Source organism: Aulostomus chinensis, chromosome 1, assembly GCF_037954235.1.
Source record: "Aulostomus chinensis isolate RoL2024-O1b breed Wild chromosome 1, RoL_Achi_v1.0, whole genome shotgun sequence".
Classification (NCBI taxonomy): domain Eukaryota; kingdom Metazoa; phylum Chordata; class Actinopteri; order Syngnathiformes; family Aulostomidae; genus Aulostomus; species Aulostomus chinensis.
The window spans coordinates 28,671,001-28,729,837 of record NC_141320.1 but is presented as its reverse complement, the minus strand read 5'-3'; the positions used below and the strand labels follow the sequence as shown (position 1 = coordinate 28,729,837).

The following is a 58,837-nucleotide window of genomic DNA, read 5'->3' as shown; positions in this document are numbered from 1 at the left end:
AGTGATGCTGACAGTCATTTAGTAAGAGTTGCTAATGAACTCAATTTAATGCTACAGTGATGTCGGAAGAACTGCTAATGATCTCAAAATGATGTGACAGTGATGTAGGAAGAATTGCTAATGAACTTAAAATGATGCTAACAGTAATGTAGTGATAGTTGCTAAGAAACTCAAAGTGATGTTGACAGTAATGTAGTAAGTGTTGCTACGAACCTCAAAATAATGCGACAGTAATGTAGTAAAAGTTGCTACGAACCTCAAAATATTGCGACAGTGATGTCGGAGGAATTGCTAATGAACTCAAAATGATGCTAACAGTAATGTAGTGATAGTTGCTAATCAGCTCAGTGATGCTTACAGTAATGTAGGAAGAGTTTCGAACAACCTCAAAGTGATGCTGACAGTCATTTAGTAAGAGTTGCTAATGAACTCAATTCAATGCTACAGTGATGTGGTGAGAATTGCTCATAAACTCAAAATGATGCGACAGTAATGTAGTGACAGTTGCTAATAAACTCAAAGTGATGATGACAGTAATGTAGTAAGAGTTGCTACGAACCTTAAAATAATGCAACAATAATGTAGTAAGAGTTGCTACGAACCTCAAAATAATGTGACAGTGATGTCAGAAGAATTGCTAATGATCTCAAAATGATGCGACAGTGATGTAGTAAGAATTGCTAATGAACTCAAAATGATGCTAACAGTAATGGAGTGAAACTTTCGAATAACCTCAAAGTGATGCTGACAGTCATGTAGTAAGTGTTGCTACAAACCTCAAAATAATGCGAAAGTAATGTAGTAAAGTTGCTACGAACCTCAAAATATTGCGACAGTGATGTCGGAAGAATTGCTAATGATCTCAAAATGATGCGACAGTGATGTAGTAAGAATTGCAAATGAACTCAAAATGATGCTAACAGTAATGGAGTCAAACTTTCGAATAACCTCAAAGTGATGCTGACAGTCATGTAGTAAGTGTTGCTACAAACCTCAAAATAATGCGAAAGTAATGTAGTAAAAGTTGCTACGAACCTCAAAATATTGCGACAGTGATGTCGGAAGAATTGTTCATGAACTCAAGATGATGCTAACAGCAATGTAGTGATAGTTGCTAAGAAACTCAGTGATGCTTACAGTAATGTAGTAAGAGTTTCGAATAACCTCAAAGTGATGCTGACAGTCATTTAGTAAGAGTTGCTAATGAACTCAGTTCAATGCTACAGTGATGTCGTGAGAATTGCTCATAAACTCAAAATGATGCTAACAGTAATGTAGTGATAGTTGCTAATAAACTCAAAGTAATGCTGACAGAAATGTAGTAAGAGTTGCTACGAACCTTTAAATAAAGCAACAGTAATGTAGTTAGAGTTGCTACGAACCTCAAAATAATGTGACAGTGATGTCGGAAGAATTGCTAATGAACTCAAAATATTGCTAACATTAATGTAGTGATAGTTGCTAATCAAGTCAGTGATGCTTACAGTAATGTAGTAAGTGTTTCGAATAACCTCAAAGTGATGCTGACAGTCATGTACAAAGAGTTGCTACGAATCTCAAAATAATGCGACAGTAATGTAGTAAAAGTTGCTACCAACCTCAAAATATTGCGACAGTGATGTCGGAAGAATTGCTATCGAACTCAAGATGATGCTAACAGTAATGTTGTGGTAGTTGCTAATCAAGTCAGTGATGCTTACAGTAATGTAGTAAGAGTTTCGAACAACCTCAAAGTGATGCTGACAGTCATGTAGTAAGTGTTGCTACGAACCTCAAAATAATGCGACAGTCATGGAGTAAAAGTTGCTACGAACCTCAAAATATTGCAACAGTGATGTCGGAAGAATTGCTTATGAACTCAAAATGATGCGAACAGTAATGTAGTGATAGTTGCTAATCAACTCAGTCATGCTTACAGTAATGTAGTAAGTGTTTCGAATAACCTCAAAGTGATGCTGACAGTCATGTAGTAAGAGTTGCTACGAACCTCAAAATAATGCGAAAGTAATGTAGTAAAAGTTGCTACGAACCTCAAAATAATGCGAAAGTAATGTAGTAAAAGTTGCTACGAACCTCAAAATATTGCGACAGTGATGTCGGAAGAATTGCTAATGAACTCAAGATGATGCTAACAGTAATGTAGTGGTAGTTGCTAATCAAGTCAGTGATGCTTACAGTAATGTAGTAAGAGATTCGAACAACCTCAAAGTGATGCTGACAGTCATGTAGTAAGAGTTGCTACGAACCTCAAAATAATGGGTAAGTGATGTCGGAAGGACTGCCAATGAACTCAAAATGATGCTAACAGTAATGTAGTGATAGTTGCTAAGAAACTCAGTGATGCTTGCAGTAATGTAGTAAGAGTTGCTACGAACCTCAAAATAAATACGACAGTGATGTCGGAAGAATTGCTAATGAACTCAAGATGATGCTAACAGTAATGTAGTGATAGTTGCTAAGAAACTCAGTGATGCTTACAGTAATGTAGTCAGAGTTTCGAACAACCTCAAAGTGATGCTGACAGTCATTTAATAAGAGTTGCTAATGAACTCAAATCAATGCTACAGTGATGTCGTGAGAATTGCTCATGAACTCAAAATGATGCTAAAAGTAATGTAGTGATAGTTGCTAATAAACTCAAAGTAATGCTGACAGTAATGTAGTAAGAGTTGCTACGAACCTTTAAATAAAGCAAAAGTAATGTAGTTAGAGTTGCTACGAACCTCAAAATAATGTGACAGTGATATCAGAAGAATTGCTAATGATCTTAAAATGATGCGACAGTGATTTAGTAAGAATTGCTAATGAACTCAAAATGATGCTAAAAGTAATGGAGTGAAAGTTTCCAATAACCTCAAAGTGATGCTGACAGTCATGTAGTAAGAGTTGCTACGAACCTCAAAATAATGCAACAGTAATGTAGTAAAAGTTGCTACGAACCTCAAAATATTGCGACAGTGATGTCGGAAGAATTGCTAATGAACTCAAAATGATGCTAACAGTAATGTAGTGATAGTTGCTAATCAAGTCAGTGATGCTTACAGTAATGTAGTAAGAGTTGCTACGAACCTCAAAATAATGCGACAGTGATGTCAGAAGAACAGCTGAAGATCTTAAAATGATGCGACAGTGATATAGTAAGAATTGCTCATGAACTCAAGATGATGCTAACAGTAATGTAGTGATAGTTGCTAAGAAACTCAGTGATGATTACAGTAATGTAGTAAGAGTTTCGAACAACCTCAAAGTGATGCTGACAGTCATTTAGTAAGAGTTGCTAATGAACTCAATTTAATGCTACAGTGATGTCGTGAGAATTAATCATTAACTGAAAATGATGCTAACAGTAATGTAGTGATAGTTTCTAATGAACTCAAAGTGATGCTGACAGTAATGTAGTAAGAGTTGCTACGAACCTAAAAATATTGCTACAGTGATGTCGTGAGAATTGCTCATTAACTCAAAATGATGCAAACAGTAATGTAGTGATAGTTGCTAAGAAACTCAGTGATGCTTGCAGTAATGTAGTAAGAGTTGCTACGAACCTCAAAATATTGCGACAGTGATGTCGGAAGAATTGCTAATGATCTCAAAATGATGCGACAGTGATGTCGTAAGAATTGCTAATGAACTCAAAATGATGCTAACAGTAATGGAGTGAAACTTTCGAATAACCTCAAAGTGATACTTACAGTTATGTAGTAAGAGTTGCTACGAACCTCAAAATAATGTGACAGTGATATCAGAAGAATTGGTAATGATCTCAAAATGATGCGACAGTGATGTCGGAAGAATTGCTAATGAACTCAAGATGATGCTAACAGTAATGTAGTGATAGTTGCTAAGAAACTAAGTGATGCTTAAAATAATGTAGTCAGAGTTTCGAACAACCTCAAAGTGATGCTGACAGTCATTTAATAAGAGTTGCTAATGAACTCAAATCAATGCTACAGTGATGTCGTGAGAATTGCTCATGAACTCAAAATGATGCTAAAAGTAATGTAGTGATAGTTGCTAATAAACTCAAAGTGATGTTGACAGTAATGTAGTAAGAGTTGCTACGAACCTTAAAATATTCCCACAGTGATGTCGGAAGAATTGCGAATGAACTCAAGATGATGCTAACAGCAATGGAGTGAAACTTTCGAATATCCTCAAAGTGATGCTGACAGTCATGTACTAAGAGTTGCTACGAACCTCAAAATAATGCGACAGTGATGTCGGAAGAATTGCTAAAGATCTCAAAATGATGCGACAGTGATTTAGAAAAAAGTGCTCATGAACTCAAAATGATGCTAACAGTAATGGAGTGAACGTTTCGAATAACCTCAAAGTGATGCTGACAGTCTTGTACAAAGAGTTGCTACGAACCTCAAAATAATGCGACAGTGATGTCGGAAGAATTGCTAATGATCTCAAAATGATGCGACAGTGATGTAGTAAGAATTCCTAATGAACTCAAAATGATGCTAACAGTAATGGAGTGAAACTTTCGAAAAACCTCAAAATGATGCTGACAGTCATGGAGTAAGTGTTGCTACAAACCTCAAAATAATGCGACAGTAATGTAGTAAAAGTTGCTACGAACCTCAAAATATTGCGACCGTGATGTCGGAAGAATCGCTAATGAACTCAAGATGATGCTAACAGTAATGTAGTGAAAGTTGCTAAGAAACTCAGTGATGCTTACAGTAATGTAGTAAGAGTTTCGAACAACCTCAAAGTGATGCTGACAGTCATTTAGTAAGAGTTGCTAATGAACTCAATTCAATGCTACAGTGATGTCGTGAGAATTGCTCATGAACTCAAAATAATGCGAACCGTAATGTAGTGATAGTTGCTAATAAACTCAAAGTGATGCTGACAGTAATGTAGTAAGAGTTGCTACGAACCTTAAAATAATGCAACAATAATGTAGTAAGAGTTGCTAATGAACTCAATTCAATGCTACAGTGATGTCGTGAGAATTGCTCATGAACTCAAAATGATGCGAACAGTAATGTAGTGATAGTTGCTAATAAACTCAAAGTGATGCTAACAGTCATGTAGTAAGAGTTGCTACGAACCTTAAAATAATGTGACGGTGATGTCAGAAGAATTGCTAATGATCTCAAAATGATGCGACAGTGATGTCATCAGAATTGTTAATGATCTGAAAATGATGCGACAGTGATGTAGTAAGAATTGCTAATGAACTCAAAATGATGCTAACAGTGATGTAGTGATAGTTGCTAAAAAACTCAAAGTGATGCTGACAATAATGTAGTAAAAGTTGCTACGAACCTCAAAATAATGCAACAATAATGTAGTAAAAGTTGCTACGAACCTCAAAATATTGCGACAGTCATGTCGTAAAAGTTAATACGAACCTCAAAATATTGCGACAGTGATGTCGGAAGAACTGCTAATGAACTCAAAATGATGCTAACAGTAATGAAGTGATAGTTGCTAATCAACTCAGTGATGCTGACAGTAATGTATTAAGTGTTTCGAACAACCTCAAAGTGATGCTGACAGTCATGTAGTAAGAGTTGCTACGAACCTCAAAATAATGTGACAGTGATGTCAGAAGAATTGTTAATGATCTGAAAATGATGCGACAGTGATGTAGTAAGAATTGCTAGTGAACTCAAAATGATGCTAACAGTAATGGAGTGAAAGTTTCGAATAACCTCAAAGAGATGCTGACAGTCATGTAGTAAGAGTTGCTACGAACCTCAAAATAATGCGACAGTAATGTAGTAAAAGTTGCTACGAACCTCAAAATATTGCGACAGTGATGTCGGAAGAATTGCTAATGAACTCAAAATGATGCTAACAGTAATGTAGTGATAGTTGCTAATCAACTCATTGTTGCTGACAGTGATGTAGTAAGTGTTTCGAACAACCTCAAAGTGATGCTGACAGTCATGTAGTAAGAGTTGCTACGAACCTCAAAATAATGCGACAGTGATGTCAGAAGAAATCCTAAAGATCTAAAAATGATGCGAAAGTGATTTAGTCAGAATTGCTAATGAACTCAAAATGATGCTAACAGTAATGGAGTGAACGTTTCGAATAACCTCAAAGTGATGCTGACAGTCATGTACTAAGAGTTGCTACGAACCTCAAAATAATGCGACAGTAATGTAGTAAAAGTTGCAACGAACCTCAAAATATTGCGACAGTGATGTCGGAAGAATTGCAAATGAACTCAAAATGATGCTAAAAGTAATGTAGTGATAGTTGCTAATCAAGTCAGTAATGCTTTCAGTAATGTAGTAAGTGTTTCGAAGAACCTCAAAGTGATGCTGACAGTCATGTAGTAAGAGTTGCTAAGAACCTCAAAATATTACACGGGAATGTAGTAAAAGTTGCTACGAACCTCAAAATATTGCGACAGTGATGTCGGAAGAATTGCTAATGAACTTAAAATGATGCTAACAGTAATGTAGTGATAGTTGCTAATCAAGTCAGTGATGCTTACAGTAATGTAGTAAGTGTTTCGAATAACCTCAAAGTGATGCTGACAGTCATGTAGTAAGAGTTGCTAATGAACTCAATATAATGCCACAGTAATGGAGTAAAAGTTGCTACGAACCTCAAAATATTGCGACAGTGATGTCGGAAGAATTGCTAATGAACTTAAAATGATGCTAACAGTAATGTAGTGATAGTTGCTCATCAACTCAGTGATGCTGACAGTAATGTATTAAGTGTTTCGAACAACCTCAAAGTGATGCTGACAGTCATGTAGTAAGAGTTGCTACGAACCTCAAAATAATGTGACAGTGATGTCAGAAGAATTGTTAATGATCTGAAAATGATGCGACAGTGATGTAGTAAGAATTGCTAGTGAACTCAAAATGATGCTAACAGTAATGGAGTGAAACTTTCGAATAACCTCAAAGTGATGCTGACAGTCATGTAGTAAGTGTTGCTACGAACCTCAAAATAATGCGACAGTAATGTAGTAAAAGTTGCTACGAACCTCAAAATATTGCGACAGTGATGTCGGAAGAATTGCTAATGAACTCAAAATGATGCTAACAGTAATGTAGTGATAGTTGCTAAGAAACTCAGTGATGCTTAAAGTAATGTAGAAAGAGTTTCTAACAACCTCAAAGTGATGCTGACAGTAATTTAGTAAGAGTTGCTAATGAACTCAATTTAATGCTACAGTGATGTCGTGAGAATTGCTCAACAACTCAAAATGATGCTAACAGTAATGTAGTGATAGTTGCTAAAAAACTCAAAGTGATGCTGACAATAATGTAGTAAAAGTTGCTACGAACCTCAAAATAATGCAACAATAATGTAGTAAAAGTTGCTACGAACCTCAAAATATTGCGACAGTCATGTAGTAAAAGTTAATACGAACCTCAAAATATTGCGACAGTGATGTCGGAAGAACTGCTAATGAACTCAAAATGATGCTAACAGTAATGTAGTGATAGTTGCTAATCAACTCAGTGATGCTGACAGTAATGTAGTAAGTGTTTCGAACAACCTCAAAGTGATGCTGACAGTCATGTAGTAAGAGTTGCTACGAACCTCAAAATAATGTGACAGTGATGTCAGAAGAATTGTTAATGATCTGAAAATGATGCGACAGTGATGTAGTAAGAATTGCTAGTGAACTCAAAATGATGCTAACAGTAATGGAGTGAAAGTTTCGAATAACCTCAAAGAGATGCTGACAGTCATGTAGTAAGAGTTGCTTCGAACCTAAAATAATGCGACAGTAATGTAGTAAAAGTTGCTACGAACCTCAAAATATTGCGACAGTGATGTCGGAAGAATTGCTAATGAACTCAAAATGATGCTAAAAGTAATGTAGTGATAGTTGCGAATAAAGTCAGTAATGCTTTCAGTAATGTAGTAAGTGTTTCGAAGAACCTCAAAGTGATGCTGACAGTCATGTAGTAAGAGTTGCTAAGAACCTCAAAATATTGCACGGGAATGTAGTAAAAATTGCTACGAACCTCAAAATATTGCGACAGTGATGTCGGAAGAATTGCTAATGAACTTAAAATGATGCTAAAAGTAATGTAGTGATAGTTGCTAATCAAGTCAGTGATGCTTACAGTAATGTAGTAAGTGTTTCGAAGAACCTCAAAGTGATGCTGACAGTCATGTAGTAAGAGTTGCTAAGAACCTCAAAATATTGCACGGGAATGTAGTAAAAGTTGCTACGAATCTCAAAATATTGCGACAGTGATGTCGGAAGAATTGCTAATGAACTTAAAATGATGCTAACAGTAATGTAGTGATAGTTGCTAATCAAGTCAGTGATGCTTACAGTAATGTAGTAAGTGTTTCGAATAACCTCAAAGTGATGCTGACAGTCATGTAGTAAGAGTTGCTAATGAACTTAAAATGATGCTAACAGTAATGTAGTGATAGTTGCTAATCAAGTCAGTGATGCTTACAGTAATGTAGTAAGTGTTTCGAATAACCTCAAAGTGATGCTGACAGTCATGTAGTAAGAGTTGCTAATGAACTCAATATAATGCCACAGTAATGGAGTAAAAGTTGCTACGAACCTCAAAATATTGCGACAGTGATGTCGGAAGAATTGCTAATGAACTTAAAATGATGCTAACAGTAATGTAGTGATAGTTGCTCATCAACTCAGTGATGCTTACAGTAATGTAGTAAGTGTTTCGAATAACCTCAAAGTGATGGTGACAGTCATGTAGTAAGAGTTGCTACGAACCTCAAAATAATGCGACAGTGATGTCGGAAGAATTGCTAATGATCTCAAAATGATGCGACAGTGACGTAGTAAGAAATGCTAATGAACTCAAGATGATGCTAACAGTAATGGAGTGAAACTTTCGAATAACCTCAAAGTGATGCTGACAGTCATGTAGTAAGTGTTGCTACGAACCTCAAAATAATGCGACAGTAATGTAGTAAAAGTTGCTACGAACCTCAAAATATTGCGACAGTGATGTCGGAAGAATTGCTAATGAACTCAAAATGATGCTAACAGTAATGTAGTGATAGTTGCTAAGAAACTCAGTGATGCTTAAAATAATGTAGAAAGAGTTTCTAACAACCTCAAAGTGATGCTGACAGTCATTTAGTAAGAGTTCCTAATGAACTCAATTTAATGCTACAGTGATGTCGTGAGAATTGCTCAACAACTCAAAATGATGCTAACAGTAATGGAGTGAAAGTTTCGAATAACCTCAAAGAGATGCTGACAGTCATGTAGTAAGAGTTGCTTCGAACCTAAAATAATGCGACAGTAATGTAGTAAAAGTTGCTACGAACCTCAAAATATTGCGACAGTGATGTCGGAAGAATTGCTAATGAACTCAAAATGATGCTAAAAGTAATGTAGTGATAGTTGCGAATCAAGTCAGTAATGCTTTCAGTAATGTAGTAAGTGTTTCGAAGAACCTCAAAGTGATGCTGACAGTCATGTAGTAAGAGTTGCTAAGAACCTCAAAATATTGCACGGGAATGTAGTAAAAGTTGCTACAAACCTCAAAATATTGCGACAGTGATGTCGGAAGAATTGCTAATGAACTCAAGATGATGCTAACAGTAATGGAGTGAAACTTTCGAATAACCTCAAAGTGATGCTGACAGTCATGTAGTAAGTGTTGCTACGTACCTCAAAATAATGCGACAGTAATGTAGTAAAAGTTGCTACGAACCTCAAAATATTGCGACAGTGATGTCGGAAGAATTGCTAATGAACTCAAAATGATGCTAACAGTAATGTAGTGATAGTTGCTAAGAAACTCAGTGATGCTTAAAGTAATGTAGAAAGAGTTTCTAACAACCTCAAAGTGATGCTGACAGTAATTTAGTAAGAGTTGCTAATGAACTCAATTCAATGCTACAGTGATGTCGTGAGAATTGCTCAACAACTCAAAATGATGCTAACAGTATTGTAGTGATAGTTGCTAAAAAACTCAAAGTGATGCTGACAATAACGTAGTAAAAGTTGCTACGAACCTCAAAATAATGCAACAATAATGTAGTAAAAGTTGCTACGAACCTCAAAATATTGCGACAGTCATGTAGTAAAAGTTAATACAAACCTCAAAATATTGCGACAGTGATGTCGGAAGAACTGCTAATGAACTCAAAATGATGCTAACAGTAATGTAGTGATAGTTGCTAATCAACTCAGTGATGCTGACAGTAATGTAGTAAGTGTTTCGAACAACCTCAAAGTGATGCTGACAGTCATGTAGTAAGAGTTGCTACGAACCTCAAAATAATGTGACAGTGATGTCAGAAGAATTGTTAATGATCTGAAAATGATGCGACAGTGATGGAGGAAGAATTGCTAGTGAACTCAAAATGATGCTAACAGTAATGGAGTGAAAGTTTCGAATAACCTCAAAGAGATGCTGACAGTCATGTAGTAACAGTTGCTACGAACCTCAAAATATTGCACGGGAATGTAGTAAAAGTTGCTACGAACCTCAAAATATTGCGACAGTGATGTCGGAAGAATTGCTAATGAACTTAAAATGATGCTAACAGTAATGTAGTGATAGTTGCTAATCAAGTCAGTGATGCTTACAGTAATGTAGTAAGTGTTTCGAAGAACCTCAAAGTGATGCTGACAGTCATGTAGTAAGAGTTGCTAAGAACCTCAAAATATTGCACGGGAATGTAGTAAAAGTTTCTACCAACCTCAAAATATTGCGACAGTGATGTCGGAAGAATAGCTAATGAACTTAAAATGATGCTAACAGTAATGTAGTGATAGTTGCTAATCAAGTCAGTGATGCTTACAGTAATGTAGTAAGTGTTTCGAATAACCTCAAAGTGATGCTGACAGTCATGTAGTAAGAGTTGCTAATGAACTTAAAATGATGCGAACAGTAATGTAGTGATAGTTGCTAATCAAGTCAGTGATGCTTACAGTAATGTAGTAAGTGTTTCGAATAACCTCAAAGTGATCCTGACAGTCATGTAGTAAGAGTTGCTAATGAACTCAATATAATGCCACAGTAATGGAGTAAAAGTTGCTACGAACCTCAAAATATTGCGACAGTGATGTCGGAAGAATTGCTAATGAACTTAAAATGATGCTAACAGTAATGTAGTGATAGTTGCTCATCAACTCAGTGATGCTTACAGTAATGTAGTAAGTGTTTCGAATAACCTCAAAGTGATGATGACAGTCATGTAGTAAGAGTTGCTACGAACCTCAAAATAATGCGACAGTGATGTCAGAAGAATTGCTAATGATCTCAAAATGATGCGACAGTGACGTAGTAAGAAATGCTAATGAACTCAAGATGATGCTAACAGTAATGGAGTGAAACTTTCGAATAACCTCAAAGTGATGCTGACAGTCATGTAGTAAGTGTTGCTACGAACCTCAAAATAATGCGACAGTAATGTAGTAAAAGTTGCTACGAACCTCAAAATATTGCGACAGTGATGTCGGAAGAATTGCTAATGAACTCAAAATGATGCTAACAGTAATGTAGTGATAGTTGCGAATCAAGTCAGTAATGCTTTCAGTAATGTAGTAAGTGTTTCGAAGAACCTCAAAGTGATGCTGACAGTCATGTAGTAAGAGTTGCTAAGAACCTCAAAATATTGCACGGGAATGTAGTAAAAGTTGCTACGAACCTCAAAATATTGCGACAGTGATGTCGGAAGAATTGCTAATGAACTTAAAATGATGCTAACAGTAATGTAGTGATAGTTGCTAATCAAGTAAGTGATGCTTACAGTAATGTAGTAAGTGTTTCGAAGAACCTCAAAGTGATGCTGACAGTCATGTAGTAAGAGTTGCTAAGAACCTCAAAATATTACACGGGAATGTAGTAAAAGTTGCTACGAACCTCAAAATATTGCGACAGTGATGTCGGAAGAATTGCTAATGAACTTAAAATGATGCTAACAGTAATGTAGTGATAGTTGCTAATCAAGTCAGTGATGCTTACAGTAATGTAGTAAGTGTTTCGAATAACCTCAAAGTGATGCTGACAGTCATGTAGTAAGAGTTGCTAATGAACTCAATATAATGCCACAGTAATGGAGTAAAAGTTGCTACGAACCTCAAAATATTGCGACAGTGATGTCGGAAGAATTGCTAATGAACTTAAAATGATGCTAACAGTAATGTAGTGATAGTTGCTCATCAACTCAGTGATGCTGACAGTAATGTATTAAGTGTTTCGAACAACCTCAAAGTGATGCTGACAGTCATGTAGTAAGAGTTGCTACGAACCTCAAAATAATGTGACAGTGATGTCAGAAGAATTGTTAATGATCTGAAAATGATGCGACAGTGATGTAGTAAGAATTGCTAGTGAACTCAAAATGATGCTAACAGTAATGGAGTGAAACTTTCGAATAACCTCAAAGTGATGCTGACAGTCATGTAGTAAGTGTTGCTACGAACCTCAAAATAATGCGACAGTAATGTAGTAAAAGTTGCTACGAACCTCAAAATATTGCGACAGTGATGTCGGAAGAATTGCTAATGAACTCAAAATGATGCTAACAGTAATGTAGTGATAGTTGCTAAGAAACTCAGTGATGCTTAAAATAATGTAGAAAGAGTTTCTAACAACCTCAAAGTGATGCTGACAGTCATTTAGTAAGAGTTCCTAATGAACTCAATTTAATGCTACAGTGATGTCGTGAGAATTGCTCAACAACTCAAAATGATGCTAACAGTAATGGAGTGAAAGTTTCGAATAACCTCAAAGAGATGCTGACAGTCATGTAGTAAGAGTTGCTTCGAACCTAAAATAATGCTAACAGTAATGTAGTGATAGTTGCTAATCAAGTCAGTGATGCTTACAGTAATGTAGTAAGTGTTTCGAAGAACCTCAAAGTGATGCTGACAGTCATGTAGTAAGAGTTGCTAAGAACCTCAAAATATTGCACGGGAATGTAGTAACAGTTGCTACGAACCTCAAAATATTGCGACAGTGATGTCGGAAGAACTGCTAATGAACTCAAAATGATGCTAACAGTAATGTAGTGATAGTTGCTAATCAACTCAGTGATGCTGACAGTAATGTAGTAAGTGTTTCGAACAACCTCAAAGTGATGCTGACAGTCATGTAGTAAGAGTTGCTACGAACCTCAAAATAATGTGACAGTGATGTCAGAAGAATTGTTAATGATCTGAAAATGATGCGACAGTGATGTAGTAAGAATTGCTAGTGAACTCAAAATGATGCTAATAGTAATGGAGTGAAAGTTTCGAATAACCTCAAAGAGATGCTGACAGTCATGTAGTAAGAGTTGCTTCGAACCTAAAATAATGCGACAGTAATGTAGTAAAAGTTGCTACGAACCTCAAAATATTGCGACAGTGATGTCGGAAGAATTGCTAATGAACTCAAAATGATGCTAAAAGTAATGTAGTGATAGTTGCGAATAAAGTCAGTAATGCTTTCAGTAATGTAGTAAGTGTTTCGAAGAACCTCAAAGTGATGCTGACAGTCATGTAGTAAGAGTTGCTAAGAACCTCAAAATATTGCACGGGAATGTAGTAAAAGTTGCTACGAACCTCAAAATATTGCGACAGTGATGTCGGAAGAATTGCTAATGAACTTAAAATGATGCTAAAAGTAATGTAGTGATAGTTGCTAATCAAGTCAGTGATGCTTACAGTAATGTAGTAAGTGTTTCGAAGAACCTCAAAGTGATGCTGACAGTCATGTAGTAAGAGTTGCTAAGAACCTCAAAATATTGCACGGGAATGTAGTAAAAGTTGCTACGAATCTCAAAATATTGCGACAGTGATGTCGGAAGAATTGCTAATGAACTTAAAATGATGCTAACAGTAATGTAGTGATAGTTGCTAATCAAGTCAGTGATGCTTACAGTAATGTAGTAAGTGTTTCGAATAACCTCAAAGTGATGCTGACAGTCATGTAGTAAGAGTTGCTAATGAACATAAAATGATGCTAACAGTAATGTAGTGATAGTTGCTAATCAAGTCAGTGATGCTTACAGTAATGTAGTAAGTGTTTCGAATAACCTCAAAGTGATGCTGACAGTCATGTAGTAAGAGTTGCTAATGAACTCAATATAATGCCACAGTAATGGAGTAAAAGTTGCTACGAACCTCAAAATATTGCGACAGTGATGTCGGAAGAATCGCTAATGAACTCAAGATGATGCTAAAAGTAATGTAGTGATAGTTGCTAATCAAGTCAGTGATGCTTACAGTAATGTAGTAAGTGTTTCGAATAACCTCAAAGTGATGCTGACAGTCATGTAGTAAGAGTTGCTACGAACCTCAAAATAATGCGACAGTGATGTCGGAAGAATTGCTAAATATCTCAAAATGATGCGACAGTGACGTAGTAAGAAATGCTAATGAACTCAAAATGATGCTAACAGTAATGGAGTGAAAGTTTCGAATAACCTCAAAGTGATGCTGACAGTCATGTAGTAAGTGTTGCTACGAACCTCAAAATATTGCGACAGTGATGTCGGAAGCATTTCGAATTAACTCAAAATGATGCTAACAGTAATGTAGTGATAGTTGCTAATAAACTCAAAGAGATGCTGACAGTCATGTAGTAAGAGTTGCTACGAACCTTAAAATAATGCAACAATAATGTAGTTAGAGTTGCTACGAACCTCAAAATATTGCGACAGTGATGTCAGAAGAATTGCTAATGAACTCAAAAGGATGCTAACAGTTATGTAGTGATAGTTGCTAATCAACTCAGTGGTGCTTACAGTAATGTAGTAAGTGTTTCGAATAACCTCAAAGTGATGCTGACAGTCATGTAGTAAGAGTTGCTACGAACCTCAATATAATGCGACAGTGATGTAGTAAGAATTGCTAATGAACTCAAAATGATGACAACAGTAATGGAGTGAAACTTTCGAATAACCTCAAAGTGATGCTGACTGCCATGTAGTAAGAGTTGCTCCGAACCTTAAAATAATGCAACAATAATGTAGTAAGAGTTGCTACGAACCTCAAAATAATGTGACAGTGATGTCAGAAGAATTGCTCAAAAACTCAAAATGATGCCAACAGTAATGTAGTGATAGTTGCTAATAAACTCAAAGTGATGCTGACAGTAATGTAGTAAGAGTTGCTACGAACCTCAAAATACTGCGACAGTGATGTCGGAAGAATTGCTAATGAACTCAAAATGATGCTAACAGTAATGTAGTGATAGTTGCTCATCAACTCAGTGATGCTTACAGTAATGTAGTAAGTGTTTCGAATAACCTCAAAGTGATGCTGACAGTCAAGTACTAAGAGTTGCTACGAACCTCAAAATAATGCGACAGTAATGTAGTAAAAGTTGCTACGAACCTCAAAATATTGCGACAGTGATGTCGGAAGAATTGCTAATGAACTCAAAATGATGCTAACAGTAATGTAGTGATAGTTGCTAATCAACTCAGTGATGCTGACAGTAATGTAGTAAGAGTTTCGAACAACCTCAAAGTGATGCTGAGAGTCATTTAGTCAGAGTTACTAATGAACTCAATTTAATGCTACAGTGATGTCGTGAGAATTGCTCAACAACTCAAAATGATGCTAACAGTAATGTAGTGATAGTTGCTAATAAACTCAAAGTGATGCTGACAGTAATGTAGTAAGAGTTGCTACCAACCTTAAAATAATGCAACAATAATGTAGTAAGAGTTGCTACGAACCTCAAAATATTGTGACAGTGATGTCAGAAGAATTGCTAATGATCTCAAAATGATGCGACAGTGATGTAGTAAGAATTGCTAATGAACTCAAAATGATGCTAACAGTAATGGAGTGAAACTTTCGAATAACCTCAAAGTGATGCTGACAGTCAGGTAGTAAGAGTTGCTACGAACCTCAAAATAATGCGACAGTAATGTAGTAAAAGTTAATAAGAACCTCAAAATATTGCGACAGTGATGTTGGAAGAACTGCGAATGAACTCAAAATGATGTTAACAGTAATGGAGTGAAACTTTCGAATAACCTCAAAGTGATGCTTACAGTCATGTCGTAAGTGTTGCTAAAAACCTCAAAATAATGTGACAGTCATGTAGTAAAAGTTGCTACGAACCTCAAAATATTGCGACAGTGATGTCGGAAGGATTGCTAATGAACTAAAGATGATGCTAACAGTAACGTACCGATAGTTGCTAAGAAACTCAGTGATGTTTAAAGTAATGTAGTAAGAGTTTCGAACAACCTCAAAGTGATGCTGACAGTCATTTAGTAAGAGTTGCGAATGAACTCATTTCAACGCTACAGTGATGTCGTGAGAATTGCTCATTAACTCAAAATGATGCTAAAAGTAATGTAGTGATAGCTGCTAATAAACTCAAAGTGATGCTGACAGTCATGTAGTAAGAGTTGCTAGGAACCTTAAAATAATACGACAGTAATGTAGTAAAAGTTGCTACGAACCTCAACATATTGCGACAGTGATGTCGGAAGAATTGCTCATGAACGCAAAATGATGCTAACAGTAATGGAGTGAACGTTTCGAATAACCTCAAAGTGATGCTGACAGTCTTGTACTAAGTGTTGCTACGAACATCAAAATAATGCGACAGTGATGTCAGAAGAATTGCGAATGATCTCAAAATGATGCGACAGTGATGTAGTAAGAATTGCTAATGACCTCAAAATGATGCTAACAGTAATGGAGTGAAACTTTCGAATAACCTCAAAGTGATGCTTACAGTCATGTAGTAAGAGTTGCTACGAACCTTAAAATAATGCAACAATAATGTAGTAAGAGTTGCAACGAACCTAAAAATATTGCGACAGTGATGTCGGAAGAATTGCTAATGATCTCAAAATGATGCGACAGTGATGTATTAAGAATTGCTAATGGACTCAAAATGATGCAAAAGTAATGTAGTGATAGTTGCTAATCAACTCAGTGATGCTGACAGTAATGCAGTAAGTGTTTCGAATAACCTCAAAGTGATGCTGACAGTCACGTAGTAAGTGTTGCTACGAACCTCAAAAAATGCGACAGTAATGTAGTAAAAGTTTCTACGAACCTCAAAATATTGCGACAGTGATGTCGGAAGAATTGCTAATGAACTAAAGATGATGCTAACAGTAATGTACCGATAGTTGCTAAGAAACTCAGTGATGTTTAAAGTAATGTAGTAAGAGTTTCGAACAACCTCAAAGTGATGCTGAAAGTCATTTAGTAAGAGTTGCTAATGAACTCAATTCAACGCTACAGTGATGTCGTGAGAATTGCTCATTAACTCAAAATGATGCTAACAGTAATGTAGTGATAGTTGCAAATAAACTCAAAGTGATGCTGACAGTCATGTAGTAAGAGTTGCTAGGAACCTCAAAATAATGCGACAGTAATGTAGTAAAAGTTGCTACGAACCTCAACATATTGCGAAAGTGATGTCGGAAGAATTGCTCATGAACTCAAAATGATGCTAACAGTAATGGAGTGAACGTTTCGAATAACCTCAAAGTGATGCTGACAGTCTTGTACAAAGAGTTGCTACGAACCTCAAAATAATGCGACAGTGATGTCGGAAGAATTGCTAATGATCTCAAAATGATGCGACAGTGATGTAGTAAGAATTGCTAATGAACTCAAAATGATGCTAACAGTAATGGAGTGAACGATTCGAATATCCTCAAAGTGATGCTGACAGTCATGTAGTAAGTGTTGCTATAAAACCTCAAAATAATGCGAAAGTAATGTCGTAAAAGTTGCTACGAACCTCAAAATATTGCGACAGTGATGTCGGAAGAATCGCTAATGAACTCAAGATGATGCTAACAGTAATGTAGTGAAAGTTGCTAAGAAACTCAGTGATGCTTACAGTAATGTAGTAAGAGTTTCGAACAACCTCAAAGTGATGCTGACAGTCATTTAATAAGATTTGCTAATGAACTCAATTCAATGCTACAGTGATGTCGTGAGAATTGCTCATGAACTCAAAATGATGCGAACAGTAATGTAGTGATAGTTGCTAATAAACTCAAAGTGATGCTGAAAGTAATGTAGTAAGAGTTGCTACGAACCTTAAAATAATGCAACAATAATGTAGTAAGAGTTGCTAATGAACTCAATTCAATGCTACAGTGATGTCGTGAGAATTGCTCATGAACTCAAAATGATGCGAACAGTAATGTAGTGATAGTTGCTAATAACCTCAAAATGATGCTAACAGTAATGGAGTGAACGTTTCGAATAACCTCAAAGTGATGCTGACAGTCATGTACTAAGAGTTGCTACGAACCTCAAAATAATGCGACAGTAATGCAGTAAAAGTTGCTTCGAACCTCAAAATATTGCGACAGTGATGTCAGAAGAATTGCAAATGATCTCAAAATGATGCGACAGTGATATAGTAAGAATTGCTAATGAACTCAAAATGATGTTAACAGTAATGGAGTAAAAGTTTCGAATAACCTGAAAGTGATGCTGACAGTCATGTAGTAAGTGTTTCGAATAACCTCAAAGTGATGCTGACAGTCATGTACTAAGAGTTGCTACGATCCTCAAAATAATGCGACAGTAATGTAGTAAAAGTTGCGACGAACCTCAAAATATTGCGACAGTGATGTCGGAAGAATTGCTAATGAACTCAAAATGATGCTAACAGTAATGTAGTGATAGTTGCTAATCAACTCAGTGGTGCTTACAGTAATGTAGTAAGTGTTTCGAATAACCTCAAAGTGATGCTGACAGTCATGTAGTAAGAGTTGCTACGAACCTCAAAATAATGCGACAGTGATGTAGTAAGAATTGCTCATGAACTCAAAATGATGATAACAGTAATGGAGTGAAACTTTCGAAGAACCTCAAAGTGATCCTGACAGTCATGTAGTAAGAGTTGCTACGAACCTTAAAATAATGCAACAATAATGTAGACAGAGTTGCTACGAACCTCAAAATATTGCGACAGTGATGTCGGAAGAATTGCTAATGAACTCAAAATGATGCTAACAGTAATGTAGTGATAGTTGCTAATCAACTCATTGATGCTTACAGTAATGTAGTAAGTGTTTCGAATAACCTCAAAGTGATGCTGACAGTCACGTACTAAGAGTTGCTACGAACCTCAAAATAATGCGACAGTAATGTAGTAAAAGTTGCTACGAACCTCAAAATATTGCGACAGTGATGTCGGAAGAATCGCTAATGAACTCAAGATGATGCTAACAGTAATGTAGTGAAAGTTGCTAAGAAACTCAGTGATGCTGACAGTAATGTCGTAAGAGTTTCGAACAACCTCAAAGTGATGCTGAGATTCATTTAGTAAGGGTTGCTAATGAACTCAATTTAATGCTACAGTGATGTCGTGAGAATTGCTGAACAACTCAAAATGATGCTAACAGTAATGTAGTGATAGTTGCAAATAAACTCAAAGTGATACTGACAGTAATGTAGTAAGAGTTGCTACCAACCTTAAAATAATGCAACAATAATGTAGTAAGAGTTGCTACGAACCTCAAAATATTGTGACAGTGATGTCAGAAGAATTGCTAAAGATCTCAAAATGATGCGACAGTGATGTCAGAAGAATTGCTAATGAACTCAAAATGATGCTCACAGTAATGGAGTGAACGTTTCGAATAATCTCAAAGTGATGCTGACAGTCATGTACTAAGAGTTGCGACAAACCTCAAAATAATACGACAGTAATGTAGTAAAAGTTGCTACGAACCTCAAAATATTGCGACAGTAATGTCGGAAGAATTGCTAATGAACTTAAAATGATGCTAACAGTAATGTAGTGATAGTTGCTAATCAAGTCAGTGATGCTTGCAGTAATGTAGTAAGTGTTTCGAATAACCTCAAAGTGATGCTGACAGTCATTTAGTAAGAGTTGCGAATGAACTCAATTCAATGCTACAGTGATGTTGTGAGAATTGCTCATTAATTCAAAATGATGCAAAAAGTAATGTAGTGATAGTTGCTAATAAACTCAAAGTGATGCTGACAGTAATGTAGTAAGAGTTGCTACGGTCCTTAAAATAATGCAACAATAATGTAGTAAGAGTTGCTACGAACCTCAAAATAATGTGACAGTAATGTAGTAAAAGTTGCGACGAACCTCAAAATATTGCGACAGTGATGTCGGAAGAATTGCTAATGAACTCAAAATGATGCTAACAGTAATGTAGTGATAGTTGCTAATCAAGTCAGTGATGCTTACAGTAATGTAGTAAGTGTTTCGAATAACCTCAAAGTGATGCTGACAGTCATGTAGTAAGAGTTGCTACGAACCTCAAAATAATGCGACAGTGATGTCGGAAGAATTGCTAATGAACTCAAAATGATGCTAACAGTAATGGAGTGATAGTTGCTAATTAACTCAGTGATGCTTACAGTAATGTAGTAAGTGTTTCCAACAACCTAAAAGTGATGCTATCAGTCATGTAGTAACAGTTGCTTCTAACCTCAAAATGATGCTAACAGTAATGTAGTGATAGTTGCTAATCAAGTCAGTGATGCTTACAGTAATGTAGTAAGTGTTTCAAACAACCTCAAAGTGATGCTGACAGTCATGTAGTAAGAGTTGCTACTAACCTCAATTTAATGCTACAGTGATGTCTATGAATTGCTAATAAACTCAAAATGACGCTAACAGTAATGTAGTGATAGTTGCTAATAAACTCAAAATGATGCTAACAGTAATGTAGTAAGAGTTGCTTCGAACCTCAAAGTAATGTGACAGTGATGTCAAAAATATTGTTAATGATCTCAAACTGATGCGACGGTGATGTAGTAAGAATTGCTAAGGAACTCAAAATGATGCTAACAGTAATGGAGTGAAAGTTTCGAATAACCTCAAAGTGATGCTGACAGTCATGTAGTAAGTGTTGCTACGAACCTCAAAATATTGCGACAGTGATGTCGTAAGAATTGCAAATGAACACAAGATGATGCTAACAATAATGTGGTGATAGTTGCTAATGAACTCAGTGATGCTGACAGTAATGTAGTAAGAGTTGCTACGAACCTTTAAATAATGCAACAATAATGTAGTAAGAGTTGCTATGAACCTAAAAAATAATGCGACAGTGATGTCAGAAGAACTGCTAATTATCTCAAAATGATGCGACAGTGATGTCGTAAGAAATGTAATGAACTCAATATGATGCTAACTGTAATGTAGTGAAAGTTTCGAATAACCTCAAAGCGATGCTGACAGTCATGTGGTTAGAGTTGCGAGTAACCTAAAAATGATGCTGATTGTAATGTAGTAAGAGTTGCTAATTAATGTCGTAAGAGTTGCAAAAAAATGATGCGACAGTGATGTTGGAAGAATTGCTATTGAACTCAAAATGATGCTAACAGTAACGTAGTGATGGTTGTTAATCAACTCAGTGATGCTTACAGTAATGTAGTAAGAGTTTTGAACAACCTCAAAGTAATGCTGACAGTCATGTAGTAAGAGTTGCGACGAACCTCAAAATAATGCAACAGTGATGTCAGAAGAATTGCTAATGATCTCAAAATGATGCTACAGTGATTTAGTAAGAATTGCTAATGAACTCAAAATGATGCAAAAAGTAATGTAGTGATAGTTCCGAATAAACTCAGTGATGCTTACAGTAATGTAGTAAGAGTTTCGAATAACCTCAAAGTGATGCTGACAGTCATGTAGTCAGAGTTGCTACGAACCTCCAAATAATGCGACAGTGATGTCGGAAGAATTGCTAATGAACTCAAAATGATGCTAACAGTAATGGACTGAAAGTTTCGAATAACCTCAGAGTGATGCTGACAGTCATGTAGGAAGAGTTGCTACGAACCTCAAAATAATGCGACAGTTATTTCGTAAGAATTGCTAATAAACTCTAAATGATGCTGACGGTAATGGAGGAAGAGTTGAAACTAACCTCAAAATGATGCTACAGTTATGTCGTAAGAATTGCTCTTAAATTCAAAATGATGCTAACAGTAATGTAGTGATAGTTCCTAATAAACTCAGTGATGCTTACAGTAATGTAGTAAGTGTTTTGAACAACCTCAAAGTGATGCTGACAGTCATGTAGTAAGTAAGTAAGTGTATGTAAGCATCATTTCGAGGTTATTAGAAACTCTTACTACATGACTCTCAGCATCATTTTTAGGCTACTCGCAACTTTCACGACATGACTGTTAGCATCATTTTGAGTTCATTCGCAATTATTACAACATCACTGTCGCATCATTTTGAGATCATTAGCAATTCTTCCGACATCACTGTCGCATTATTTGGAGGTTCGTAGCAACTCTTACTACATGACTGTCAGCATCACTTTGAGGTCATTTGAAACTTTCACTCCATTACTGTCGCATCATTTTGAGTTCATAAGCAATTCTTACTACATCACTGTCGCATCATTTTGAGATCATTAGCAATTCTTCCAAAAATCACTGTCGCATTATTTTGAGGTTCGTAGCAACTCTTACTACATTACTGTTGCATTATTTTAAGGTTCGTAGCAACTCTTCCTGCATTACTGTCAGCATCACTTTGAGGTTGTTCGAAACACTTACTACATGACTGTCAGCATCACTTTGAGTTCATTGGCAACTTTCACTACATTACTGTTAGCATAATTTTGAGTTCATTAGCAATTCTTACGACATCACTGTCCCATCAGTTTGAGATCATTACCAATTCTTCTGACATCACTTTCGCATTATTTTGAGGTTCGTAGCAACTCTAACCACATGACTGTCAGCATCGCTTCGAGGTTATTCGAAACTTTCACTACATTACTATTAGCATCATTTTGAGTACATTAGCAATTCTTACTCCATTACTGTTGCATCATTTTGAGATCATTAGCAATTCTTCCGACATCACTGTCGCATTATTTTTAGGTTCGGAGCAACTCTTACTGCATTACTGTTGCATTATTTTAAGGTTCGTACCAACTCTTAGTACATGACTGTCAGCATCACTTTGAGGTTATTCGAAACTTTCACTCCATTACTGTTAGCATCATTTTGAGTTCATTAGCAATTCTTACTACATCACTGTCGCATCACTTTGAGATCATTAGCAATTCTTCCGACATCACTGTCGTATTATTTTGAGGTTCGTAGAAACTCTTACTACATGACCGTCAGCATCAGTTTGAGGTTGTTCGAAACACTTACTACATTACTGTAAGCATCACTGAGTTTATTAGCAACTATCACTACATTACTTTTAGCATCATCTTGAGTTCATAAGCTATTCTTACGACATCACTGTCCCATCAGTTTGAGATCATTACCAATTCTTCTGACATCACTGTCGCATTATTTTGAGGTTCGTAGCAACTTTAACTACATTTCTGTGGCATTATTTTGAGGTTCGTAGCAACTCTTACTACATGACTGTCAATATCACTTTGAGGTTATTCGAAACTTTCACTCCATTACTGTTAGCATCATTTTATGTTCATTAGCAATTCTTACTACATCACTGTCGCATCATTTTGAGATCATTAGCAATACTTTCGACATCACTGTCGCATTATTTTGAGAATCGTAGCAATTCTTACTACATGACTGTTGCATTATTTAAAGGTTCGTAGCAATTCTTACTAAATTACTGTCAGCATCACTGTGAGTTTATTAGAAACTATCACTACATTACTGTTAGCATCATTTTGAGTTCATTATCAATTCTTACGACATCACTGTAGCATTATTTTGAGGTTCGTAGCAACTCTTACTACATGACTGTCAGCATCACTTTGAGGTTATTCGAAACTTTCACTACATTCCTATTAGCATCATTTTGAGTACATTAGCAATTCTTACTCCATTACTGTCGCATCATTTTGAGATCATTAGCAATTCTTCTGACATCACTGTCGCATTATTTTGAGGTTCGTAGCAACTTTTACTACATCACTGTCGCATTATTTTTAGGTTCGTAGCAACTCTTACTACATGACTGTCAGCATCACTTTGAAGTTATTCAAAACTTTCACTACATTACATTTAGCATCAATTTGAGTACATTCGCACTTCTTACTCCATTACTGTTAGCATCATGTTGAGTTCATTGGCAATTCTTCCGAAATCACTGTCGCATTATTTTGAGGTTTTTCGAAACACTTACTACATTACTGTAAGCATCAATGAGTTGATTAGCAACTATCACTCCATTACTGTTACCATCATTCTGAGGTTCGAAGCAACTCTTAGTACATGACTGTCGCATTATTTTGAGGTTTTTCGAAACACTTACTACATTACTGTAAGCATCAATGAGTTGATTAGCAACTATCACTACATTACTTTTAGCATCATTTTGAGTTTGTTAGCAATTCTTACGACATCACTGTAGCATTAAATTGAGTTCATTAGCAACTCTTACTACATGACTGTCAGCATCACTTTGAAGTTGTTCGAAACACTTACTACATGACTGTCAGCATCACTTTGAGGTTGTTCGAAACTCTTACTACATTACTGTAAGCATCAATGAGTTGATTAGCAACTATCACTACATTACTTTTAGCATCATTTTAAGTTCATTAGCAATTCTTACGACATCACTGTCCCATCAGTTTGAGATCATTACCAATTCTTCTGACATCACTTTCGCATTATTTTGAGGTTCGTAGCAACTCTAACCACATGACTGTCAGCATCGCTTCGAGGTTATTCGAAACTTTCACTACATTACTATTAGCATCATTTTGAGTACATTAGCAATTCTTACTCCATTACTGTTGCATCATTTTGAGATCATTAGCAATTCTTCCGACATCACTGTCGCATTATTTTTAGGTTCGGAGCAACTCTTACTGCATTACTGTTGCATTATTTTAAGGTTCGTACCAACTCTTAGTACATGACTGTCAGCATCACTTTGAGGTTATTCGAAACTTTCACTCCATTACTGTTAGCATCATTTTGAGTTCATTAGCAATTCTTACTACATCACTGTCGCATCACTTTGAGATCATTAGCAATTCTTCCGACATCACTGTCGTATTATTTTGAGGTTCGTAGAAACTCTGACTACATGACCGTCAGCATCAGTTTGAGGTTGTTCGAAACACTTACTACATTACTGTAAGCATCACTGAGTTTATTAGCAACTATCACTACATTACTTTTAGCATTATCTTGAGTTCATAAGCTATTCTTACGACATCACTGTCCCATCAGTTTGAGATCATTACCAATTCTTCTGACATCACTGTCGCATTATTTTGAGGTTCGTAGCAACTTTAACTACATTTCTGTGGCATTATTTTGAGGTTCGTAGCAACTCTTACTACATGACTGTCAGTATCACTTTGAGGTTATTCGAAACTTTCACTCCATTACTGTTAGCATCATTTTATGTTCATTAGCAATTCTTACTACATCACTGTCGCATCATTTTGAGATCATTAGCAATACTTTCGACATCACTGTCGCATTATTTTGAGAATCGTAGCAATTCTTACTACATGACTGTTGCATTATTTAAAGGTTCGTAGCAATTCTTACTAAATTACTGTCAGCATCACTGTGAGTTTATTAGAAACTATCACTACATTACTGTTAGCATCATTTTGAGTTCATTATCAATTCTTACGACATCACTGTAGCATTATTTTGAGGTTCGTAGCAACTCTTACTACATTACTGTAAGCATCACTGAGTTTATTAGCAACTATCACTACATTACTTTTAGCATCATTTTGAGTTCATTAGCAATTCTTACGACATCACTGTCGCATTATTTTGAGGTTCGAACCAACTCTTACTACATGACTGTCAGCATCACTTTGAGGTTATTCGAAACTCTTACTACATTACTGTTAGCATCACTGACTTGATTAGCAACTATCACTACATTACTGTTAGCATCATATTACGTTCATTAGCAATTCTTCTGACATCACTGTCACATTATTTTGAGGTTCGTAGCAACTCTTACTACATGACTGTCAGCATCACTTTGAGGTTGTTCGAAACACTTACTACATTACTGTAAGCATCACTGAGTTAATTAGCAACTATCACTACATTACTGTTAGCATCATTTTGAGTTCATTAGCAATTCTTCTGACATCACTGTCGCAATATTTTGAGGTTCGTAGCAACACTTACTCCATCACTGTCGCATTATTTTGATATCATTTGCAACTATCACTACATTACTGTTAGCATCATTTTGAGTTGTTGAGCAATTCTCACGACATCACTGTCAGCATCATTTTTAGGTTACTCGCACCTCTAACTACATGACTGTCAGCATCACTTTGAGGTTATTCGAAACTTTCACTCCATTACTGTTAGCATTATTTTGAGTTCATTAGCAATTCTTACTCATTCACTGTCGCATCATTTTGATATCATTAGCAATTCTTACGACATCACTGTAGCATTATTTTGAGGTTATTAGCAACTCTTACTACATTACTGTCAGCATCATTTTTAGGTTACTCGCAACTCTAACCACAAGACTGTCAGCATCACTTTGAAGTTATTCGAAACTTTCACTACATTACTGTTAACATTATTTTGAGTTCATCAGCAATTCTTACTCCATCACTGTCGCATTATTTTGAGGTTCGTTGCAACTCTAACTAAATGACTGTCAGCATCACTTGTGGTTATTCGAAACTTTCACTACATTACTGTTAGAATCATTTTGAGTTCATTCGCAATTCTTACTCATTCACTGTTGCATCATTTTGAGGTTCGTTGCAAATCTTACTACATGACTGTCAGCATCACTTTGAGGTTGTTCGAAACTTTCACTACATTACTGTTAGCATCATTTTGAGTTGATTAGCAACTATCACTACATTACTGTTAGCATCATTTTGAGTTCATTCGCAATTCTTACTACATCACTGTAGCATCATTTTGAGATCATTAGCAATTCTTCCGGCATGACTGTCGCAATATTTTGAGGTTCGTTGCAACTCTTACTACATTATTATTGCATTATTTTAAGGTTCGTAGCAACTCTTTCTACATTACTGTCAGCATCACTTTGAGTTTATTAGCAACTATCACTACATTACTGTTAGCATCATTTTGAGTTGTTGAGCAATTCTCACGACATCACTGTCGCATTAAATTGAGTTCATTAGCAACTCTTCCGACATCACTGTCGCAATATTTCGAGGTTCGTAGCAACTTTTACTACATGACTGTCAGCATCACTTTTAGGTTTTTCGAAAAGTTCACTCCATTACTGTTAGCATCATTTTGAGTTCATTAGCAATTCTTACTAAATCACTGTCGCATCTTTTTGAGATCTTTAGCAATTCTACTGACATCACTGTCGCATTATTTTGAGGTTCGTAGCAACTCTTACTATATGACTATCAGCATCACTTTGAGGTTGTTCGAAACACTTACTACATTACTGTAAGCATCACTGAGTTTATTAGCAACTATCACTACATTACTGTCAGCATCACTTTGAGTTCATTAGCAACTATCACTACATTACTTTTAGCATCATTTTGAGGTTAGAAGCAACTCTTACTACATGACTGTCAGCATCACTTTGAGGTTGTTTGAAACACTTACTACATTACTGTAAGCATCACTGAGTTTATTAGCAACTATCACTACATTACTGTTAGCGTCATTTTGAGTTCATTAGCAATTCTTACGACATCACTGTCCCATCAGTTTGAGATCATTACCAATTCTTCTGACATCACTGTCGCATTATTTTGAGGTTCGAACCAACTCTTACTACATGACTGTCAGCATCACTTTGAGGTTGTTCGAAACACTTACTACATTACTGTAAGCATCACTGAGTTTATTAGCAACTATCACTACATTACTGTAAGCATCACTGAGTTTATTAGCAACTATCACTACATTACTGTTAGCGTCATTTTGAGTTTATTAGCAATTCATAGACATCACTGTAGCATTAAATTGAGGTTAGTAGCAACTCTTACTACATGACTTTCAGCATCACTTTGAGGTTGTTTGAAACACTTACTACATTACTGTAAGCATCACTGAGTTTATTAGCAACTATCACTACATTACTGTTAGCGTCATTTTGAGTTTATTAGCAATTCATAGACATCACTGTAGCATTAAATTGAGGTTAGTAGCAACTCTTACGACATGACTGTCAGCATCACTTTGAGGTTGTTTGAAACACTTACTACATTACTGTCAGCATCACTTTGAGTTCATTAGCAACTATCATTACATTACTGTTAGCATCACTTTGAGGTTAGTAGCAACTCTTACTACATGACTGTCAGCATCACTTTGAGGTTGTTCGAAACACTTACTACTACTCAGCATCACTGAGTTTATTTGCAACTATCACTACGATACTGTTAGCATCGTTTTGAGTTCAATAGCAATTCTTACAACATCACTTTCAGCATCATTTTTAATTTACTCGCAACTCAAACCACATGACTGTCAGCATCACTTTGAGGTTATTCGAAACTTTCACTCCATTACTGTTAGCATCATTTTGAGTTCATTAGCAATTCTTACTACATCACTGTCACATCATTTGAGATCACTAGCAATTCTTCCGACATCACTGTCGCATTATTTTGAGGTTCGAAGCAACTCTTACTACATGACTATCAGCATCACTTTGAGGTTGTTCGAAACTTTCACTCCATTACTGTTAGCATCATTTTGAGTTCATTAGCAATTCTTACTAAATCAGTGTCGCATCATTTTGAGATCTTTAGCAATTCTTCTGACATCAGTCGCATTATTTTGAGGTTCATAGCAACTCTTACTACATGACCGTCAGCATCATTTTGAGGTTATTCGAAACTTTCACTCCATTACTGTTAGCATCATTTTGAGTTCATTAGCAATTCTTACTACATCACTGTCGCATCATTTTGAGATCATTAGCAATTCTTCCGACATCACTGTCACATTATTTTTAGCTTCGTAGCAACTCTTAGTACATGACTTTCAGCATCACTTTGAGGTTGTTCGAAATGTTCACTCCATTACTGTTAGCATCATTTTGAGTTCATTAGCAATTCTTTCTAAATCACTGTCGCATCATTTTGAGATCTTTAGCAATTCTTCTGACATCACTGTCGCATTATTTTGAGGTTCGTAGCAACTCTTACTACATGACTGTCAGCATCACTTTGAGGTTTTTCGAAACACTAACTACATTACTGTCAGCATCACTGAATTGATTAGCAACTATCACTACATTACTGTTAGCTTCATTTTGAGTTAATTAGCTATTCTTCCGATACACTGTCGCAATATTTTGAGGTTCGTAGCAACTTTTACCACATCACCGTTGTTTTATTTTGAGGTTCGAAGCAACTCTTACTACTTTACTGTTAGCATAATTTTGAGTCTATTAGCAATTCTTAAGACATCACTGTCGCACTAAATTGAGTTCATTAGCAACTCTTACTACAAGACTGTCAGCATCACTTTGAAGTTGTTGAAAACACTTACTACATGACTGTCAGCATCACTTTCAGGTTGTTGGAAACTCTTACTACATTACTGTAAGCATCACTGAGTTGATTAGCAACTATCACTACATAACTGTTAGCATCATTTTAAGTTCATTTGCAATTCTTCTGACATCACTGTCGCAATATTTTGAGGTTCGTGGCAACTTTTACTACATTACTGTCACATTATTTTGAGGTTCGTAGCAACTCTTACTACATGACTGTCAGCATCACTTTGAGGTTGTTTGAAACACTTACTACATTACTGCAAGCATCACTGACTTGATTAGCAACTATCACTACATTACTGTTAGCATCATTTTAAGTTCATTTGCAATTCTTCTGACATCACAGTCGCATTATTTTGAGGTTCGTAGCAACTATCACTACATTACTGTCAGCATCATTTTGAGTTCATTAGCAATTCTTACTAAATCACTGTCGCATCATTTTGAGATCATTAGCAATTCTTCTGAAATCACTGTCGCATTACTTTGAGGTTATTAGCAACTCTTACTACATTACTGTCTGCATCATTTTTAGGTTACTTGAAACTCTAACCACATGAGTGTCAGCATCACTTAGTTTATTAGCAACTATCACTACATTACTGTTCGCATCATTTTGAGTTCATTAGCAATGTGGGGCTTTGATTGGGAAGCAGATTGGGAGCAGTCTTCCTCTCCAGGTGATGTCTCTGAGTGATGATGATTGCTGTCTGTTCAACCAGCTTCATTTGTTGATATCTGAGAAGGACTGAAGACAGCAAAGTGTGCTGATTGGCCAACAACCCCTCACAGGTCAAAGGTCACTGCTCTGAGGCGGACCAGTTTACTGTAACAGTGGTGGCACCATCCACTGCTGGCGCTCTCTTCAGTGCTTCTTGTTTCTGCCCTTTGTGTGTGAGCTCCTAGAGCAGCTGGTCCGCCCCCCCCTTTTCTTTTCTATTCCTCTAATTTATTTTTTGATTTTCTATTTTTGTAATTCATCATCGATCTCGGCTCACGGTCGCTACACTCTTGACCTCCTGTGAGCCTTGAAGAGAGAGAAGCCACCTTTGTGTCGGAGAAGAGCAGCTTAGTCCAGGCAGCCAGCAGCCTGAGACCAGAGGGTAGCCAATCAACGCGCTTCCCTTCTTCATCGAGCGAATCTCAGCGGGAGCCACGGTCGACGAGGTGGAGGCTTTGGAGGCCGTCCTCCCACCAGTTCGTTGGAGAGGCGTCGTACATCGATGGGAGAATCCAGCTGAGAACGTAAGCCGGTTACGTTGGTTTTCACCGATTCAGGCCTGGACTCCTGTCTCGCTGCCAAACTCCGCCTGACTCCGTAGAGCTGGTCAGCCTCCACTCAGTCCTCTTCATTTGGTTGGAGGTCACCATCGTTCATCCTACACACCTTTCCACCTGCCTCTTAGCCGTCTACTTGAAGCTCAGATAAATCCAGGCTAATTCATACCTGCTACTCAATATGGGCCTTAATTACTCTGCTGGAATTATCACTCTGTCTTAAGGGTTTTCTTAATTGTATTAAATCCTCTTTAATTTCCAAGAAGTCTTCCAACTCATTCATTCATGCAAGCCACTGATCCACAAGACCTCATTGATGAGCTTCAACCTGAGACTGAGTGTTTCTCGTTGGACGAGACACCCATTCAATGAGACTCATTGTCAGTCCATTGAAATCTACTGGTGTTCCTGGTGAGTTGATTTAACAACATGAGCTGACAGAATCTACGTTCAGGTAGGAACCACCACATCCAGGGGTCTGGACCTTTGAGCAGGCAGAGCCATCAAAGTAGCAGACTAAGCTAGCAGACATTAGCATTGAGAAGAAACTGATACCTGAGCCTACTTTTGGGTCTGGTCAAGTGATGACACAATAATATGACATCATTGTCAGACTGACGCCTGCTCAACACTGACCAAACGCCGCCCTATTGTATTGTGGGAAATTTCTGCTTGGCTCGTGTCCATCAAAACACACAAAGAAATTTCTCCAGAATCAGGATTGACAGTGGATACAATTGATTCCACACTGGTTTCGGGTGCAGGTGTGGAATTTCAGACACAGTCTGTGTTTGTGTTGTTCATTCAGTGATTTTTCTTACAATTCCCAATCAAAGCCCCACATTGCTAATGAACTCAAAATGATGCTAACAGTAATGTAGTGATAGTTGCTAATAAACTAAGTGATGCTGACAGTAATGTAGTAAGAGTTGCTTCGAACCTCAAAGTAATGCGACAGTGATTTCAGAAGAATTGCTAATGATCTCAAAATGATGCGACAGTGATGTCGTAAGAATTGCTAATAAACTCAAAACGATGCAAACAGTAATGTAGTGATAGTTGCTAATAAACTCAGTGATGCTTACAGTCATGTAGTAAGAGTTGCTACGAACCTCAAAATAATGCAAGAATAATGTAGTAAGAGTTGCTAAAAACCACAAAATAATGCGACTGTGATGTCGGAAGAATTGCTCATGATCTCAAAATGATGCGACGGTAATCTAGTAAGAGCTGCTAATAAATTCAAAATGATGCTAACAGTAATGTAGTGAAAGTTTCGAATAACCTCAAAGTGATGCTGACAGTCATGTGGTTAGAGTTTCGAGTAACCTAAAAATGATGCGGACAGTAATGTATTAAGAGTTGCTAATAACCTCAAAATAATGCGACAGTGATTTCAGAAAAATTTCTAATGAACTCAAAATGATGCTAACAGTAACGTAGTGATAGTTGCTAATAAACTCAGTGATACTTACAATAATGTAGTAAGAGTTTCAAACTCCCTCAAAATGATGCTGACAGTCATGTAGTAAGAGTTGCTAATGAACTCAAAATAATGCGACAGTGATGTCGGAAGAGTTGCTAATGAACTCAAAATGATGCTACAGTGATGTAGTAAGAGATGCTAAAAAACTAAAAATGATGCTGACGGTAATGTAGGAAGAGTTGAAACTAACGTTAAAATTATGCTACACTGTTGTCATAAGAATTGCTAATACACTCAAAATGATGCTTACAGTAATGTAGTAAGTGTTTCGAACTACCTCAAAGTGATGCTGACAGTCATGTAGTCAGAGTTGCTACGAACCTCAAAATAATGCGACAGTGATGTTGGAAGAATTGCTAATGGTCTCAAAATGATGCGACAGTGATGTAGCAAGAATTGCTAATGAACTCAAAATGATGCTAACTGTAATGGAATGAAAGTTTCGAATGGCCTCAAAGTGATGCTGACAGTCATATAGTAAGAGTTGCTACAAAACTCAAAATAATGCGACAGCGATGTCGGAAGAATTGCTAATAAACTCAAAATGATGCTGACGGAAATCTAGTAAGAGCTGCTAATGATCTCAAACTGATGCTACAGTGATGTTGTAAGAATTTCTAATGATATCAAAATGATGTGACGGTCATGTAGTAAGAATTGCTAATGAACTCAAAATAATGCCAACAGTAATGTCGCGATAGTTGCGAATCAACTCAGTGATGCTTACAGTAATGTCGTAAGTGTTTCGAACTACCTCAAAGTGATGCTGACAGTCATGTAGTAAGAGTTGCTACGAACCTCAAAATAATGCGACAGTGATGTCGGAAGAACTGCTAAGGAACTCAAAATGATGCTAACTGTAATGTCGTGAAAGTTTCGAATAACCTCAAAGTGATGCTGACAGTCATGCAGTAAGAGTTGCTACGAACCTCAAAATAATGCGACAGTGATGTCAGAAGAATTGCTAATGATCTCAAAATGATGCGACAGTGATGTAGTGAAAGTTTCGAATAACCTCAAAGTGATGCTGACAGTCACCTGGTTAGAGTTGCGAGTAACCTAAAAATGATGCTGAGAGTAATGTAGTAAGAGTTGCTAATAACCTCAAAATAATGCTACAGTGATGTCGGAAGAATTGTTAATGAACTCAAAGTGATGCTGACAGTCATGTAGTGATAGTTGCTAATAAACTCAGTTATGCTTACAGTAACGTAGTAAGTGTTTTGAACAACCTCAAAGTGAAGCTGACAGTCATGTAGTAAGAGTTGCTACTAACCTCAAAATTATACTACGGTGATGTCGTAAGAATTGCTAATGATCTCAAAATGATGCTACAGTGATGCCGGAAGAATTGCTAATGAATTCAAGAATGATGCTGACAGTAATGTAGTGATAGTTGCTAATAAACTCAAAGTGATGCTGACAGTAATTTATGAAGAGTTGCTAAAAACCTTAAAATAATGACACAGTAATGTAGTAAGAGTTGCTATGAAACTAAAAATAATGCGACAGTGATGTAAGAAGAATTGCTAATGATCTGAGATGAGAGTCAGGGTTTTCCAAGTTGATCTCCTCCCACGCATGAATTCTCTCTGGTATCCTTCCACTTACTGCGAAGACGAGCCGTGGATGTATTGTCCTGAGCCCAGGGCTTGTCAGATACCATGACCCTCAACTAAATGTGGCAGAAACCCTGCCCTCTTCATTTAGGGCTGGAAGGTGTGAGAGATACTGGGAGCTCATCGAGGCTACGTCCTCCGCGGTCTCCTCAGGCTGGCCAGCACAAGAGGAGACCGCCAACTGGCCAGGAAAGGCGGTCACCGTTGTTGTTGTTGCCACCGTGGTCGGCCTTTCTTTCTTTCTTTCCTTTTTTCACACGATCACAGGGGAGAGCGCGGACGCAGTCCCCCACTGTCAGAAATTATGCAGTTGAGATTCCCACATTTGGGGAATTCACCAGGGTCAGCACAGCCCCAGTGCAATGGCTGAGCCTCACCCGGGGAGAACCACCTTGCTGATCATGGTATCTCCCCTGCCAGGTAAGTATGACTCGCTGAGCTTAGGAACAGACATGAGCTCCAGGGACACAGCCTTCTGACTGACAGGCAGGGAGGCCGACACAGCGCCTGATCTTTCCTACCTTGTGCCAATCTGCCGCGTGCGCAGCCCCCTTTGTTTCTCACAACGATGCCGGATGTCGGATATCCCAAGCCCGGGAAGCTCAGGCACATTGAAGGTTCAGGTCTTTCAGAGTGCATTCCAAAGCCTTTTGGGAAAGGCTCCGAGAGCAGTGCCGTCAGCGGACCTCCATCCTTATCTGGAGTGCAAACGGAGCCACAACTTGACGCCCAGCGGCAGCGCGGGCGGAAATCCAGCCCCGGCCTCATGTGCAGCACTCGAGAGTTGGCCTGAAGAGCACGGGATTTGCTCCTGACAAAAGGGGAGGAGCCCGCACTGTTCCTGGAAGGCCATTGCGGCCGCAGGCTGAGGAAAAGCTGCAGTGCAGGAGGAGAACCCTGGTCCGGCTTTGGGTGGAGCAGGTGAGCGAGTGCCTGGCGGAGGCTTGTTTTATTTCCGACGAGAAATGCGGGGCATTGCACCACTCCTGGAAACACTGCAATACCAGGTTGATGCGTGGAAAGGACGGAGCAAGCTCCCGTTCCATCTCCCTGTTCCAAAAAGCAATTTAATATATGGTTCCCGGATAGGGAACGTACCAGATATTAAACTGATAAGAACAGATACTACACTTGATCTTAGCCAAAAGGCCGAGAAGCGATGCCTGTCAGCCACCCGACGTGAGAGCCAGCACCCCCGGTACAGCCAATCCCGGCCGCGGCTGTGGGCAGGAACTGCAACATTTTGGGTGGTGACACAAAATGCAGTGCCATAAACACTACATCTGGCACACTGGTTGTCCCCACTGCTATCCAAAGCAAAGGCAATCGGTGCCTTCACCCTGCTATGCTAGTGGGGCGACTCAAAGTAAAACAAAGCGGTGTTCAAAGCCACAAGCCAGCGACTCATCCTGGAGTCGGGGTTTTCCAAGTTGATCTCCTCCCACGCATGAATTCTCTGGTATCATTCCCCTTACTGCGAAGACGAGCCGTGGATGTATTGTCCTGAGCTCAGGGCTTGTCAGATACCATGACCCTCAACTAAATGTGGCAGAAACCCTGCCCTCTTCATTTAGGGCTGGAAGGTGTGAGAGATACTGGGAGCTCATCGAGGCTACGTCCTCCGCGGTCTCCTCAGGCTGGCCAGCACAAGAGGAGACCGCCAACTGGCCGGGACAGGCAGTCACCGTTGTTGTTGTTGCCGCCGTGGTCGGCCTTTCTTTCTTTCTTTCCTTTTTTCACACGATCACAGGGGAGAGCGCGGACGCAGTCCCCCACTGTCAGAAATTATGCAGTTGAGATTCCCACATTTGGGGAATTCACCAGGGTCAGCACAGCCCCAGTGCAATGGCTGAGCCTCACCCGGGGAGAACCACCTTGCTGATCATGGCATCTCCCCTGCCAGGTAAGTATGACTCGCTGAGCTTAGGAACAGACATGAGCTCCAGGGACACAGCCTTCTGACTGACAGGCAGGGAGGCCGACACAGCGCCTGATCTTTCCTACCTTGTGCCAATCTGCCGCGTGCGCAGCCCCCTTTGTTTCTCACAACGATGCCGGATGTCGGATATCCCAAGCCCGGGAAGCTCAGGCACATTGAAGGTTCAGGTCTTTCAGAGTGCATTCCAAAGCCTTTTGGGAAAGGCTCCGAGAGCAGTGCCGTCAGCGGACCTCCATCCTTATCTGGAGTGCAAACGGAGCCACAACTTGACGCCCAGCGGCAGCGCGGGCGGAAATCCAGCCCCGGCCTCATGTGCAGCACTCGAGAGTTGGCCTGAAGAGCACGGGATTTGCTCCTGACAAAAGGGGAGGGGCCCGCACTGTTCCTGGAAGGCCATTGCGGCCGCAGGCTGAGGAAAAGCTGCAGTGCAGGAGGAGAACCCTGGTCCGGCTTTGGGTGGAGCAGGTGAGCGAGTGCCTGGCGGAGGCTTGTTTTATTTCCGACGAGAAATGCGGGGCATTGCACCACTCCTGGAAACACTGCAATACCAGGTTGATGCGTGGAAAGGACGGAGCAAGCTCCCGTTCCATCTCCCTGTTCCAAAAAGCAATTTAATATATGGTTCCCGGATAGGGAACGTACCAGATATTAAACTGATAAGAACAGATACTACACTTGATCTTAGCCAAAAGGCCGAGAAGCGATGCCTGTCAGCCACCCGACGTGAGAGCCAGCACCCCCGGTACAGCCAATCCCGGCCGCGGCTGTGGGCAGGAACTGCAACATTTTGGGTGGCGACACAAAATGCAGTGCCATAAACACTACATCTGGCGCACTGGTTGTCCCCACTGCTATCCAAAGCAAAGGCAATCGGTGCCTTCACCCTGCTATGCTAGTGGGGCGACTCAAAGTAAAACAAAGCGGTGTTCAAAGCCACAAGCCAGAGACTCATCCTGGAGTCGGGGTTTTCCAAGTTGATCTCCTCCCACGCATGAATTCTCTGGTATCATTCCACTTACTGCGAAGACGAGCCGTGGATGTATTGTCCTGAGCCCAGGGCTTGTCAGATACCATGACCCTCAACTAAATGTGGCAGAAACCCTGCCCTCTTCATTTAGGGCTGGAAGGTGTGAGAGATACTGGGAGCTCATCGAGGCTACGTCCTCCGCGGTCTCCTCAGGCTGGCCAGCACAAGAGGAGACCGCCAACTGGCCGGGACAGGCGGTCACCGTTGTTGTTGTTGCCGCCGTGGTCGGCCTTTCTTTCTTTCTTTCCTTTTTTCACACGATCACAGGGGAGAGCGCGGACGCAGTCCCCCACTGTCAGAAATTATGCAGTTGAGATTCCCACATTTGGGGAATTCACCAGGGTCAGCACAGCCCCAGTGCAATGGCTGAGCCTCACCCGGGGAGAACCACCTTGCTGATCATGGCATCTCCCCTGCCAGGTAAGTATGACTCGCTGAGCTTAGGAACAGACATGAGCTCCAGGGACACAGCCTTCTGACTGACAGGCAGGGAGGCCGACACAGCGCCTGATCTTTCCTACCTTGTGCCAATCTGCCGCGTGCGCAGCCCCCTTTGTTTCTCACAACGATGCCGGATGTCGGATATCCCAAGCCCGGGAAGCTCGACCGATGCCGTTTTCAAGGCTCACCTTGTCGCTCGGTGAACCAGCGTGGCCTCGAGCCGCATTAGAATTGCTAATGAACTCAAAATGATGCTAAAAGTAATGTTGTGAAAGTTTCGAATAACCTCAAAGTAATGCTGACAGTCATGTAGTAAGAGTTTCTATGAACTTCAAAATAATGCGACAATGATGTCGGAAGAATTGCTAATAATCTCAAAATAATGCGACAGTGATGTCGGAAGAAATGCTAATGAACTCAAAATGATGCTGACGGTAATTTTGGAAAAGTTGAAACTAACCTCAAATTGATAATACAGTGATGTCGTAAGAATTGCTAATAAACTCAAAATGATGCTAACAGTAATGTAGTGATAGTTGCTAATAAACTCAGTGATGCTTACAGTAATGTAGTAAGTGTTTCAAACAACCTCAAAGTGATGCTGACAGTCATGTAGTAAGAGTTGCTACTAACCTCAAAATAATGCAACAGTAATGTAGTAAGAATTGCTAATGAACTCAAAATGATGCTGACAGTAATCTAGTGAGAGCTGCTAATAACCTCAAAATGATTCTGACAGTAATGTAGTGAGAGCTGCTAATAACGTCAAAATAATGCAACAGTAAAGTAGAAAGAGTTGCTACGAACCTCAAAATAATGCGATAGTGATGTCGGAAGAATTGCTAATGATCTCAAAATGATGCGACAGTGATGTAGTAAGAATTGCTAATGAACTCAAAATGATGCTAACAGTAATGGAGTGAAAGTTTTGAATAACCTCAAAGTGATGCTGACAGTAATGTAGTAAAAGTTGCTACGAACCTCAAAATATTGCGACAGTGATGTCGGAAGAATTGCTCATGAACTCAAAATGATGTTAACAGTAATGTAGTGATAGTTGCTAATTAACTCAGTGATGCTTAAAGTAATTAGTCAGTGTTTTGAACAACCTCAAAGTGATGCTGACAGTCAGTTAGAAAGAGTTGCTTAAAATAATGCAACAGTAATGTAGTAAGAGTTGCTAACAACCTCAAAATAATGCGACAGTGATGTCAGAAGAATTGGTAATAACCTCAAAATGATGCTGAAAGTGATGTCGGAAGAATTGCTAATGAACTTAAAATGATGCTAACTGTAATGTAGTGATAGTTGCTAATCAACTCAGTGATGCTTACAGCAATGTAGTAAGTGTTTCGAATAACCTCAAAGTGATGCTGACAGTCATGTAGTAAGAGTTGCTACGAAACTCAAAATAATGCTACTGTGATGTCGTAAGAATTGCTAATAAACTCAAAATGATACTAACAGTAATGTAGTGAAAGTTTCGAATAACCTCAAAGTGATGCTGACAGTCATGTGGTTAGAGCTGCGAGTAACCTAAAAATGATGATGACAGTGATGTCGTAAGAATAGCTATTGAACTCAAAACGATGCTAACAGTCACGTGGTGATGGATGCTAATAAACTCAGTGATGCTGACAGTAATGTAGTAATAGTTGCTAATAACCTCAAAATGATGCGACAGTGATGTCGTAAGAATTGCTAATGAACTCAAAATGATGCGACAGTGATGTTGTAAGAATTGCTAATGAACTCAAAATGATGCTGACGGTAATCTAGTAAGAGTTGCTAAAAAACTCAAAATATTGCGAAAGTGATGTCGTAAGAATTGCTAATAAACTCAAAATAATACTGACATTATTGTAGTAATAGTTGCTACGAACCTCAAAATGATGCTACCGTGATGTTCTAAGGATTGCTAACAAACTGAAAGTGATGCTGACAGTAATGTAGTGAAAGTTTCGAATAACCTCAAAGTGATGCTGACAGTCTTGTAGTAATATTTGCTACGAACCTCAAAACGATGCTACAGTGATGTAATTAAAGTTACTAATGATCTCAAAATGATGCTGAGAGTGATGTCGTAAGATTTGCGAATAACCTCAAAAAATGCTACAGTGATGTAGGAAGAGTTGCTAACGACCTCAAAAACAATGCTACAGGGATGTAGGAAGAGTTGCTAATAACCTCAAAATAATGCGACAGAGATGTCGTAAGAATTGCTAATGAAATCAAAATAATGCTAACAGTAATGCAGTGAAAGATTCGAATAACCTCAATGATAATAATGAACTCAAAATGATGCTGACAGTGATGTAATGAGGGTATCTACTAATTTCAAAAAGATGCGAAAGTGATGTCATGAGAGTTGCTTCTAACCTAATAAATGATGCGAAAGTGATGTGGTGAGAGTTGCTACTATCCTCAAAATGATGCTACAGTGATGTAGTGAGAGTTTCGATGAACCTCAAAATGATGCTCCAGTGATGTAGTGAGAGTTGCTAAAAACCTCAAAATGATGCTGACAGTGATGTAATGAGAGTTGCTACTAACCTAAGAAATGATGCCACAGTGATGTGGTGAGAGTTGCGACTAATCTCAAAATGATGCTAAAGTGATGCAGTAAGAGTTGCTTAAAACCTTAAAATGATGCTGACAGTCATGTAGTGAGAGTTGCTTAAAATCTCAAAATGATGCGACAGTGATGTGGTGAGAGTTGCTACTATCCTTCAAATGATGCTACAATGATGTAGTGAGAGTTGCTTAAAATCTCAAAATGATGTGACAGTGATGTGGTAATAGTTTCAAAAAACTCAAAATGATGCTCCAGTGATGTAGTCAGAGTTGCTACGAACCTCAAAATGATGCTGACAGTCATGAAGTGAGATTTGCTACTATCCTCAAAATGATGCTACAGTGATGTGGTGAGAATTGCTAAAAATCTCATAATGATGCGAAAGTGATGTGATGAGAGTTGCTCAAAACCTCAAATGATGCTGTCAGTAATGTAGTGAGAGTTGCTACGAACCTCAAAATGATGCTCCAGTGATGTAGTGAGAGTTGCTACGAACCTCAAAATGATGCTACAGTAATGTAGTAGGAGTTACTACGAACCTCAAAATGATGCTGAAGTGATGGGGGGAGAGTTTCTAAAATCCTCAAAATGATGCTACAGGATGTAGTGAGAGTTGCCACGAACCTCAAAATGATGCTACAGTAATGTAGTGAGAGTTGCTACGAAGCTCAAAATGATGCAACAGTAATGTGGTGAGAGTTGCTTAAAACCTCAAAATGATGCTACAGTGATGTAGTGAGAGTTGCTACGGACCTGAAAATGATGCTCCAGTGATGCAGTAAGAGTTGCTTAAAACCTAAAAATGATTCTACAGTGATGTGGCGAGAGTTTCTTAAAATCTCAAAATGATGAGACAGTGATGTGGTAAGAGTTGCGAAAGACCTCAAAATGATGCTGACAGTAATGTGGTGAGAGTTGCTAAAAATCTCAAAATGATGCTAAAGTGATATAGTGAGAGTTGCTACGAACCTCAAAATGATGCTCCAGTGATGTGGTGAGAGTTGCTACTATCCTCCAAATGATGCTACAGTGATGTAGTGAGAGTTGCTTAAAACCTCAAATGATGCAACAGTGATGTAGAGAGAGTTGCTACGATCCTCAAAATGATGCTACAGTAATGTATTAGGCTGCTAAAACCTCAAAATGATGCTACAGTGATGTAGTGAGAGTTGCTACGAACGTCAAAATGATGCTCCAGTGATGTGGTAAGAGTTGCTAAAAATCTCAAAATGATGCTACAGTGATGTAGTGAGAGTTGCCACGAACCTCAAAATGATGCACCAGTAATGTAGTGAGAGTTGCTCCGAACCTAAAAATGATGCGACAGTGATGTGGTAAGAGTTGCTAAAAATCTCAAAATGAAGCTAAAGTGATGTGGTGAGAGTTGAAAAAAAAAATCAAAATGATGCTGTCAGTAATGTAGTGAGAGTTGCTACGACCCTCAAAATGATGCTACAGTGATGTAGTGAGAGTTGCTAAAAACCTCAAAATGATGCTACAGTGATGTAGTGAGAGTTGCTACTCATCGAAGAAATGATGCTAAAGTGATGTAGTGAGAGTTGCTTCAAATCTCAAAATGATGCGACAGTGATGTGGTGAGAGTTTCTTAAAATCTTAAAATGATGCGACAGTGATATGGTGAGAGTTGCTACTATCCTCCAAATGATGCTACAGTGATGTTGTGAGAGTTGCTTAAAATCTCAAAATGATGCGACAGTGATGTGGTGAGAGTTGCTACTATCCTTCAAATGATGCTACAATGATGTAGTGAGAGTTGCTTAAAATCTCAAAATGATGTGACAGTGATGTGGCAATAGTTTCAAAAAACTCAAAATGATGCTCCAGTGATGTAGTCAGAGTTGCTACGAACCTCAAAATGATGCTGACAGTCATGAAGTGAGATTTGCTACTATCCTCAAAATGATGCTACAGTGATGTGGTGAGAATTGCTAAAAATCTCATAATGATGCGAAAGTGATGTGATGAGAGTTGCTCAAAACCTCAAATGATGCTGTCAGTAATGTAGTGAGAGTTGCTACGAACCTCAAAATGATGCTCCAGTGATGTAGTGAGAGTTGCTACGAACCTCAAAATGATGCTACAGTAATGTGGTGAGAGTTGCTTAAAACCTCAAAATGATGCTACAGTGATGTAGTGAGAGTTGCTACGGACCTGAAAATGATGCTCCAGTGATGCAGTAAGAGTTGCTTAAAACCTCAAAATGATTCTACAGTGATGTGGTGAGAGTTTCTTAAAATCTCAAAATGATGCGACAGTGATGTGGTAAGAGTTGCGAAAACCTCAAAATGATGCTGACAGTCATGTGGTGAGAGTTGCTAAAAATCTCAAAATGATGCTAAAGTGATATAGTGAGAGTTGCTACGAACCTCAAAATGATGCTCCAGTGATGTGGTGAGAGTTGCAACTATCCTCCAAATGATGCTACAGTGATGTAGTGAGAGTTGCTTAAAATCTCAAATGATGCAACAGTGATGTAGAGAGAGTTGCTACGATCCTCAAAATGATGCTACAGTAATGTATTAGGTTGCTAAAACCTCAAAATGATGCTACAGTGATGTAGTGAGAGTTGCTACGAACGTCAAAATGATGCTCCAGTGATGTGGTAAGAGTTGCTAAAAATCTCAAAATGATGCTACAGTGATGTAGTGAGAGTTGCCACGAACCTCAAAATGATGCACCAGTAATGTAGTGAGAGTTGCTCCGAACCTAAAAATGATGCGACAGTGATGTGGTAAGAGTTGCTAAAAATCTCAAAATGAAGCTAAAGTGATGTGGCGAGAGTTGAAAAAAAAAATCAAAATGATGCTGTCAGTAATGTAGTGAGAGTTGCTACGACCCTCAATATGATGCTACAGTGATGTAGTGAGAGTTGCTAAAAACCTCAAAATGATGCTACAGTGATGTAGTGAGAGTTGCTTCAAATCTCAAAATGATGCTACAGTGATGTGGTGAGAGTTTCTTAAAATCTTAAAATGATGCGACAGTGATATGGTGAGAGTTGCTACTATCCTCCAAATGATGCTACAGTGATGTTGTGAGAGTTGCTTAAAATCTCAAAATGATGCGACAGTGATGTGGTGAGAGTTGCTACTATCCTTCAAATGATGCTACAATGATGTAGTGAGAGTTGCTTAAAATCTCAAAATGATGTGACAGTGATGTGGTAATAGTTTCAAAAAACTCAAAATGATGCTCCAGTGATGTAGTCAGAGTTGCTACGAACCTCAAAATGATGCTGACAGTCATGAAGTGAGATTTGCTACTATCCTCAAAATGATGCTACAGTGATGTGGTGAGAATTGCTAAAAATCTCATAATGATGCGAAAGTGATGTGATGAGAGTTGCTCAAAACCTCAAATGATGCTGTCAGTAATGTAGTGAGAGTTGCTACGAACCTCAAAATGATGCTCCAGTGATGTAGTGAGAGTTGCTACGAACCTCAAAATGATGCTACAGTAATGTAGTAGGAGTTACAAAAAATCTAAAGATGATGCTGAAGTGATGGGGGGAGAGTTGCTAAAATCCTCAAAATGATGCTACAGGATGTAGTGAGAGTTGCTACGAAGCTCAAAATGATGCAACAGTAATGTGGTGAGAGTTGCTTAAAACCTCAAAATGATGCTACAGTAATGTGGTGAGAGTTGCTTAAAACCTCAAAATGATCCTTCAGTGATGTAGTGAGAGTTGCTACGGACCTGAAAATGATGCTCCAGTGATGCAGTAAGAGTTGCTTAAAACCTCAAAATGATTCTACAGTGATGTGGTGAGAGTTTCTTAAAATCTCAAAATGATGCGACAGTGATGTGGTAAGAGTTGCGAAAACCTCAAAATGATGCTGACAGTAATGTGGTGAGAGTTGCTAAAAATCTCAAAATGATGCTAAAGTGATATAGTGAGAGTTGCTACGAACCTCAAAATGATGCTCCAGTGATGTGGTGAGAGTTGCAACTATCCTCCAAATGATGCTACAGTGATGTAGTGAGAGTTGCTTAAAATCTCAAATGATGCAACAGTGATGTAGAGAGAGTTGCTACGATCCTCAAAATGATGCTACAGTAATGTATTAGGTTGCTAAAACCTCAAAATGATGCTACAGTGATGTAGTGAGAGTTGCTACGAACGTCAAAATGATGCTCCAGTGATGTGGTAAGAGTTGCTAAAAATCTCAAAATGATGCTACAGTGATGTAGTGAGAGTTGCCACGAACCTCAAAATGATGCACCAGTAATGTAGTGACAGTTGCTCCGAACCTAAAAATGATGCGACAGTGATGTGGTAAGAGTTGCTAAAAATCTCAAAATGAAGCTAAAGTGATGTGGCGAGAGTTGAAAAAAAAAATCAAAATGATGCTGTCAGTAATGTAGTGAGAGTTGCTACGACCCTCAATATGATGCTACAGTGATGTAGTGAGAGTTGCTAAAAACCTCAACATGATGCTACAGTGATGTAGTGAGAGTTGCTTCAAATCTCAAAATGATGCTACAGTGATGTGGTGAGAGTTTCTTAAAATCTTAAAATGATGCGACAGTGATATGGTGAGAGTTGCTACTATCCTCCAAATGATGCTACAGTGATGTTGTGAGAGTTGCTTAAAATCTCAAAATGATGCGACAGTGATGTGGTGAGAGTTGCTACTATCCTTCAAATGATGCTACAATGATGTAGTGAGAGTTGCTTAAAATCTCAAAATGATGTGACAGTGATGTGGTAATAGTTTCAAAAAACTCAAAATGATGCTCCAGTGATGTAGTCAGAGTTGCTACGAACCTCAAAATGATGCTGACAGTCATGAAGTGAGATTTGCTACTATCCTCAAAATGATGCTACAGTGATGTGGTGAGAATTGCTAAAAATCTCATAATGATGCGAAAGTGATGTGATGAGAGTTGCTCAAAACCTCAAATGATGCTGTCAGTAATGTAGTGAGAGTTGCTACGAACCTCAAAATGATGCTCCAGTGATGTAGTGAGAGTTGCTACGAACCTCAAAATGATGCTACAGTAATGTAGTAGGAGTTACTAAAAATCTAAAAATGATGCTGAAGTGATGGGGGGAGAGTTGCTAAAATCCTCAAAATGATGCTACAGGATGTAGTGAGAGTTGCCACGAACCTCAAAATGATGCTACAGTAATGTAGTGAGAGTTGCTACGAAGCTCAAAATGATGCAACAGTAATGTGGTGAGAGTTGCTTAAAACCTCAAAATGATGCTACAGTAATGTGGTGAGAGTTGCTTAAAACCTCAAAATGATGCTACAGTGATGTAGTGAGAGTTGCTACGGACCTGAAAATGATGCTCCAGTGATGCAGTAAGAGTTGCTTAAAACCTCAAAATGATTCTACAGTGATGTGGTGAGAGTTTCTTAAAATCTAAAAATGATGCGACAGTGATGTGGTAAGAGTTGCGAAAGACCTCAAAATGATGCTGACAGTAATGTGGTGAGAGTTGCTAAAAATCTCAAAATGATGCTAAAGTGATATAGTGAGAGTTGCTACGAACCTCAAAATGATGCTCCAGTGATGTGGTGAGAGTTGCTACTATCCTCCAAATGATGCGACAGTGATGTAGTGAGAGTTGCTTAAAATCTCAAATGATGCAACAGTGATGTAGAGAGAGCTGCTACGATCCTCAAAATGATGCTACAGTAATGTATTAGGTTGCTAAAACCTCAAAATGATGCTACAGTGATGTAGTGAGAGTTGCTACGAACGTCAAAATGATGCTCTAGTGATGTGGTGAGAGTTGCTAAAATCCTCAAAATGATGCTACAGTGATGTAGTGAGAGTTGCCACGAACCTCAAAATGATGCACCAGTAATGTAGTGAGAGTTGCTCCGAACCTAAAAATGATGCGACAGTAATGTGGTAAGAGTTGCTAAAAATCTCAAAATGATGCTAAAGTGATGTGGTGAGAGTTGAAAAAAAAAATCAAAATGATGCTGTCAGTAATGTAGTGAGAGTTGCTACGACCCTCAAAATGATGCTACAGTGATGTAGTGAGAGTTGCTAAAAACCTCAAAATGATGCTACAGTGATACAGTGAGAGTTGCTACTCATCGAAGAAATGATGCTAAAGTGATGTAGTGAGAGTTGCTTCAAATCTCAAAATGATGCTACAGTGATGTGGTGAGAGTTTCTTAAAATCTTAAAATGATGCGACAGTGATATGGTGAGAGTTGCTACTATCCTCCAAATGATGCTACAGTGATGTAGTGAGAGTTGTTAAGAACCTCAAAATGATGCTACAGTGATGTGGTGAGAGTTGCTACGAACCTCAAAATGATTCTACAGTGATGTAGAGAGAGTTGCTATGATCCTCAAAATGATGCTACAGTAATGTATTAGGTTGCTAAAAACCTCAAAATGATGCTACAGTGATGTAGTGAGAGTTGCTACGATCCTCAAAATGATGCTACAGTAATGTATTCGGTTGACTAAAAACCTCAAAATGATGCTCCAGTGATGCAGTAAGAGTTGCTTAAAACCTTTAAAAATGATGCTTACAGTCATGTAGTGACAGTTGCTACTATCCTCCAAATGATGCTACAGTGATGTCGTGACAGTTGCTAAAAATCTCAAAATGATGTGACAGTGATGTGGTAATAGTTTCAAAAAACTCAAAATGATGCTCCAGTGATGTAGTAAGAGTTGCTACGAACCTCAAAATGATGCTGACAGTCATGAAGTGAGATTTGCTACTATCCTCAAAATGATGCTACAGTGATGTAGGAAGAGTTGCTAAAAACCTCAAAATGATGCTGCAGTGATGTAGTGAGAGTTGCTACTAATCTAAGAAATGATGCTAAAGTGATGTGTTGAGAGTTGCTTCAAATCTCAAAATGATCCTCCAGTGATGCAGTAAGAGTTGCTTAAAACCTTAAAATGATGCCACAGTGATGTGGTGAGAGTTGCTACTAACCTAAAAAATGATGCTACAGTCATGTAGTGAGAGTTGCTAAAAACCTCAAAATGATGCTGACAGTGATGTAATGAGAGTTGCTACTAACCTAAGAAATGATGCCACAGTGATGGGGTGAGAGTATCTACTAATCTCAAAATGATGCTAAAGTGATGTAATGAGAGTTGCTACTAACCTAAGAAATGATGCTACAGTGATGTGGTGAGAGTTGCTACAAACCTAAGAACTGATGCCACAGTGATGTAGTGATAGTTGCTAAAAACCTCAAAATGAGGCTCCAGTAATGTGGTGAGAGTTGCTACTATCCTCAAAATGATGCTAAAGTTATATGGTGAGAGTTGCTACTAATCTCAAAATGATGCTGAAAGTGATGTCGTGAGAGTTTCTACGAACCTCAAAATGATGCTACAGTGATGTGGTGAGAGTTGCTTCAAACCTAAGAAATGATGCCACTGTGATGTAGTGATACTTGCTACTAATCTCAAAATGATGCTAAAGTGATGTTGTGAGAGTTGCTATGTACCTAAGAAATGATGCTACTGTGATGTGGTGAGAATTGTTACCGACCTCAAAATGATGCTAGAGTGATGTAGTGAGAGTTGCTACTAATCTCAAAATGATGCTAAAGTGATGTTGTGAAAGTTGCTAAAATCCTCAAAATGATGCTACAGTGATGTAGTGAGAGTTGCCACGAACCTCAAAATGATGCACCAGTAATGTAGTGAGAGTTGCTCCGAACCTAAAAATGATGCGACAGTAATGTGGTAAGAGTTGCTAAAAATCTCAAAATGATGCTAAAGTGATGTGGTGAGAGTTGAAAAAAAAAATCAAAATGATGCTGTCAGTAATGTAGTGAGAGTTGCTACGACCCTCAAAATGATGCTACAGTGATGTAGTGAGAGTTGCTAAAAACCTCAAAATGATGCTACAGTGATACAGTGAGAGTTGCTACTCATCGAAGAAATGATGCTAAAGTGATGTAGTGAGAGTTGCTTCAAATCTCAAAATGATGCTACAGTGATGTGGTGAGAGTTTCTTAAAATCTTAAAATGATGCGACAGTGATATGGTGAGAGTTGCTACTATCCTCCAAATGATGCTACAGTGATGTAGTGAGAGTTGTTAAGAACCTCAAAATGATGCTACAGTGATGTGGTGAGAGTTGCTACGAACCTCAAAATGATTCTACAGTGATGTAGAGAGAGTTGCTATGATCCTCAAAATGATGCTACAGTAATGTATTAGGTTGCTAAAAACCTCAAAATGATGCTACAGTGATGTAGTGAGAGTTGCTACGATCCTCAAAATGATGCTACAGTAATGTATTCGGTTGACTAAAAACCTCAAAATGATGCTCCAGTGATGCAGTAAGAGTTGCTTAAAACCTTTAAAAATGATGCTTACAGTCATGTAGTGACAGTTGCTACTATCCTCCAAATGATGCTACAGTGATGTCGTGACAGTTGCTAAAAATCTCAAAATGATGTGACAGTGATGTGGTAATAGTTTCAAAAAACTCAAAATGATGCTCCAGTGATGTAGTAAGAGTTGCTACGAACCTCAAAATGATGCTGACAGTCATGAAGTGAGATTTGCTACTATCCTCAAAATGATGCTACAGTGATGTAGGAAGAGTTGCTAAAAACCTCAAAATGATGCTGCAGTGATGTAGTGAGAGTTGCTACTAATCTAAGAAATGATGCTAAAGTGATGTGTTGAGAGTTGCTTCAAATCTCAAAATGATCCTCCAGTGATGCAGTAAGAGTTGCTTAAAACCTTAAAATGATGCCACAGTGATGTGGTGAGAGTTGCTACTAACCTAAAAAATGATGCTACAGTCATGTAGTGAGAGTTGCTAAAAACCTCAAAATGATGCTGACAGTGATGTAATGAGAGTTGCTACTAACCTAAGAAATGATGCCACAGTGATGGGGTGAGAGTATCTACTAATCTCAAAATGATGCTAAAGTGATGTAATGAGAGTTGCTACTAACCTAAGAAATGATGCTACAGTGATGTGGTGAGAGTTGCTACAAACCTAAGAACTGATGCCACAGTGATGTAGTGATAGTTGCTAAAAACCTCAAAATGAGGCTCCAGTAATGTGGTGAGAGTTGCTACTATCCTCAAAATGATGCTAAAGTTATATGGTGAGAGTTGCTACTAATCTCAAAATGATGCTGAAAGTGATGTCGTGAGAGTTTCTACGAACCTCAAAATGATGCTACAGTGATGTGGTGAGAGTTGCTTCAAACCTAAGAAATGATGCCACTGTGATGTAGTGATACTTGCTACTAATCTCAAAATGATGCTAAAGTGATGTTGTGAGAGTTGCTATGTACCTAAGAAATGATGCTACTGTGATGTGGTGAGAATTGTTACCGACCTCAAAATGATGCTAGAGTGATGTAGTGAGAGTTGCTACTAATCTCAAAATGATGCTAAAGTGATGTTGTGAAAGTTGCTATGTACCTAAGAAATGATGCTACAGTGATGTGGTGAGAGTTGTTACCGACCTCAAAATGATGCAAGAGTGATGTCGTGAGAGTTGCTCCTAACCTAAAAATGATGCTTACAGTGATGTCGTGAGAGTTGCGACTATCCTCAAAATGATGCTGAAAGTGATGAAGTGAGAGTTGCTACAAACCTCAAAATGATGGTGACAGTCATGAAGTGAGAGTTGCTAGGAACCTCAAAATGATGCTACAGTAATGTGGTGAGAGTTGCTTAAAACCTCAAAATGATGCGACAGTGATGTAGTGAGAGTTGCTACGGACCTGAAAATGATGCTCCAGTGATGCAGTAAGAGTTGCTTAAAACCTCAAAATGATGCTACAGTGATGTGGTGAGAGTTTCTTAAAATCTCAAAATGATGCGACAGTGATGTGGTAAGAGTTGCGAAAGACCTCAAAATGATGCTGACAGTAATGTGGTGAGAGTTGCTAAAAATCTCAAAATGATGCTAAAGTGATATAGTGAGAGTTGCTACGAACCTCAAAATGATGCTCCAGTGATGTGGTGAGAGTTGCTACTATCCTCCAAATGATGCTACAGTGATGTAGTGAGAGTTGCTTAAAATCTCAAATGATGCAACAGTGATGTAGTGAGAGTTGCTACGATCCTCAAAATGATGCTACAGTAATGTATTAGGTTGCTAAAACCTCAAAATGATGCTACAGTGATGTAGTGAGAGTTGCTACGAACGTCAAAATGATGCTCCAGTGATGTAGTAAGAGTTGCTTCAAACCTTAAAATGATGCTGACAGTCATGTAGTGAGAGTTGCTACTATCCTCAAAATGATGCGAAAGTGATGTGATGAGAGTTGCTAAAAATCTCAAAATGATGCTGTAAGTAATGAAGTGAGACTTGCTACGAACCTCAATAATGCTACAGTAATGTTGTAAGTGTTGCTAAAAATCTCAAAATGATGCTAAAGTGATGTGGTGAGAGTTGCTAAAATCCTCAAAATGATGCTACAGTGATGTAGTGAGAGTTGCCACGAACCTCAAAATGATGCACCAGTAATGTAGTGAGAGTTGCTCCGAACCTAAAAATGATGCGACAGTGATGTGGTAAGAGTTGCTAAAAATCTCAAAATGAAGCTAAAGTGATGTGGTGAGAGTTGAAAAAAAAAATCAAAATGATGCTGTCAGTAATGTAGTGAGAGTTGCTACGACCCTCAAAATGATGCTACAGTGATGTAGTGAGAGTTGCTAAAAACCTCAAAATGATGCTACAGTGATACAGTGAGAGTTGCTACTCATCGAAGAAATGATGCTAAAGTGATGTAGTGAGAGTTGCTTCATATCTCAAAATGATGCTACAGTGATGTGGTGAGAGTTTCTTAAAATCTTAAAATGATGCGACACTGATATGGTGAGAGTTTCTACTATCCTCCAAATGATGCTACAGTGATGTAGTGAGAGTTGCTTAAAATCTCAAATGATGCTACAGTGATGTAGTGAGAGTTGCTACGGACCTCAAAATGATGCTCCAGTGATGCAGTAAGAGTTGCTTAAAACCTCAAAATGATGCTGACAGTCATGTAGTGAGAGTTGTTAAGAACCTCAAAATGATGCTACAGTGATGTGGTGAGAGTTGATAGTAATTTCAAAATCATGCCAAAGTGATGTAATGAGAGTTGCTACTTACTTAAGAAATGATGCTACAGTGATGTGTTGAGAGTTGCTACGAACCTCAAAATGATGCTAAAGTAATGTGGTGAGAGTTGCTACGAACCTCAAAATGATTCTACAGTGATGTAGTGAGAGTTGCTACGATCCTCAAAATGATGCTACAGTAATGTATTAGGTTGCTAAAAACCTCAAAATGATTCTACAGTGATGTAGTGAGAGTTGCTACGATCCTCAAAATGATGCTACAGTAATGTATTCGGTTTTCTAAAAACCTCAAAATGATGCTCCAGTGATGCAGTAAGAGTTGCTTAAAACCTTTAAAAATGATGCTGACAGTCATGTAGTGAGAGTTGCTACTATCCTCCAAATGATGCTACAGTGATGTCGTGAGAGTTGCTAAAAATCTCAAAATGATGCTGCAGTGATGTCGTGAGAGTTGCTACTAATCTAAGAAATGATGCTACAGTGATGTGGTGAGAGTTGCTACTCACCTTAAAATGATGCTGACAGTGATGTCGTGAGAGTTGCTAAAAACCTCAAAATGATGCCACAGTGATGTAATGAGAGTTGCTAAAAACCTAAGAAATGATGCCACAGTGATGGGGTGAGAGTTGCTACTAATCTCAAAATGATGCTAAAGTGATGTAATGAGAGTTGCTACTAACCTAAGAAATGATTCTACAGTGATGTGGTGAGAGTTGCTACTAACCTCAAAATGATGGTGACAGTCATGTAGTGAGACTTGCTGCTAACCTTAAAATGATGCTGACAGTGATGTCGTGAGAGTTTCTTTGAACCTCAAAATGATGCTACAGTGATGTAATGAGAGTTGCGACAAACCTAAGAAATGATGCCACAGTGATGTAGTGATAGTTGCTAAAAACCTCAAAATGAGGCTCCAGTAATGTCGTGAGAGTTGCTACTATCCTCAAAATGATGCTAAAGTTATATGGTGAGAGTTGCTTCTAATCTCAAAATGATGCTGAAAGTGATGTCGTGAGAGTTTCTACGAACCTCAAAATGATGCTACAGTGATGTAATGAGAGTTGCTACAAACCAAAGAAATGATGATACAGTGATGTGGTGAGAGTTGCTACTAATCTCAAAATGATGCTAAAGTGATGTTGTGAAAGTCGCTATGTACCTAAGAAATGATGCTCCAGTGATGTGGTGAGAGTTTTTATCGACCTCAAAATGATGCTAGAGTGATGTCGTGAGAGTTGCTACTATCCTCCAAATGATGCGACAGTAATGTGGTAAGAGTTGCTAAAAAACTCAAAATGATGCTAAAGTGATGTGGTGAGAGTTGAAAAAAAAAATCAAAATGATGCTGTCAGTAATGTAGTGAGAGTTGCTACGACCCTCAAAATGATGCTACAGTGATGTCGTTAGAGTTGCTACTATCCTCCAAAATGATGCTTCAGTAATGTAGTGAGAGTTGCTACTATCCTCAAAATGATGCTGAAAGTGATGAAGTGAGAGTTGCTACAAACCTCAAAAGGATGCTGACAGTGATGTAGTGAGAGTTGCTAAAAACCTGAAAATGATGCTACAGTGATGTGGTGCAAGTTGCTACTAATCTCAAAATGACGCGAAAGTAATGTAATGAGAGTTGCTACTTATTTCAAAATGAGGCTCCACTGATGTAATGAGAGTTGCTACTAACCTAAGAAATGATGCTACAGTAATGTAGTGAGAGTTACTACTAAATTAAAAATGATGGTGACAGTCATGTAGTGAGACTTGCTACTAACCTTAAAATGATGCTGACAGTGATGTCGTGAGAGTTTCTACGAACCTCAAAATGATGCTACAGTGATGTAATGAGAGTTGCTACTAACCTAAAAATGAGGCTCCAGTGATGTCGTGAGAGTTGCTACTATCCTCAAAATGATGCTAAAGTAATATAGTGAGAGTTGCTACAAACCTAAAAATGATGCTACAGTGATGTAATGAGAGTTACTACTAACCTAAGAAATGATGCTACAGTGATGTCGTGAGAGTTGCTACTAACCTTAAAATGATGCTGACAGTGATGTCGTGAGAGTTTCTTCGAACCTCAAAATGATGCTACAGTGATGTAATGAGAGTTGCTAAAAACCTAAGAAATGATGCCACTGTGATGTAGTGATAGTTGCTACTAATCTCAAAATGATGCTAAAGTGATGTTGTGACAGTTGCTATGTACCTAAGAAATGATGCTACAGTGATGTGGTGAGAGTTGTTACCGACCTCAAAATGATGCTAGAGTGATGTGGTGAGAGTTGCTACGAATCTCAAAATTATGCTAAAGTGATGTTGTGAAAGTTGCTATGTACCTAAGAAATGATGCTACAGTGATGTGGTGAGAGTTGTTACCGACCTCAAAATGATGCTAGAGTGATGTCGTGAGAGTTGCTACTAACCTAAAAATGATGCTTACAGTGATGTCGTGAGAGTTGCTACTATCCACAAAATGATGCTGAAAGTGATGAAGTAAGAGTTGCTACAAACCTCAAAATGATGGTGACAGTCATGTAGTGAGAGTTGCTACGAACCTCAAAATGATGCTACAGTAATGTGGTGAGAGTTGCTTAAAACCTCAAAATGATGCGACAGTGATGCAGTAAGAGTTGCTTAAAACCTCAAAATGATGCTACAGTGATGTGGTGAGAGTTTCTTAAAATCTCAAAATGATGCGACAGTGATGTGGTGAGAGTTGCTAAAAATCTCAAAATGATGCTAAAGTGATATAGTGAGAGTTGCTACTAACCTAAGAAATGATGCTACAGTGATGTGGTGAGAGTTGCTACGAACCTCAAAATGATGCTAAAGTAATGTGGTGAGAGTTGCTACGAACCTCAAAATGATGCTCCAGTGATGTAGTAAGAGTTGCTACGAACCTCAAAATGATGCTGACAGTCATGAAGTGAGATTTGCTACTATCCTCAAAATGATGCTACAGTGATGTAGGAAGAGTTGCTAAAAACCTCAAAATGATGCTGCAGTGATGTAGTGAGAGTTGCTACTAATCTAAGAAATGATGGTAAAGTGATGTGGTGAGAGTTGCTTCAAATCTCAAAATGATGCTCCAGTGATGCAGTAAGAGTTGCTTAAAACCTTAATATGATGCCACAGTGATGTGGTGAGAGTTGCTATTAACCTAAAAAATGATGCTACAGTCATGTAGTGAGAGTTGCTAAAAACCTCAAAATGATGCTGACAGTGATGTAATGAGAGTTGCTACTAACCTAAGAAATGATGCCACAGTGATGGGGTGAGAGTTGCTACTAATCTCAAAATGATGCTAAAGTGATGTAATGAGAGTTGCTACTAACCTAAGAAATGATGCTACAGTGATGTGTTGAGAGTTGCTACTAACCTCAAAATGATGGTGACAGTCATGTAGTGAGACTTGCTGCTAACCTTAAAATGATGCTGACAGTGATGTCGTGAGAGTTTCTTTGAACCTCAAAATGATGCTACAGTGATGTAATGAGAGTTGCGACAAACCTAAGAAATGATGCCACAGTGATGTAGTGATAGTTGCTAAAAACCTCAAAATGAGGCTCCAGTAATGTCGTGAGAGTTGCTACTATCCTCAAAATGATGCTAAAGTTATATGGTGAGAGTTGCTACTAATCTCAAAATGATGCTGAAAGTGATGTCGTGAGAGTTTCTACGAACCTCAAAATGATGCTACAGTGATGTAATGAGAGTTGCTACAAACCTAAGAAATGATGCTACAGTGATGTGGTGAGAGTTGCTACTAATCTCAAAATGATGCAAAAGTGATGTTGTGAAAGTCGCTATGTACCTAAGAAATGATGCTACAGTGATGTGGTGAGAGTTGTTACCGACCTCAAAATGATGCTAGAGTGATGTCGTGAGAGTTGCTACTATCCTCCAAATGATGCGACAGTAATGTGGTAAGAGTTGCTAAAAAACTCAAAATGATGCTAAAGTGATGTGGTGAGAGTTGAAAAAAAAAATCAAAATGATGCTGTCAGTAATGTAGTGAGAGTTGCTACGACCCTCAAAATGATGCTACAGTGATGTAGTGAGAGTTGCTAAAAACCTCAAAATGATGCTACAGTGATACAGTGAGAGTTGCTACTCATCTAAGAAATGATGCTAAAGTGATGTAGTGAGAGTTGCTTCAAATCTCAAAATGATGCTACAGTGATGTAGTGAGAGTTGCTTAAAATCTCAAATGATGCTACAGTGATGTAGTGAGAGTTGCTACGGACCTCAAAATGATGCTCCAGTGATGCAGTAAGAGTTGCTTAAAACCTCAAAATGATGCTGACAGTAATGTAGTGAGAGTTGTTAAGAACCTCAAAATGATGCTACAGTGATGTGGTGAGAGTTGATAGTAATTTCAAAATCATGCCAAAGTGATGTAATGAGAGTTGCTACTTACTTAAGAAATGATGCTACAGTGATGTAGTGAGAGTTGCTACTAACCTAAGAAATGATGCTACAGTGATGTGGTGAGAGTTGCTACGAACCTCAAAATGATGCTAAAGTAATGTATTAGGTTGCTAAAAACCTCAAAATGATGCTACAGTGATGTAGTGAGAGTTGCTACGATCCTCAAAATGATGCTACAGTAATGTATTCGGTTTTCTAAAAACCTCAAAATGATGCTCCAGTGATGCAGTAAGAGTTGCTTAAAACCTTTAAAAATGATGCTGACAGTCATGTAGTGAGAGTTGCTACTATCCTCCAAATGATGCTACAGTGATGTCGTGAGAGTTGCTAAAAATCTCAAAATGATGCTGCAGTGATGTCGTGAGAGTTGCTACTAATCTAAGAAATGATGCTACAGTGATGTGGTGAGAGTTGCTACTCACCTTAAAATGATGCTGACAGTGATGTCGTGAGAGTTGCTAAAAACCTCAAAATGATGCTAAAGTGATGTAATGAGAGTTGCTACTAACCTAAGAAATGATTCTACAGTGATGTGGTGAGAGTTGCTTCAAATCTCAAAATGATCCTCCAGTGATGCAGTAAGAGTTGCTTAAAACCTTAAAATGATGCCACAGTGATGTGGTGAGAGTTGCTACTAACCTAAAAAATGATGCTACAGTCATGTAGTGAGAGTTGCTAAAAACCTCAAAATGATGCTGACAGTGATGTAATGAGAGTTGCTACTAACCTAAGAAATGATGCCACAGTGATGGGGTGAGAGTATCTACTAATCTCAAAATGATGCTAAAGTGATGTAATGAGAGTTGCTACTAACCTAAGAAATGATGCTACAGTGATGTGGTGAGAGTTGCTACAAACCTAAGAACTGATGCCACAGTGATGTAGTGATAGTTGCTAAAAACCTCAAAATGAGGCTCCAGTAATGTGGTGAGAGTTGCTACTATCCTCAAAATGATGCTAAAGTTATATGGTGAGAGTTGCTACTAATCTCAAAATGATGCTGAAAGTGATGTCGTGAGAGTTTCTACGAACCTCAAAATGATGCTACAGTGATGTGGTGAGAGTTGCTTCAAACCTAAGAAATGATGCCACTGTGATGTAGTGATACTTGCTACTAATCTCAAAATGATGCTAAAGTGATGTTGTGAGAGTTGCTATGTACCTAAGAAATGATGCTACTGTGATGTGGTGAGAATTGTTACCGACCTCAAAATGATGCTAGAGTGATGTAGTGAGAGTTGCTACTAATCTCAAAATGATGCTAAAGTGATGTTGTGAAAGTTGCTATGTACCTAAGAAATGATGCTACAGTGATGTGGTGAGAGTTGTTACCGACCTCAAAATGATGCAAGAGTGATGTCGTGAGAGTTGCTCCTAACCTAAAAATGATGCTTACAGTGATGTCGTGAGAGTTGCGACTATCCTCAAAATGATGCTGAAAGTGATGAAGTGAGAGTTGCTACAAACCTCAAAATGATGGTGACAGTCATGAAGTGAGAGTTGCTAGGAACCTCAAAATGATGCTACAGTAATGTGGTGAGAGTTGCTTAAAACCTCAAAATGATGCGACAGTGATGTAGTGAGAGTTGCTACGGACCTGAAAATGATGCTCCAGTGATGCAGTAAGAGTTGCTTAAAACCTCAAAATGATGCTACAGTGATGTGGTGAGAGTTTCTTAAAATCTCAAAATGATGCGACAGTGATGTGGTAAGAGTTGCGAAAGACCTCAAAATGATGCTGACAGTAATGTGGTGAGAGTTGCTAAAAATCTCAAAATGATGCTAAAGTGATATAGTGAGAGTTGCTACGAACCTCAAAATGATGCTCCAGTGATGTGGTGAGAGTTGCTACTATCCTCCAAATGATGCTACAGTGATGTAGTGAGAGTTGCTTAAAATCTCAAATGATGCAACAGTGATGTAGTGAGAGTTGCTACGATCCTCAAAATGATGCTACAGTAATGTATTAGGTTGCTAAAACCTCAAAATGATGCTACAGTGATGTAGTGAGAGTTGCTACGAACGTCAAAATGATGCTCCAGTGATGTAGTAAGAGTTGCTTCAAACCTTAAAATGATGCTGACAGTCATGTAGTGAGAGTTGCTACTATCCTCAAAATGATGCGAAAGTGATGTGATGAGAGTTGCTAAAAATCTCAAAATGATGCTGTAAGTAATGAAGTGAGACTTGCTACGAACCTCAATAATGCTACAGTAATGTTGTAAGTGTTGCTAAAAATCTCAAAATGATGCTAAAGTGATGTGGTGAGAGTTGCTAAAATCCTCAAAATGATGCTACAGTGATGTAGTGAGAGTTGCCACGAACCTCAAAATGATGCACCAGTAATGTAGTGAGAGTTGCTCCGAACCTAAAAATGATGCGACAGTGATGTGGTAAGAGTTGCTAAAAATCTCAAAATGAAGCTAAAGTGATGTGGTGAGAGTTGAAAAAAAAAATCAAAATGATGCTGTCAGTAATGTAGTGAGAGTTGCTACGACCCTCAAAATGATGCTACAGTGATGTAGTGAGAGTTGCTAAAAACCTCAAAATGATGCTACAGTGATACAGTGAGAGTTGCTACTCATCGAAGAAATGATGCTAAAGTGATGTAGTGAGAGTTGCTTCATATCTCAAAATGATGCTACAGTGATGTGGTGAGAGTTTCTTAAAATCTTAAAATGATGCGACACTGATATGGTGAGAGTTTCTACTATCCTCCAAATGATGCTACAGTGATGTAGTGAGAGTTGCTTAAAATCTCAAATGATGCTACAGTGATGTAGTGAGAGTTGCTACGGACCTCAAAATGATGCTCCAGTGATGCAGTAAGAGTTGCTTAAAACCTCAAAATGATGCTGACAGTCATGTAGTGAGAGTTGTTAAGAACCTCAAAATGATGCTACAGTGATGTGGTGAGAGTTGATAGTAATTTCAAAATCATGCCAAAGTGATGTAATGAGAGTTGCTACTTACTTAAGAAATGATGCTACAGTGATGTGTTGAGAGTTGCTACGAACCTCAAAATGATGCTAAAGTAATGTGGTGAGAGTTGCTACGAACCTCAAAATGATTCTACAGTGATGTAGTGAGAGTTGCTACGATCCTCAAAATGATGCTACAGTAATGTATTAGGTTGCTAAAAACCTCAAAATGATTCTACAGTGATGTAGTGAGAGTTGCTACGATCCTCAAAATGATGCTACAGTAATGTATTCGGTTTTCTAAAAACCTCAAAATGATGCTCCAGTGATGCAGTAAGAGTTGCTTAAAACCTTTAAAAATGATGCTGACAGTCATGTAGTGAGAGTTGCTACTATCCTCCAAATGATGCTACAGTGATGTCGTGAGAGTTGCTAAAAATCTCAAAATGATGCTGCAGTGATGTCGTGAGAGTTGCTACTAATCTAAGAAATGATGCTACAGTGATGTGGTGAGAGTTGCTACTCACCTTAAAATGATGCTGACAGTGATGTCGTGAGAGTTGCTAAAAACCTCAAAATGATGCCACAGTGATGTAATGAGAGTTGCTAAAAACCTAAGAAATGATGCCACAGTGATGGGGTGAGAGTTGCTACTAATCTCAAAATGATGCTAAAGTGATGTAATGAGAGTTGCTACTAACCTAAGAAATGATTCTACAGTGATGT

At 38.4% G+C, this 58,837-nt stretch overlaps 5 non-coding genes across 5 annotated transcripts; all 5 read right to left on the bottom strand.

Annotated features, from left to right (window-relative positions):
• Nucleotides 1-33,983: 33,983 nt before the first annotated feature.
• On the bottom strand, nucleotides 33,984-34,147 carry LOC147271070 (U1 spliceosomal RNA). The gene has a single exon (XR_015116478.1). It is a non-coding gene; the product is annotated as a U1 spliceosomal RNA (small nuclear RNA).
• A 542-nt stretch (nucleotides 34,148-34,689) lies between these two features.
• LOC147271069 (U2 spliceosomal RNA) lies at nucleotides 34,690-34,880 on the bottom strand. Its single transcript, XR_015117123.1, has one exon. It is a non-coding gene; the product is annotated as a U2 spliceosomal RNA (small nuclear RNA).
• A 586-nt stretch (nucleotides 34,881-35,466) lies between these two features.
• Nucleotides 35,467-35,630, bottom strand: LOC147271068 (U1 spliceosomal RNA). The gene has a single exon (XR_015116792.1). It is a non-coding gene; the product is annotated as a U1 spliceosomal RNA (small nuclear RNA).
• Nucleotides 35,631-36,172: 542 nt separating this feature from the next.
• LOC147271067 (U2 spliceosomal RNA) lies at nucleotides 36,173-36,363 on the bottom strand. The gene has a single exon (XR_015117121.1). It is a non-coding gene; the product is annotated as a U2 spliceosomal RNA (small nuclear RNA).
• A 586-nt stretch (nucleotides 36,364-36,949) lies between these two features.
• LOC147271066 (U1 spliceosomal RNA) lies at nucleotides 36,950-37,113 on the bottom strand. Its single transcript, XR_015116789.1, has one exon. It is a non-coding gene; the product is annotated as a U1 spliceosomal RNA (small nuclear RNA).
• Nucleotides 37,114-58,837: the final 21,724 nt, after the last annotated feature.